Consider the following 68,069-nt stretch of genomic DNA (forward strand, 5'->3'; position numbering starts at 1 on the left):
GTGCCTGGCATGGGGTCTTTGCAGGGCACTTGGGTGCCCAGACCTGGCCCTCCCGACTCCCATCACGGCCGCACAGAAGCCCGCGCTCCGACTTCCAGCTCCGGTCAGCAGGGGGAGGCTGTGCTGCATCTGGCGGTGGCCCTGGGCGCAGGGGCTGGGAGCGGGTCTAGGAGGAGAGCTTCCAAAGCTCCTGATCTGGGAGCCCTTGGCCTAGGGTGGCGAGGTGGCAGCCCCGCCGAGGCCCGGGGAAAGTCAAAGCTCCTCAATCAAGGCTCTCCCGGCTTCTCCGCTGCCCCGTCACCACCCGTCCTCATCCTCCACTGCGGCTCTTTGCAAGTGCTCTTCTCCCGGCCTGGGCTGCCCTTTCGGTAGCTTTCTGCCCGGCCAACTCCTCGCCGTCCTTCAATAACTGCCTTCAATGTCGCCTCCTCCAGAAGCTTTCCTGGACTTCCTCCATCCCTAAAAGCTCCATTATACCGCCTGTTCTTTCATTTTTTTTTAATATTTATTTTTATTTATTCATTCATGAGAGACACAGAGAGAGAGAGAGGGACCCAGGCAGACGGAGAAGCAGGCTCCCTACAGGGAGCCTGAGGCAGGACTTGATCCCGGGACCCAGGATCATGCCCTGGGCTGAAGGCTGATCTGCAACTGCTGAGCCCCCCAGGCGTCCCCTGTTGTTTCATTTTTTGTTTTAAGGGGGGGCATGTGTGGAAACCACCTGTGTTCTCAGTACCTGGTGCATAATAGGATGCGGCACACGATAGGTACTTAGTAAGCAAATGGGCAAAACGTATCCCTCTGTGGAGGAAGGAGGGCGAGCGACCCTGTGGGGTGGAAGTAGGTGTGGGGGACACAGAAGATGAAAGGCTCATGCTGCAGGCCTGCCGGGGAGCCCTAGGGGTGACCTGGAACTTCACGTCCCGGGGGGTCAGGAGGGTCCAGGGAGGTCTTGGCTGTGAAGGAGTTCCGCGGCCTCTGTGGGGTCCCTGTGCGCCCTCGTACCTCTCAACTTTGCCTTGGTTCCCGGACGAGGGAGGAGAGAAAGATCAGAGAAGGAGGGGGCGGCCCAGGCCCGGTGAGCGGGTGAGGGTGCGGGGGCCCAGGAGTGTAGCCTCAGAGTGGGCGGGACTCGGGGTGCCTGGGTGCCCCCGGCGGCCTGGGGCCTCCGTCTGGGTGGGATCCTGCCCGGTGTCGGCCTCGGAGACGAAGTGAGCCGACGTCCTTCCAGGGGAGGGTACACGGGGCCCGAGGGAGGCAGGGTTTGTCCAAGGTCACCCCGCGGGAGGGTCGCCGTCCTCCACCCTGCCCTCCGCGCGGCAGGTGTCCTCAGCAGGGCCCGACGCGCCCTCCCGGGGTCCCACCTGCGGCCGGGCGGGGCGGGCGCTCCCGGGCCGCTGTCCCTTTAAGCCCGGGCGCGATGCTCAGCCGCCGCCAGGCCGGAGCCGGAGCCGGAGCCCCAGCGGCCCGCGGAGCTCCCGGACCCGGACCGACCCGGGCTGGGCGGCGGGCGGCGGGCGGCGCCCCGGGTCCTGCGGGGATGCGAGGGGCGGCGGGGGCGGCGACGGGCAGACGGACGGACGGCGGGGAGGCGGCGGACAGGGCGCGGAGCAGGTGCGCGGAGGGCGGGAGGCTCGGGGAGAGGCGGGGCGGGGCGCGCGGGGGGCGCGCGGGGCGCGGGGGGCGCGGGGGGCGCGGGTGCCCGGGGCGGGGGCGGGGGCGGGGGCGGGGGCGGCGCGCTCGGGGCTGGGCGGCGCGGGGCGCGGGGGCGCGCGGGGGCGCCGGGGAGCCGGAGCCGGAGCCGGAGCCGGAGCCGGGCCCTCCCGCCCCACGCACACGCGGCGCGCGCACGGACACGCGCGCACGCCCTCCCGCCTCGCCGCCGCCGCGGAGCCGAGCCCTGCGGAGCGGACCCCGAGCCGGAGCCGGAGCCGGAGCGGGAGCCGGAGCCGGGGGATGCGGGCCCGGAGCGGAGCGGCGCGCCCGGTGCGCGCCCCGGACGGTGAGAGCGGCCGGGCCGGGCCGGGCCGGGCGGCGGCGGGCGGGGGCCGCGGGGGCGCAGGCCGGGGCGCGGGGGGTGCCCGGCGGCGGCGCCGCGTGCGCGGCCTCTGATTGGGCGGGAGCCGCGGGCCGCGGTGGGGGTGGGGCGCGGGGGGCGCGCGGGCGGGGGCGGGGGCGCGCGGGGACGGAGGGGCGCCCGCTCCCCGGGTGCGTGACCGCGCTCCCGCCCGCTCGCCCGCCCGCCGCGCCGCCCCGCCGGCCCCGCCGACCCCGCGACTCGGAGCCGCTCGGGGCAGGGGGGAGGGGAGGGGGGCCCAGGGCGGGGCTCCGGCCGCGCGCCCCGGGGGACAGCGCCCGCAGCGAGGGCCCGGGGCGCCCCCCTCCGCCGCGGCCGCGCTCCGCCCCGCCGGCTCCCGGGCCCGGGCTCCGGTGACTCCGGCGGGGTCGGGCGGGGCCGCAAGGTCGTCTGTGCAGCGGGGCCGAGGGCGCGGGGCTTGGGGCGGGGAGCGCGGAGACGTGCCCGCCTGGCCGTGTGCGCCCGCGCCTGCTGCTGCGGGGACCGGCGGCCGGACGGGTGGGACCGCGGGGGGGGGCGGTGGTCGCTGGACCTGGCCCGCCTCGGCCCCTGGGGGGGCGCCCGCGTCCGCGTCCCCGTCCTCGTCCCCATCCCCGTTCCCATCCCCGGTCCCGTCCTCGTCCCCGGCCCCGTCCCCGGCCCCGTCCCCGGCCCCGTCCTCGTTCCCATCTCTGGCCCCATCCCCGTCCCCGTTCCCATCCCCGTCCTCGTCCTCATCCCCGTCCCCGCCCCGTCCCCATCCTCATCCTCATCCCCGTACCCGCCCCGTCCCCATCCTCATCCCCGTCCCCGTCCCCATCCCCGTCCTCGTCTCCGTCCCCGTCCCCGTCCCCGACCCCATCCCCGTCCCCGTGCCCGCTTTGCTTGCAGACGTGCCCCCGCGCGCTCTCCCGGGTAGCGCGGCTGTGCCCCCACCGTGCCCCCGCCCCTTCCACGCTGGAGCCCCCCCACGCTCCTGCCCCTCCCAGCCGGTGCTGGCCGCCGCACGGGACTTCCTAGGCCCCCTCCCCACATGGCAGCCCTACCCCTGCACAAGACCGGTCCTGCACGGTGCCCCCGAGAGGGTGGACCAGAGGCCCCCGCCGCCGGGAGAGGCCTAAGGAAGCGTCGGGGGCCAGGACTGTCCCTCTACAAACGCTCCTTGCTTCCAGGGCAGGTTCTTCCTCCCCTGGGAAGTCTTCCCTGATTGCCCCTTGAATCCATCCTTCCAGCTTGGGTTTCTGGGTCAGAGCAGCCGGGTTCCCCAGCCGCCCTTGCTCCGTGCTCTCCCCCGGGGCTCAGCGTGGGAGCCGGTGGGGGTCAGAAGCCAGTCAGCGGGTCGGGTGTGATGCTGGACTAGGACCTACCCGGCTCTCGGGGGGATGGTAAGATTTTGTTTGAGCACTTTTCAGGCTTAAGCCTTGCCCCCGCTTGCTCATCCCCCTGGAATCCATCAGCCCCTTGCGAGAACGCAAGGCCCGTGGGCACGTTTCTGCTCCATTTCACAGAGGAGGGTTTTGGGCAGAGACGGAGCGAGGAGGACTCTAGGGTCAGGGTAGCCCCTGGCGCCGGGAAGGCACCCTTTAGCCCCGGGTCTTGGTGCGGTGGGCAGGGTCTGCGAGGGCACGCAGGCAGCAGGGGGCCGGCTGCCTGCCGCTGGAGTCTCCTGGGGCAGCTGTCCTGCCGCCTGTGACCAGCGCCCTCCCGGGTGGGCAGGAACGTGGGCACAGCCACTCTTGGCCTCGTTCTCCCTGCCTTGACTTCCGGCGCCTCTTGATCCCGGCTTCCTTAACCTTTGCTTCCTGGATTTGGGGCCAGGGTCTTCCCGGGCTCTGCTTGCTGGTTTGCAAACCTGGCTTCTGTGGAGCTCAGCACTGGGATGTCGGTATCGTTCTGGGGGTCGGAAGGGTACCCCCACCCCCACCCCAGCACCCTAGGCTAGGCCCTGGCATTGCCCTCCTGCATGGGCCCTGGAATCCTTCCTGGCCTTTAGAGATCTCCATCCTAGAGCCCCAGGCGGGCCAGGGAGCTCACTCGAAGGGAAATGGGTTCCCCCACAGAGGTGTAAATGTGCACTGGGGGGAGTGGAGTCTGGTGGCTCTTGGGACCACTTCCTTCCCAGGTGGCCCACCTTAGGTCCAGGAAGCTAGAGTAGCTCTCAGCCCCACTCAGGCTTCTGTGACCCGCCCCCCCACCTCGTGCTGACCTGATGGCAGCCGGGACTCATTCCCAGGGCCACGTTGGCGGGGAGAACTGTTGCCCAGGAGTGACCAGAGCTCCTTCTGGGGTTGGGGTGCCATTGGACCCTTCAGCCTCTTTGCTGGCTTCATGCTCAGGGAGCCTCGCCCTGCCTCTCCCAGTCCCCTTCTGCCCTGCTCTCGCTCAGTGGCCTTTCTTTCCCATTGTTTCTTTTGTCTCTCTCTCTCCCTCTCCATCCCCATATGGCTCCCTGAGCTCTGGACTTTTGCCTTCCTGTGTGTCCACTGATGCTCCGGCTGACACCCAGGTGGCTGGAGCGTGGCCAGGTGCCCACTTGGTCCCACCCCTGCCATCCAGGCCCGCCTGAGGCCGCACCCTGGTTCTTCTGGCCCCCTTCCCACCAAAGGATTCTTGCAGGCTAAGCCCACCGTTTGGGGTTGCAGGCCAGGGGGAGGGAGAGAGCAGGGTACCCCTTTGGCCCGTGGTCTGTGCTATCAGGGGTGTGACTCGCAGCCAGGTGCTCCCAGCCCCTAGTCGCTGCCTGTTCCGGGAAGAGCCGCTCCCCCTCAAACCTCCTGTCCAGCGTGGCCCCTCCTTTTGCTGTCCAGCGAGTCCCTGACCCTGCCATCGGGATGTTTTACATTAGAAAGATATTATATTCTAATAAATTCAGTGATAAGTCGTTGGGTGGGCTGAGCCTTGGGGTGATTTGTGGGGGAGAGTCCCCTGACCACTCAAGCCTCCTTTTGGGGGAACTGGGAGCCACTCTGGCCACCCAGAATCTCCTCCACAGGCTTCTGGGGTGCAGACGTCTGCTCTTGAGAACCATGCCTCGGGCTTATTCCTTGAACCGTTCTAGGACTGAACCATTGCCTAGAATCCCGCAGTGGGGGCTCACTCCACGTTTAGGGGCATTTCCTGGTTTGAGGCCCAGACTGAGCACTGGGGATTCTGATGACAAGCCTGGGTCCTTCCCTGGTTGGGCTCTGAAAGGGGACGCAGGTATCCACCCCCACCCCTGGGTATGAGACCGAGTGGGCTGGGCAGCTGCAGAGGTACACGAGAGGGGTTGGTGGCTGGTTATCGCAGGTGGATTGGGAGGCTGGTGCATTTTGACCTGTTCGGATGTTTCTGGCACTTGGTAGAAGCTCAGTAAATACGTTGACTACACGAATGAATGGAGAACATGAACCAGCGAGGGCTTTCCAGGCAGATGGCACAGTCCTAGCATGGCGCCGTGGCGGGAAGCACCAGGCCTGGGTGGAACGTGTTTGCAATGCAGTAGTTCGTGCAGGGGCGTAGCACGCACGGAGCAGGTTGGCATGAGACAGGAGGATCCTGACTGCCCGACTGAGGAGTGAGAGCTGATTCCATATTGGGGGTTGCAGGGTTGAAGTGCTGGAGGTTGGTGATTTAAACCGCTCCCTCTGGTGGCTGTGGGAGGGGTTGGCCCGAGAGCCAGAGGCAGGGAGGCGGTCCTGAGGCCGCCTGGGTGGGAATCGGGCTGGTCGTGAGGGCAGCAGCGGGGACAGGCCCCAGTGCATCTTCTGAGGGTGGCCAAGGGGCGGGGCCTGGCTTCCCACCCCAAGAGGATGGAGAGATTTGGCCTGGGGTAGGAGCCGGGTGCTGCACCGTAGGCCATCCTTCCAGGGTTGGGCAAGGCCTCGAGTATGTCACGGGGCATAGGGAGGTGTCAGGTGTCCAGGACTCGTAGGATGCAGCCCCTAGTACTGGCCCTCCCACTGTGTGCGCGTGAGCAGGTCCCTGAGATCCCCCGGACCTCTGTTTCTATGTCTGTAAAATGGGTAAATGTGTCTCCCCGGAGACCTGGGGTGAGTTTGGGTGGAAGTCTGTGACCTTCGAAGTGGGCTACCAAGAGACGGGGTCGAGGGCTGGTCACACTGCCGTCTGACAGAGGAAGAGTTTGAGGCCCAGGGAGCAGGGGGGCGACTTGAATGAGGTGGCAGATCAGGTTGGGGGCAGGGCGTTCCGGCTTGGGGTTTTCCCGGCTGGGCCTGTGGCCTGCTGGGCAGGGGTGGGTGGCGTGGCCAGGGCCTCGAGGCCTCTGCAGGAGACGTCCTCGGGCAGTTGGTTCGGCAGTCCAGCTGTCAGGGAGCATATGGGGCCATATGGCCACATAGGGGAGGCACCAGCCGCTGAAGGAGGGTTAGCGGCTGCCATCCTGGCCTTCTGGATCTATGTGGGCACTGCCAGCCATCAGGGTCAGGGTGGGGGAGGCCAGAATGGAACCTCAGTGTCCACGTTGGGTCTTGGCAGATGGCCCAGTCCTAGCACCCATCTGCCAGGGCAGTCAGACAGGCGGCTTCATGCCCAGGGCTGATCCAATTAGTCCAGGCCAGCTGTGCCAGCCACCCTGCATGCCCCACCCAGCTCTGACGGCCCTGCGGCCCTCAGGTCGTGGGGTGCTACAGTGCATCTGATGTGGAGATGGGTCCCCGGAATCAGCCTAGTGTGGTTAAAGGGCCTGGGCGTGGACCTGGGTTTGAATCCTGGCTTAGCTGCTTCCACACTGGGTGAGCTCAGGCAAGGCCCTTCACTTTCCTGAGCCTCGGTTTCCTCATCTGTAGCCTGGGAGAAGGATACCCACCTCGTAGGCGCGGCGTTGGCGTACCCGGAAGGAACACGTGTAGCGGCTCTAGCCTGATGCGTCCAAGAATCTCAGCAAGTGTTGGTTCGTGTGTGTTCTCTGCTGGGAGAGGGAAGTGAGTCCTGAAGTAGAGGGAAACCCTATTACTATTTTCCAGAACAAAATGCACTTTGTGGTTTTCCGTATCTGTGCTCCTTCCCTCGTTCAGACCTCGCGGCGGGGCTGCACGGTAGGCGAGAGCCCGGCCCTGCCGCAGATGAGGACACCGGCAAGGGACTCTCCAGAGCCGGCCCGTGAGTTGCCCGGTTTCTGGACTCGTGGTCCAGGACGCTTGCTCACGGGTGTTCCTCCCAAACCTGGTGGGAGAGGCTGGGGACGAGGGGGTCTGTCTTCAGCGAAGCCCGTGTGGACCGAGCCTGGCAGTTCCTGCCTTGGTCGCAGATCCTGGGACAGCCCTCAGGGTGACAAGCAGCTGGTCGCAGCCGGGGTGCTGTGGGTGCCACCCCGTGGGGCAGCATCCCTCCGTCGCCCTCCAGGCCGGAGTAGAGAGGAGTGTAGAGGCCTGGACCGCGCTCGGGCCGCAGGGCTCAGCCTTCTGGGGGCGGTGGGAGGGCGCAGGCTCTCCCCCGGCCCGTGCTGCGACCTCGGCCCGTCCGCGTCTGGCCCTCTTGGGGCCCTGGCTTCCCTCTCTGTAAACTGGGGATGGGCATCTCCGGGCCCGCCTCCCACGGCTGTTTCTGAGGCTCAACCATAAACACAGATTTTTCTACAAACACGCTGCTCCACACGGATGCGGGGGTCGCCGTCCTGCAGCTGATGGTCCTGTGATGGTCCAGTGATTCACTCGTGGGCGCTGCTCCTGGGCCTGGCTGTGCGGGCTGCGGCCGTCGCTTCTGCGGGGACAGAGAGGAGCAAGCCAGCCCCCGCCACCCCCCAGGGCCGTGCAGCCGCAGGGAGCGCGCACTCCTAGGCCCACGCTGGCCCACGCTGGCACGCGGCACCTTCCGGGGCTCCGGCCCTCCGCCCAGCCACCTCCCTCCGGCTCCTCTGTGCGCTCGGCCGGATGCCACCCGCCGTCCCTCTCGCGGGCACTGTGGCTTTCCTTCCTCCCAGGACTGGCTGTGGCTTTCCCTCCCGGGGGGCCTTCCTGCAGGTCCCACCCGCCTCGGGACTCAGCCCACGTGCCGTGTGTAAATCCCCGGCTCGAGGTAGTTGCTTTCTCCTCCGAGCTGTGCACCTGCTGTATGCAAGGCCTAGCGTTCGGGAGGCCCGTGACCCACGGTGGTTTATGTCCCTTCATGGCCCGGGAATGCCTTGGTGGCAGGGGCGGAGTGTATCCGTCCTGGGGTCCCTGGCGAGTCCGGGCAGCTGGGGCCAGATGGGCTCAGAGGAATGAGGTGCGTCCTTCAGGTGCCGCTGGGTCCTGCCTCCCGGGCCCGGGGACGCAGGCAAGGCCAGGGCATCTACTGGGAAGGCACCTGAGTGATGGGCGGCTTTTCGGCTGAGGTGCTCCCCGCAGACACAGCCCTTCCTGCCCCCGGAGGCTCCACCGGGCTGGGGCGGCGGCGCCCCGTCACTGGCCGCACATAAGTCTCCCCAGTGAATTGCATGGCGTTCGGCGATTGGCGATCGATTATTTGGGGCCCTGATAGCTCCTCCACCCTCGGTCGGTAGAGGTGGGCCCACGGCGTTGGCGTGGGTCGGCGGGGCCTGGCTGGGAGATTGTGACCACGGTTGTTCACTCCCGCCCTGGATGCTCCATAGAGAAGAGCCAGAGAAAAGGGGGTGCAGGCTACCATTTGAGCCGCCAGGGTGGGGGTGGAGGGCTGGAGAGGAGGGGTGACTGGGGTACAGTCTTGCTCACTCCTGCCTCCCTCCGTCCCTGCCTTCTCGGGTCGGCCTCCAGGCTCATCTGGCCCTGAAGCTCCGCGATCCCATCCATTAGGCGGGGATCTCAGCCTCTTCGTAGGGCAACCCTGTGCCTTTGAGTGGGATGGCCAGGCCGTTGCTGACTTGTCCTCCCTGGTGCTTAATGGGTGGGGGCCTTCTGAGGCTGGGAGAGGGCGGTGACCACCTGAGGACCGAGCTAGCATCACAGTCCCCAGCCTCCGGGCCCCGGGAGGACTTCTGCTCTGCAGAAGGGACAGGGAGATGGCAGGTGGGGGGCGGCGGCGGGGGGCGGGGGAGAGGACGGTTGCCTCGCCCAAGTGCTGTGTCTGGCTCCTGGATGTGCTGAGGCCTCTCCGTGTGCAGTTAGGACTCTGTGGAATTCGTGCAAAAGCGATTTCTAGGGAAACCACATAAAGGAGCTGGCGGGGGGGATGTTTAACCTACTTGAGAGACCTAGCTGCCTTTCAGGCTCCCCAGGAGCACGGGGCATTGTTTGTGGGGCTCTTGGCTCACGTCACCGAGGCTTTCTTTTTTTATTTTTTATTTTTTTGACTTTTTCTTAGGAACGTTTCCAAACACACAGAGAGATAGAGAGAGAATAGAATAGGGAGCCTTATATACCCTCACCTAGATCTAACAATTGTTGACATTTTGCCACATTTTGCCCTATCCTTTCCTTCCCCCCAAAGTATTTTAAAGTAAATTGTAGACATCATGCCATTTCACCCTAAACATTTCAGCATCTGTCTTTTAAAAAATAAGAGCATTTCTGTTTAACCTCAATTGGTCATATGGTTTCTTTTCATTTTGTTTTTGAGAGATGAGGATGCTGAACCCTGAGAGGCTGTGGCCTGTCCAAGGTCACAGAGCGGCGGGGTGGGGGGCCGGGGTGGGGCGGGTAGGGAGGAGAGGCAGGACCTAGAGGAGTCAGCCCAGGTGTCCCCCCAGGACTGCAGAGTAGGGAGGGGAGGAGGATGGCCCTGGTGGTCCTCAGCTGGGCAGGTGCCTGGAGCAGGATCCCCCCCTTTTTTGGGGGCGTTCCTCTGGCTCAGGCTGGGGTTCTTCCTGGGAACAGGAAGTGACTGTCTTTTAGGTTAATCTGCTGTCTTCCTTTTGTTTGCTGCGGGGATTAATCAGGAACTGCAGCGTCAGGAAAATCTAAAACAACTTCTTGTTTATTGTTTAATTTAGGAGAATGTTATGAGGCTCTGGCCATGCAAGCAAGGGGAGCTCCCACCGGCGCGAGAAGCAGGGCTGCCCCCCTACTAGCCGCCCTGGAGGGGCGCTGGGGAAGGCAAGGGGGTGGCCCGGTAGGAGGGTTTAGGGTCCCAGTCTGGACTCTCGGGGGGTGTCTGAGGGAACGGGATGTGTGTGACGGGCTCGGGGCTGAGCCTGAGATCTGGGCTGGGCTACAGCCTCTGTATCCTCAGAACAGATGGGAAGGGAGGCAGCAGAGGGCTGAGCTCCTGGCGTGTGTGCAGAAAAGGGGGAGCCCCTGGCTGCCTCTAGCCATACAGAGGAGCTGCCTTTGCTCTCCTGCTCTCCTGCTGGGCCCACTCTTCCCTGGGGACACCTGCACGGGTGGGTGGGTGGGGTGTCTCCTGCCAGCGTAGGGCAGGTGCAGGGCTGGGCTTCCTTGTCTCCTTGGGGTCGGGGGTTCCTGCCCCCAGCAACCCACAGTGCTTGGGATTCCTTATTCTGCTGTTGGTGACTTAGTATCTCTTGATTTTGCAAGGATCACAGAGGGTCTCAGGTTTGGAATCGGAGGAAGTTGGAACCGGAAGGCAGCCCCAGAGGCGATCCCATTCTTGCTACGGGTTTCAGGAAGGGAAGCCGAGGCACAAGGCGTGGTTACCCTTGTCTCAGGGCTCACAGTGTAAAGCATCATAGGGTCTTGGCAATAGGCAGGTGTCTGGCTTCTTGATCCCAGGATCACCTGCTTCTGGGCTCGTGGTTCGGGCAGACCAGCGCTCCCGCTGCACAAAGGGGCAGAGGCGGGCCCAGCTGGGGAAGGGCTGTCAGCCAGCCCAGGGGGGCCCAGGGTCCCCTCTCAGGGCCTGCCTCCCGTGTGTGCGCCACCCCCACACCTGAGCACACGCACACATGTTCACACGCACCTAGTCACTTACCAGAGGGGAGGATGGGTGTGCGGGTCAGGAAGAAGGCCTTAAGGGGGTGTCCTGAGGCCCAGCCATCCAGGCCTGGGACTGGCCTGCGCTTCTCCCATCTTTGCCCCCGCAATGGGGAGAGCCCTGATCAGTGCCAGGCTTACTGTTGGGCTTATTTCTTGAGGACGGGAAGTGGGGCAGGAGGGGGCCCTGGGAAAGCAAGAGACTGAGACATCAAAACACTTTCTGACCCCTGGCCTGTGGTCCTGTGGCGCTACCTGACGTGCGTCAAGTCTGTGCATTCTCTGCAGTTGGGGAAGGAGAGGAAAGCAGCCCAGCCTTGGAGGAGCAGCTGGATGGGGGCTGCTGACCTGGGTTGTGTCATCACCCCTCCTGGTACAATGGAGCAGGTCAGGGGCCCCTTCCGCCCCAAGAGTGAGGCCGGGAGGACAGGGTCTGGGCTGGCGGTTAGCCTGTGGCTGGACCTTCAGCCTCCGTGTGTGTGGGGAAGGTGGGCTGGGAAGGTCAGAGGAAGGAGGGGGCAGGTGCTCGCCACCCCCTCCCCAGCCCTTTCCTCTGCTCTTCCAATGCTGTAGGGGTGGGGTGAGCACGGTGCCTGGAGTCTGGGGGGCGGGCAGGTGGGACAGAGCCACCCTACGTCCCCACACTGACTCTGCTGCAGCTGGGGCAGGGCGCACAACAGTGTTACCCCTATTAGTGCCTGCAGCTGCTCTGCAAGGTGGACATCCCGGAGTCTGCTTTACAGACGAGGAAACCGAGGCTGTACCTGGCCCGGTAGGTGCTGAGGTTCTGCTGGAGGCTTCTTGGGAGGAATCCTCGTCAGGCAAGCCAAGTGAGAGGCTCCCTGGTGCTGCGCTGAGGATTGGGCTTCTGGGGGTGTGCGAAGCCCTTCAGAGCCTCCCACACCCTTTGCTCCTAGCTGGCGTGTGCCTTCTGTGCGTTCATCAGGTGGGGGTCCCGTGTGCACCTAAGTGGGCCATCGCGAGGCCTGGGGAGGTGTGTTGAGGACTGAGCATAGTAGGACAGGGGTAGGTTCGTTGCACACCCCCCGTTGGTCACAGTGTGGGTGCCTCGCATGCGTTCCCTCACTTAATCCTAAAAACAGCCCCGGGAGGGATGTGCCATTACTATTCCCATTTCCCAGGTAAGGGAGCCGAGGCTCAGCTTGCAGGACGTGCAGGGGTCACGCAGCTCGTGAGCGGAGGAGCTGGCCTTTGAACCTAGGAATGAACCGAGGTCTGTGCTGCTGCTACGAAGAGGGCAGTTGGATTTTAGGAAGGAGGCTCTGTGTTTGGAGAGAGGAGGCCAAGGGTCAGGAGGAAGGTCCAGGTGAGGAAGGGGTGGCTCAGAGGCCAGGCCTGGTGGGGATCCTAGAGCTGTATGTCCTCGGCTCTGGGTCTGTATCCTCCTCAGGGGAGTGGTGTGCTCTCCTTCCGGCTCCTGATCTGGGCCTGGAGGCCGACAGAGCAAGGCTCCTGGTGGAGGGGAGGCCCGGCCGTGCAGGCCCCCAGGGCCGGCCTGGAGCGCTGGACCTTCTCCGGTCACGTCTGAGGCTTGGGGGGTGGCTGTCTAGGGGCTGGGCTGGTTACTGGCCGTGGGCCGTGGGCGGTGGGCAGGGCGAGAGAGCAGAGGGCATCTGGAGGCTTCTCCCCTCCGCCAGGAGAGGCCGAGGGCCGTGGGGGGTTCATCTTTCCCTGTCTCTGTTCTTTGCTCTCCCTTTCTCCAGTCTCCCAGAGCGTGGAGTGAGGGTGGGGAGCTGGGGGTCCCTGCCCCTCCCAGGCCCCTCCCTTGGAGGCTGTAAATATTTTATCTCACCATCTCTGCTGTGGAAATTGCTGCTTTTAACACCTTTTTTCCCTTTTGCTTGATACAAACGAATGCTGGAAAAATTCTGTGCTGGGCGCTCACTCTCTCACGTCTGCTTGTGCCCAGAGTCCCCTCCAAAAACTCTAATTGCTTTTAAGCTGTGATAGTTGGCAAAAGCAATTTTCTTTACATTATGGAGAAAGGGGGAAAATCCACCACATTTTCTTCTTCCTTTTTTTTTTTTTCCCTAACCTTTCATTTTGAGTTCCTTCTCACGGCTGCTAAGATTCTAGGAGAGAAACGGAAGAGAGGAGAGATGTGGGCTGGGGAAGCAGAAGCATCCTTGGAGAGGGCCCTTTGCCTTTCTGGTCCTCGGTTTCCCCATTTAGAAGGTGCTCGTGTGTCATTCTTCCAAGAGACGTTCTGTGGCACCTCCCCTGGCAGCAGCTCCAGGGCCTGTGCATCCCCGGCACCCAGCACAGAGCCTGACCCGCCGGCCGCGCTCCGTTTAGCTCAGTTGGCTGATCGGTAGCAGCGCTGTGAGCCGGGCACCTTGCCAGGCCCTGGGGCGCGGGGCGGCCTCGAGAGTCAGCGAGTGGACAGGACCCGCCAGGCCAGCACATTTGCCGCGTTACCGAGTCCTAGGAGTCCTAGGGCAGGTGGCTCCTGGGGTACTAGGGGCGTGGGGTGGGGGGGAGTGCAGAAAGCTGCCTGGGCTGCATCCTGAGCGGGGGAGGGAGACAGGTGGACGGGGCCAGGGAGGAGGCAATTCCAGACAGGAAAACCTGTATAAAGACAGGGTGGGGTGGGGGTAGGGGTAGGGGTGGGTGGTGAGCACTGGAGCCCAGAGGGTGGAGTCAGGCTGGAGAGGAGGGGAGGCGGGGAGGCTGCCCCGTGGGCCCAAGTTGCCTGGAAGGGCTTTCCATGGGGGTGGGGACTTTGGACGAGGTCCCGAGGGTGAGGAGGGGAGCCAGCAGTAGGGATGGGGGAGGAGGGGGTGCTGAGAGGCAGGTCCTGGAGCCCGGGGGGTGATGAGGATGGCAGCGTGGTTTTGAGGCAGACAAGGGAGAGGACCCCAGCCCCGGTGCTCGGCTCCTCTGCTCGTGCTGTGGCGAGAGGCCCCCACCCTTCCTGGACCCGGGTGAGGGCCCCCAGGACAGGCATCCGGTTCCTCGCCGTCTGCTGCAGTGGTCACCCAGGTTTGACTGCCCTCACCCCCTCAAGGCCCTTCACAAGGTAGGAGCCTGCGGGCCTCTGACCCTGCAGGTGACCTGAGGGGCGGCCTGGGCCGCACAGCAGGTGGGAATCGGATGGCTTTGCCCCATCTCTGCAGGCAGGTGAGGTGGGGGCATTTGACACTGGGTCGAAGGCCGCCTGGTGCCCTCCACACCCCTGCCCTGCTCCTTCCCTGTTTGCAGAGCATGTGGGGCTTTTCAAAAGCATTAATGATAGAAAATGAATTGGAATCGGAGAGGAATCATCCCGGGCATCTCGGAGGGCTGCCTCTGCCCGTCTCTCAGCATATTGAAGCCAGCAGCCAGCGGAATATGAATGAGGGCGCGCAGGCTCCGATCTGTGGGGAGCCCTCCCCTCCTCCCAGGCCAGCAGGCACTCACCAGCAGCAAAGCTGTTTGCAGCCAGGCCAGGGCGGATTCCTCTGGGATGGAGTCACCGCCCAGCCAAGGGGCAGGGGGAGCGGTGCCCAGTCCCCTCCCCGCTCAAGCCCTCGGCTGGACACACAGCACCGGGGCCAGCCTGGATGGGCTCAGGCACCCATGGCCGCGCTGGGGTAGGAGAGGGACGGCTGAAGCTGCCAGTGGTTCCTCCAGGTCTGGATTCCTCATCTGGGTATTCAAGGCCCTTTGCCCTGTCTCCTCCAGGAAGCCCTCTCGGATCGCTGCCCAGCTCACATTGGGTCTTCCATTTGGGCCTCTGTGGCTCCTGGAAGAGGGTGCAAACCTAGTGCCTGGAGGGGACAGGCAGGTAATGAGTGGGGCAGGCTGGGCGAGATCCAGCAGCGAAGGCGAGAGGCCCGCAGCGGGAAGGCACAGCCTGGGAGCCCGCCAGGGTGCTTTCATGCTCGGCTCTGGGTAGCCGGAGCTCCAAGGCCGGAGCGGTCATCCACCAACCAGCGGGGAGCTCCCGAAGGGCTGGTGTCCCTGCTGACGCCAGTGTGGGCTGGACACCTGTGCGGGCTTCCTGTCCAGCATTGGAGGCCCCGGGGCCCCGGGACCCAGGGAATAACATGGGGCAACCTTCCCGCTTGGAGCTAGGGAAACTGAGGCCCAGATGCGGGTGGTGAGGAGGAGCCCCTGTTCTGTTCCGCGCAGACTGTACATCCATGCAGGCATAACCCTCACAACAGGGGCAGGAGGGCGGGTTTTTGTACCTCGTCTTATTTATTTTTATTTATTTATTTTTATAAGATTTTATTAATTCATGAGAGACAGAGAGAGAGGCAGAGACACAGGCAGAGGGAGAAGCAGGCTCCGTGCAGGGAGCCTGATGCAGAACTTGATCCCGGGACCCCGGGGTCACGCCCTGAGCCGAAGGCAGGTGCCCACCCGCTGAGCCACCCGGGTGCACCTGTACCTCGTTTTAGAGAGGAGGAAACAGGCTGGGGGGGGCACTTTACGCCTGCGTTTGAATCGGTTGGGGCCCCAGTGCCAGCTGCCTCTTTCTGGCAGGATCATGGGGGTGCTGAGGTGTGCACTGAGTTCCCTGAGGGGGCCGGGGTGCATTTATGCCCAGAGTGAGCCCAGCTGGAGGCAGGAAGCCTGGGATCCTGGCCCACATGTGCCACCAACTCCCTCGAGCTTGGGTGACCTTGGACTGGCTGCCAGCCCTGCTCAGTATTTCCGGCTGGTCTCTGGGCTCCTTCGGCTCCAGGCCAGGCCCATGATGAAGCCCTGTCCTTTTTGGGGTCACTGTCACGTGGGAGATGGTGACTGGGACATCCCAGAAGGGCCCCGGTTAGTCGTATGGGGCAATCAGGGAAGCCTGTTCCCCACCCAAGGAGGGGAGAGGACAGGCCACCACCAGGGGGGAGGGCTGCAGGACTGTGCACTCAGCTCTGTGGTCTGGAGCCTCCCCCCACCCCAGCATGACCTTGGCACTTCCGAAAACACTCGCAGAGTGAACTGGCAAGGATACCCTGTATAGCCTGGGCTGTAAGATGGGGGAAGCCAGGCCCGGTGAGTCCAGGGAGCCTCGGGGTTGCCATTCGCTCCCTGGGGCCTCGCTGGTCCAGCCCGTGCTCACACCCTCACCCTTCCGTGAGGAGCTCACCCCCTCCCAGGGCAGCCCTGCCCTCTCTGCCCCAAGGAGGTTTTTCCCTCCCCCCACTTGCATGCATTCACATCTAGTGCAGTTTCAAGGCTCACAGACTCCCAAGTCCCCTCTCCCTGGGGACCCCAGTTAGAAACTTCCGCTTTAATCATTCCCCATGTGACTTGGATAATGTCATCCTTCATGCTGACCTAGGACAGGAAGCTAGGCAGTCCCCAGGCCATGCTTGCCCACTCGTTCTCTCCACACACGTTAGCCCGACGCCTTGTCTGTGCCAGGCCTAGGCTGGGCTCCGGGTGCAGAAGAGAGCAAGAGCCGCCCCAGGGGCCCTGGGAAGTCATGTCCGTCAGCACTGACAGCTTGGCGGGGGGTGGTCAGGGCAGGACAGAGGTGCCCGCACCCCAGCCTGTTGGGCGAGGCCGCTTGGAGGACCCTGGGGAATGGTCAGGGAGGGGAGGCAGCCCTGCAAAGGAAGCAACGAGCGCAAAGGCTTGGAGGCCTGTGTCTGCTGGGGAAGGGGAGCCCGGGAGGCACTGGGTCCGGCGTGAGGCTGAGGGCCGGCTGCGGATGGGTCTCTGCTTTTTGCAACTGCTTCCGGCCTGTGTGCAGCTCTGCTGACTGCTCGTGTGCCCTAATACACACACACACACACACACACACACACAATCCCACTGACTCTAAATGCAGACACGACTGCACGCACGCCCCCCCCCAGCTCATCTCCACAGACCTTGGACTGGCTGCCAGTGAGCACTGCACACCCGCACACAGCAGGCCCCTCTGCCTGCAGCCGCGGGCTCACCCATCCTTTTTCTTTGTACAGTGAACCCTGTAAGAGCCTGGGGCTGAGCCTCAAAGACTCCGTCCCTGGAGTTTTGTGCAAAGACCCTTAGGTGTCACCCTCCCCCCCGGGCTTCCCCTGAGCCTCGGCCTAGGCTCCCAGGGCACCCAGGGAAACCTCCCGTGCCAGCCCCGGAGGGCCGCAGCCCTGCTGAGAAGCCAGGCGCCCTGGCATTCGCCCCAGACAGTCTGGATTGCCTGTGTGACCTTGGCTAACCTTCTGCTTTGTCAGCCTTGGATTGGGGGGCGGGGGTACGGGCTCCTCGTTTCCAGCCTCCGTTCCCAGCCTGGTCCAAGAGCCCCGGCGTCCAGGAGGGTACCTGGGGGCTCCGGAGGCAGAGGTGGAGCTGGATGGGCCCCTTCCCTTTCGGCCGCAGCAGCAGGACTGCTTAGATCTGCATTTTATATTAAGGGTCAGGCAGGATTTGAAGGAAAAACCCATTAACTCTTTATTGATTTTGTTTTCCTGATTACAAAAGAAAATCCAACAACACGTTTGTGGATAAGAGCCCGTGAAAGCTCCTCCTCCTCCTCCTGGGAGGTGTTCCCTGTAACATCTGGGTGTTGTCCTCCAGCCTTTTGGGGCATATACCAACAAATGGCTTTTATAAAAATGGGCTCGTTCTGAAATAGCATCGTACAGCTTGATTTTTTTTCGTATTGTTATATATAGATATGCCTCTCTCTGTCGACGGGCGGCGGAGTATTCCCGAGCATAGATGTGCTGTATTTTTATTTTATTTTATTTTTTATTTTTTTATTTTTTAGATGTGCTGTATTTTAGATGAACATTCCCTTACTGGTGAGCACTGAGGTCACTTCCAATTTCTTTTTTCCTCTTACCAGCGATACCGCTGTAAGCATCCTTGACTATTTATACGTGACTGTCTCTGCTATAGTTTCTGTAGGAGAAGCTCCTAGAAGTGGGATAACTAGTTTGTAGAGCGTGTGGGTTTAAAGCGTTATCCGATAGTGCCAAATTACCCTCCCAAAGGTTGAGCCAATTCCCCCCTCCCTCTGATGGTCTGTGAGCGCTCACTTCCCTGCATCCTTGCCAGCACTGGTTGTTATCAATCATTTTAATTTTTCCCAATCTAATGGGCAAAAAATGGTATCGCGTCGCTTTCATCTGCGTTTCCCTGATTGCTAGTGAGATAGAACATCTTTTCATACATTTATTGGCCAATTGAGTTCTTCCTCTGTGAATTTCTAATTCACTGCCAATTTTCTCTTCTTTTGTCTTTTTTTTTTCTTATTGATTTGTAGCGGCTCTTTGTATATTAGTGATGTTTCCTTCCAGTGTCTCGCTTGCCTTTTAACTTGCGCGTAGTGTCTTTTGCTCTACAGATGTCTTAGGTGTTTATGGACTCGGATTTATCAAATTTTCACTTTATGGCTTCTGGATTTAAGGTCTGGCATAGAAAGGCTTCCTCCACTGCATAAGATTTCATTTCGAATAAGGATTTTTATTGCTGAAAAATCTTTGCAGAGCTCTGCTTTGCGGCTGCAGTACTGGTTCTGGGGAGGAAGGGATGGTCCATCCGTCCGTCCTTTTCTATCACTGCCTTTCCGTCGGTCTGTCTGGCTTTGGGGTCGTGGTCACGCGGTGTCTCTTTGGGCCTCTGTCTCTCATGTGCTCTCCTCCTCCTTTCTGCTTTTCTATCCCCAGGTGGGTTCGGCATTGCACAGCGGGGGTGGCAGGACAGCCCTGGCGTCCTCAGTGGGTTGAGAAGCCGCAGGGAATGTGCCCAGCCCCCCTAGCCTCACCCTGAGTCTTAGGGGCTGGTGAGGCAGGCCCTGGCCCAGTTCTCCCTTTCAGGGCCGCTCACATCCTGCCGCTCTTGGTCCTCACTGGTGCCTTCTCGGGGCTGAGCAACCTGGGGCCACCCCTCACGATCTTGGCTTCCCTCTGGGTAAAATAGGTCCTGGGAGTCTGCACCAGCTCCCGAGAGACGCGGCCGGTGTGGGATGCAGCCGAGCTCTGGAACGTGTCCCCTCGTGCCCTCTCGCTACCAGCCCACCTCCAAGGAACCCAGACACCACAGGAGGGAATCTTTGTGTCGTGGACATGGATGGGGACTTCGTTCACGAGGGCGATGACTGATGGCCCGGGCTCACTTGCTTTCGGCCCTGTGCAGGGCCCCAGCCCAGTGCAAGGTCTGGCTCGAGGGAGGCTCCCAGGAAAGCAGGAACAAGCGGGGGAAGCTGCCTAGCCTGGGGGGGGTGGGGGGGCAGGCCGGGGCCATTCTGGGAGCTCCTTCTGTGTGGCAGGGCGCTGTCCTCCGGACTCCTTATTCCTAGGGACTGGGGGTGCTCATGGGGAGCAGCCTACTTACGTCCGGCACTCGGGGCCCCGGGTGGGTTCGGTGTTGCCTCACCCTGGAGGCCTCCGTGTGGGCTGTCCGGCGGGGCTGGGCTGAGGGAGCCGCTGGGAGACAAGCCAGGGAGACGCTTTGAAGCCTGGTTCTCCCAGCACCTTCTTTCTGCCCATGATGCCCCGACTCCTCTCTGAGCTCCTGGTGGTAGGTGGGAGCAGTGTCCTTTACGTCTCTTTATCCCAATCACCAAGCACAGAATAGGCCCTTACCAAGACTAGAATGAATGAATGAATGAATGAATGAATGAATGAACAGATGGATGTTGGATAGAGGATTCAGGTCTGGGGAAGAAGAGGTGTGGGTTCTGGGCTTGACCTTTTGGCTGACTTGCTGGGTGACCCTGGTCCTCAGTCTCCCCATCTGTCCAGTGGGCGTGGGTCCCTCAAGCTCTGCGGCTCTGTGACCAAGCTGACCGGAGCAGGCACAGGCCTGTACCCCTGTGTCTCTCTCTCCCCCTCCCCCCTCCCCAGTGCCGTTGTCTTTGATGACAGTGTTTGCTCGGCACCTGCCGGGTGCTGCCCCTTTGGTGGCACCCCGGAGTGGCGGTTTCCGTGGAGGTCTTACGTCCCCAGGGCACGGAGCAGCTCTGTTGAACACCCAGACCTCCGGTTCCCGCAGGCCCCCGGGCTCCACTGAACACGCAAGGAGCTGGGAGGGCAGGGGGAGCCCCACGCCTCTGTGGTGGTCTCCTTCCCCCCTTGGCCCGGGGGCCTTGCAGCCGGGATTTCTGTCGTTTGCGGAACTCGGCAGGCAAGCAGGCCCCGGGTCCGGGGGAGCGCTTGGCTCCCACTGCGTCTCCCTGCCCCAAATCATTGTCATGCTCTGCCTGTGGTCCCATTTCCATAGCAACTCCTTGTGATGCCACGGAGGAGAGTGGGAGCTTCGGGGAGGTTTGGGGAGAAGGGAGCGGGAGGCCCATTCATTATCTTGGAACACGGCAGCCGGGGGCTTCGGGCGGTGCCGTGGGATGGCTTGCCATGCCAAGCTCAGGTGGAACCGGGCTCAGGGCTGGCAGCCAGGTGGTCTGGAGGCCCGCCAGGAGCAGGGCTGTCCAGATTGGCCTGGGCCTGGCTGGCTTGTGCCAGTCCACCTGGTGCCAGCTTGGGCGGCCGCCGAGGGCACCCCTGCCTGGCTGGGCCTGGCCTGGAGGACCCCGGCCCGAGAGAGCCCAGGCTCCGCTTACCCACCGTCCTAGGCTGGCACCGCTGTGTCCTGTCTTGTCCTTTAGGAACAGCGGCCTTTGGAGGGCACCGCTGGGGCTTGCGGGCAGCAGGGGCAGCGTTCGGGGCTGGTCCCCTACAGCAGAGGCCACCTGCCGCATGGCTCAGTTATCAGGTCAGGACAGCCAGGTGGGCCCAGAAACCTGCTCGGGGCCCCTTCCCCGGCCTCATTCTTAGAGAAGTGGGCAGCCCTGAAGCAAGACGACTCTTGCCTCCAAGGAGGCCTCCGTCTTAACCTGCCTTGTAGATGGGAAATGGCACCCTTCACAGCTTAGACTGGGTGGGATATTGATTTTGGGAAGGACCGGAGGCCTTTGCTGTCTCCTGCCCACGTGATGGCAACCACCTCTGCACCCCATCCATCCGCGCGTCCCATCCGGAAGGCCTCGCGAGTCCTCCTGGGGACGTGGGCCTGTGATGGACGGTGCCGTGTGGGGAACCCGGAGGGAAGGGAGGAGCCATCCTGGCCCTCCAGGGGCGAGGGGGGCTGCTAGGAGTCAGGCCCCCTGAGACACGGGCTCTCCGCCTTTCCCTCCACCTTTGGGCTTGAGCCAGTGCTGGAGGCCACTTGTCCCCCGTTTTCCTAATCCCTGTCTTTGTGTTGAGTCGCATTTGAAGGTGGGTTTCCCGCACTCTCCAAGCCACACATCTGTGAAGTCCTAGTTGTTTTTAATACACGGGAGGATAAACACATACCCATGAGAATACAAGCCTTTGTCCGCGCACCGCCTAGGCTCCCCTTGAGCCTGCACCCACGGTGGCAGGTGTCCCACACTTGGAGAGCGCTGATGAGATGGGCGCCTCTTGACAACGGCTCAGAAAGGGATTCGGGGCCTCATCTGAGAGGTGGGGGAAACCAGTGCCGGGCAGGGAGCTCAGCCAGGGCTGCACAGCTGGCACGCAGGAGAGCGGCTCCGTGGCCTGCCTCCTTGGCCTTCCAGCCCCAGGCCTGTTGGCAGGACCTTGCCAAGGAGATGGAGCCGCTAGTGCCCTCCCCCCACTCATGGGAAGTTGCCCTTGGAGAACATTTGGTGAAGAAAAGAACCAGGAGAGGTGGGGAGAGGGGGTGGTGGGTGGGTGGGTCCTTGGGAACCGGGAACCAGCACCGAGAGCTCAGGCCCCAGGAGAGGGCCCCTGCCCCCTGCTGCTCTGGCCGCACCCTCTCTAGGGCGGGCCTCAGGCCTGCCTCCGGGCAGGTGCTGGCTGGGTGCTGCTGCGCGCCAGGCCGCGTGGCCTTCTCTGTTTATCTCCTCCTGGACCAGGCAGGAGCACCAGGATCCCCATTTTATGAGGAGGGGAAGTGAGGCTCAGAGACTTGATCATCCCAAGGTCATAGAGCCAGTGGGTGGGGAGGCAGACCTTCAACTTGGGGCCAGAGACCCCCCATTCCCAGGTCCCACCTGCCCCAGCTGGTGGCATGTGAGTGTGTGTATGTGTGTGGGGGCTGCTGACCGCCCGGCAGGTGCAGTCAGACCCATCTGTGCGCCTGGCCTCCCGCTGCCCCTCGATCTGCCCCCGTGGCCTGGCTCTGGCTGACGGCTCATCTCCTCTTTTTCCTACAGCCTCCTGTGCCCACAGGCCCTGAGGCTCCCATGCCAGCAGGGCAGAGAGGGCGACTGAGTCAAATCCAGGCTGACCCCAGCCCACTTGTGTTCCCCAAACGCCTGCCTGACCGGAGGTAAGAGGCGGCTGCGGGTCGCAGGGCCGAGTGGGGGTAGCATGGGCCTTGGCGGCAGGTGCGGCCCCGGGGGAGAGGCTGCAGGGAGGCCACGGAAGAGCAGTCTTTCTGGGGGTGGCCCCCCTCCCGCCCCTTGTGAAGAGAGGGCTGGGAGGGTCAATGTGGCAGTGCCGCCTTCCGCTGGCCCTTGCTACGGCGACGCTCTGACAGCAGGTCAGAGGCTGGGGACGTTCACGCGCCGGCTGTCGGGTTCCCGTGCGGTGTGGGAGGTCACTGGTGGTGAGCCGGGGGCTCTGTCCTTGCTACTGTCACGTCGTGGCCAGATGTGTGCATGACTGAAGGGGAGAGGGGACGTGTCGACGGAGACAGTCAGGGGCCAAGAAGCTGTCAGGAGACGTTGGCACGGACTCCAACGTGCGCAGCGTAGCAGAGCTCCCGCCGAGTCTCCCGCAGATCCGACGCCGTCGGGCGGGGTGGGGCTCACAGGTGTGTCCGTGTGCCGAGGACGGGCAGCCAGGTGACCTTGGCTGGGTGTGAGCGGAGGGCGGCCTGTTGGACTGTAGCATGCGGAGCAGGACTCCCAGAATGCGGGGGGGACGGGCCCTCTCCCGTGTCCCACGCGGGGCGAGTACCGAAGAAGCGGTGGATGGGCAAGGAGGGGGACCTGGCGTGCTCCTGACTTGTCTCCTGGCTGGCTCATGACCTTGGGCGAGTGACTTTTCCTTATCTGAGCCAACCCACTGTTCTTGACAGGCTTCTGGGACCAGGCGAAGGCCGCAGAGGGACTTTGCTAACTGGAAGGAGCCCCAGGGAAGGCTGGGGCATGTTGGACGGAGCGTCGTCCCATTTTCAGGGGAAGCCCCCCCGGAGGCTCCGCGGGGCAGTGGGCCTCAAGCCCCTTCTCCTGAAGGATTAGGTGGCGGTTCTGGTGCGGCCGAGGCTCGACCTACCCTGTCCTGCCACCCGGGAAGCTGGTGGGGCGTGGCGGGGAGCAGATGGCTGGGTTCCCTTCTGGACTCCGGGCCTTGCTTTGAAGTCCGGTTATCTCTATCAGAATATTCCTGCTAATCAGTCAGTTCTGGGTGGGTTGAGCAGCTAATTAGCCCCTCTGCCTTAACCTGTAATTACTGCCGGGAGCCCGGGAGCGGGGATGTGGCCAGGGTTATCTGCAAGGCCGCCAAGGGCGGTAGGAGGGCTGCGGGCAGGGGCGGCGGGAGGCGGGAGGCTGGGCCCTACCCGCAGGCTCGTCAGGGGCCACAGCACAGCACACTGTCCGCTGCCCGGGGGGGACCGTACCGGGCAGGGGTGGACACGGGAGGTAAAGTGGGGTGCAGGCTGCTGCCTCAGCAGAGCTGGGGGGCTTAGCAGAGGGCCTGCCGGGGCTGAGCCCTGAAGGCTAATGGATTCTTTTAAAATGTTCTATTTTTCCGGTTATTAAAAAAAAAAAAACAAGAGCGTGCGTTTTCTATAGAAAACACAAGCATTTGGGTGTTTTGCGTGTCAGTCTTTTACCAAATATGTATTTATGAAATAATTTGGATCAGATTGTACTTACTATGTCCTATCTTGCTTTTTTGTCCTTAATACCGCACCGGGAGCGTTTTCCCATCATGAAACGCTCGTCTGTAATGTGATTTTTGAGGGCAGCATAATGTTCCAGCCTGTGCGCGGCCGTCGCGGGTGTGACTATTCCGCTACGTATTTTGATTGTTTCCGGTCGTGTGTCATTACAGAGCACCTGCTGGGACAGGATGATGTGCGTGAAGTTGGGTTGGGCAGAAAGGTGGAGGGGTGGGGGTGGGGCCCGGGCTCAGCAAAGGTGCAGAGGCGGGGGGGTTCGGGGGACTTGAGCAGGGCCGCGGCCGGGAGGGCGCCTCTGACGTGCGCCGAGGGGCTGGCACCGGACCCAGCAGAGCTCTGAGCATCGGAGGAGGCCAGGGTTTGGCTTGCTGCCTCCTGCCTCTCGTGCCCATGCCCCCGTCGTCTCCTCCATGCCCCTGTGATTGGGGCGGCAGCGGGGGGGCGCGGGCAGGACGGGCAAGGTCAAGGGGCCCAGATGCTGCGGCCCTGGACTTCCCGCCCACTGGTCGGATCAGGGCATTGAAATCAAGCCCCTCTGTCTCTGGTGAGCCCTGCCTGGTCTCCGTCCTGCAGGAAGGACGCACACACCTTCTGAACGTTTAATGATGCCGGAATCCGAGAGCCTCCCTCGGTCCCCCGAGCCTAACTAACCCTCAGTGGGAAGTGGGGGATGGCCCCTGACCCTGGGGGGCCAGGGAGGGAGGCTGGGCCTGGGGTGTCGCTTTCAGGAGGCTTCTCTGACCTCCGGGCCCATCCCCAGGACTCCAGAGTAGACAAAATTAAAAAAAAAAAAAACTGTAATAAGCCAATACTTTCCATAAGGGAGTAATCAGTGTCATGGGGGAAAATAGAGCAGAACCCGGGAGCGGGCGAGGGCAGCCGTCCTCTGCAGGGTGCTCAGAAGAGGCGCGTCTGCTGAGGTACCCCTGAGCAGAGGCCCGGGAGAGCGGCCAGCCCTGGGCTGCAAGCAGCCTGTGGGGAGGAGGGCTGGAAATAGGGCTTATAGGGCCTCGAGTTAGTATGGACGGCGAGAGCTTGGCTGAGGCTACCGCTCACTGGCTTGCAGGGGAGAGGCTGGGGAGGCCTGGGGGGCGGAGTGGCTGGTTGGGGCAGCCTGAGGATGGGCTGCGGCTGGGAGGGATCGGGGCCAGGGAGCAGGGCGGGTGGGGCAGCCTTTGACCGAGCTAAGCAACGAGGGCCAAGGATGGGTTTGAGGGGTGACGAAGAGTCGTGCTCCGAGGCGGTTCGCTCGAGATGCGGGCACCCGGGCGGCCGCACACGTGGGCCCGTAAGGCTGCGGCTGGGCTGGGCTGGGCTGGGCGTGTGACGGAGGGAGTCGGTGGTGCTCTGGGGGTGTCGGAAAGCTCCTGAGGCTGGACCAGGTCTCAAACGGGGGCCTCAGGGCTTAGGGTGGGTCCAGCCCCTGCCAGGGGTGCCCCTTACTCCAGGCCTGTGGACAAGCTCTCCAGAATGACCCGCCTGGAGAAACTGCCACCAGCTCCCCTCCCAGCGACTCCTCCCAAATGGCCTAAAGGTTGGCACCCTCGTTTGTGACACTCTTCTGGCCGCTGCGGGCAGGGACTGGGGTGCTCACACTGGACCCAAGCCTGTCACCACCAGCCAAGTCCCCCGCCTTCCAGAACGCCACCCCAGCTCTCCTGCCCACTTGGGCCCCTTTGAATGGCTGTTGGTGCCTTCACCTCGTGCACTACCCTGTCATTTGGCTGTCATCGTCCTTCCCTTGTCTTGATCTTTGCTCTGCTCATCCTCTCCTGCCTCAGTCCTGCCTGAGGACTGCCCCTGCCCCATGCTCCATTACCAGGGTTCTTCCCAAATGGAATCCTGCTGCACACCTGGAGCTCTCTGGGCCAGGGCCCCCAGCCTGGCTCTGCATCAGGACCACCCAGGGGTGTCATTAAAGGGACCTCCCTGGGGGCCCATCAGGGCCTTCTGATACAGAGTCGCTGGGGGAACCTGGGAACCCGGGAACCTGGATAGTTAATAAGCCTCACGGTCACTTCTGAGGGCCAGCCAGGTTGGGATGTGCCGGCCCAAGCCAGACTCAGGGGGGCGTGCAGGTGCCCCGGGAGCATGGCCTCTGACCGATCCTTGCAGTCTTGCAGGGATGGGGACCTCACTCTGTCCAGGCCAGCCCGGGCCCTGGAGGCAGCTCTGCTGTGGACATAGCCCCTCCTTGTGAACCTGCCTCCCCCAAGCCTCTGTGGGTGGGTCTCGGCGCCACACAGGGCAGGAGCTGTTTGGGACTCAGAAGTTCTCAAAAAAAAAAAAAAAAAAATTAATTAATTAATTAAAAAAAAAAAAAAAGAAGCTCTCCTTTCCTACTCCCAGGGCCCCGGGGGTGGGGCGGACTTGGCAAACCGTGGGGACTCAGGCGATGTCTGTGGCTTGATGGAGGGCTCACCTCCCGCCACCTCCACCTGCCGGGAGCAGCTCCTGCTGTGTTCGCGGCCCCACGCCTGGCGCTCTGCGGACCAAGCCGTCACCATGGGCATTTCAGGGCACGTTCCTGGTCTCATCCTTATCACGGCTGGGTGGAAGGTGGCTGCTGGCATCCTGTCGGTTCTAACAGGCACTTATCGGGCACCCGCTGTGTACAGAGCAGTGTCCTGGGGAGGACGGGAACCCGCCATGGTGTAGGAAGGCAGGGCCCGTCCAGAGCCCCACTGCTGCGGCGGGCCTGGGTCAGCACAAGAGCCCAGGTAGGTCTGTGCCGCAGGTTGCTAGGTCCGGTGCACAAAGTCCCACACACGGGTGGGGCCTGCACAGAAATTTGTCGTCTCCGGGTCTGGGAGGCTGGAAGTCAGAAAGCATGGTGTCTGCAGGGCCGTGCGGGAAGGACCCGTCCTGTGTCTCGCCCTAGCATCTTCCTTCTCTGTGGGTCTTGGGTCTTGTCCGCATCTCCTTTTCTTTTTAAAGGGCGCAAAGCCATCTGAGATTAAGGGTCCACCCTACTCTGCTGTAGGCTCACCCTAATTAACTAATTACATCTGCAATGACTCAGTTTCCAGATAGGCTCACATCCTGAGACACTGGGGTTTAGAAGTTCAGTGTGTAAATGGGGGCAGGTGGGGGGGGACACATGATTCAACTCATAAGGGTGTGCAGGTGGCCTGGGATTTCCACGGCGTGACCGCAGTGGGCCAGGCAGCCGTGGCCATGGTGAGCATCTCTGGCCACGGGGTGAGGTGTGCCAGGGGAGGTCAAGGCTGCCCCAAGCTGCCAGGGACACAGAGGGGGAGTTTCCCACATCAGGACCAGGACCAGGGCTCCTTGAGGTTTAATTCAGCTCAGGATGGGGACCCAGACACTTGGCTCCTGTGTGTGCCTCCGGCAAGTCTGTCCCTGTGCACTCCGGCTGGAAGGCAGGTATACATGGTCGGGGCTGGGAGGAAGTCCCCGGCCTCTGCACCCCCTGGCTGGGTGACCTGGGCCAGTTGCTTTCCTCGCTGGGCGTCAGTCTACCTGACTGAAAGGGGACCCATCTTACCTGTCCGGCTTTGTCACCAGCCTCTGGTGAGGCTTGAAGGAGAGGATGGATAGGGAGGTGCTTTGCTTTTGTTCATTTTCATTCGTTGACTCTGTAGGCTTTTAATTAAGTGCAGCTCCTCGCTAGGCCCGGTGCTGTCACAGGGACACAGAGACGAGGTGGTCACCCTCCTGGCCCTCGAGGAGCTCCCAGGCCATGGGTGGGGCAGGCGGGCGAAGGTCGAAGGCCTTCGACCGGGTCCAAGCTCTGCCTCCTGCAAAAGATGTGAGTTCAGGCTGTTTACTTAAGCTTTCTGGGCCTTAGTCTTTTCGTCGGCAAATTGGGAATAAGAATAGCATCCGCCTTGTGTGGAAGCAGCAGCCGGGTGCACGTGAGGGTCTGGCACGTAGTAAATACTCGGTAAACGTCCTTCTGAGTCATCAGCTACAGGGACAGTGTGATGAAGGGTGGTAGCAGGGGTCTGAGGGGCTCTGCGGAGAGTGCTGGGCTCTGGGCACTCAGCAGATGTTGCCCCCAGCGGGCCCCGTCATCCTGCTGACCCTTTAGCCGTCTGCCACCCTATGCTCGGAGTACGGGGTGGTGAGAGGGATGTGGGGCAGGTGGGCCCCAAGGGAGAGCTTCCGGGCCTTCTGACAGTCATTCTGAGGGTCTGGGGGTCTGAGCGGGTGGAGGGGGTGGCCCCTGGCGTGCCCTGCAGTCCTGGAAGGGGCACTGGGGTTCTTGGTACTTTCGTTAGCCTTTGTGTTCGGTCCACAGGTTTCGGGGAGAGAAGATGGTGGGGAAGCCAAATTAAAATTCCTCTTTGAGAAGTGAACAACTTCCCAATTAAAGGATTCTTATTTGCGAGATGCCTTGGAGGCCTTTTCAATCAAGAGGCTCTTCTGAGTAAGAGAAGGGCTTGAGCTGGGTTTGGAGAGGCGGGTGGAGCCTGAGCTCAGCCAGGAGAGGGTCTGGATGCCCAAGATGCCGAAGATGCGGAAGATGCTGGGAGCAGTGGCCCTGGGGGCGGGGGGGCGGTGCATGGGGTGAGGCTGTAGCTCCTTCTGCTCTGCAGTGGGGTGGGGGTTGGTGGGGGGAGGCAGAGACCGGGCACCTGTCTCTTCTTGAAGCCCCTCAGCCCCAAGCCCCCAGTGCCCTCCACCGGGGCCCCTTCGGCTTCCTCCCCTGATCCCGTGCCTTGCTCCCCAGCCAGGTGGAGCTGGGAGGAGGCTCGGGTCCGGAATGGTCCATGTGGCCCCGACCTTGTGCGCAGGGGCCACCACATGGGGGTAGAGTCCTCCTGGCTTCTGGGACCACGGGTTCCCTGGGGCCTGTGCCAAGGCTGCTGCCCCGATCCGGGCTTTCCGGGTGACATCCTGGCTGTGTGCTGCTGGGTGGGCGTGTCCCCTGGCCTTTCAGCCTGGCACCCCACCCAACCTGCCCTGCTGGCGTCCTGGGCGGGGCTGAGTGTGTGGTGGGAGTCCCAGGAGGGGAGCATCCTCAGATCCTGCCAGCCTCAGGCCGCCTGGCTTACCTGAGCGCCTCGGATGTTCGCTCCGAGCAGCCGTCGCCCGAACCCCGTTGCAGATGAGGGAGCGGAGGCTCAGCAAAGTGAGGTGGCCCCTCGACACACAGAGGCGTCCTCGCTCAACGGGGCTGGCCTTCCCGGGTGTCCGGGGGCCAACCTTCCAGGACACTGAGCAGAAAGGAGCTGCGGGCGACATTGGGCGAGGCCTCCCCTCGGCAGGCTGGCCGGGCCTCCCCCCAGCCCAGAGGGTCTGCCCCAGGAGTCTCCAAGGTCATTTGAGGAGACCTGCCTCCACGGCTCTGCCGTCCGGGCGGCGCGGAGGGCGGCCGGACTGTTTTCAGCCCACACCTGCCGTCCCCCTCCCCCGCGTGTCCTACTTTCTGAGAGCCGCTGCGGCGAGGCTGTCTGCACATACCCAGGACTGTGAGAGCCAGGCCCCCGGGAAGGGGCAGCCGGCCCCGTAGGGGCTCCCCGGAGCCCTGGGTCTGGGTAGTAATTGGGAGAGAGTGATGCTCTGGGGGGGGACGGGGTGGGTCCCCGGGGAGACTGGGGTGGATGCTGCAGACCTCACGGGGGCTGTCCCGGTCCTGCCCTCGGACCAGCCGGCAGCTGGCTCAGTTCTAGCCCCGCCACGTACTGCCTGTGTGTCCCCGAGCAGGTGACATGCCTCTCTGGACCTCAGGTTCCCCCTGGGTGGCACAGACGACGGTGCAGCCGAGGTGGCGAGGGGCACAGAGGACTGGCGGGCCACCGGTGTGGAATGTGGATCTGTGGGCTTTGTGTGGACACCTTTTGGTGGGGCTGGTTCACTTCTCTTCGCTTTCACGTAACAGGCGGAACGATGCCCTTCTCACGGGGTGTGTCCTCCATCAGTGGGGATCCTCTGTGCCCTTCCCCGGGGATCACTCGATGAGCCCATTCTTCCGGGAGTACCCGGTGGGCTTCGCCTGGACTTGGTGGCCGCAGAGTGAGTAGGTGACACAGTCCCTGCTTTTAGGTAGCAAAGTTAGAGCGCCCGAGGAAAGGGAGACAAGAGCTGGGGAAGTCAGGGAGGGCTTCCTGGAGGAGGCCAGACCTTAACGTTCAGGAGGATTCGGGAAGCAGGTGGGGCAGGCAGGACTATAGAGACACACCTGGTGGGGGGGGGGTGGTGTGAGCGAAGAGCACGCAGCAGCACAGGGCAGGTTGTGAGCTTCTGAGAGGCACAGGAGGGCATCTAGGTCAAGGCCCAGAGAGGCCCCAGTCCTGGAGCCCTGGTGTGGGAGGGGGGTGGGGAGTTGTCTCTCGGGGAAGCTCAGAGTTGAGGGTGTGTCCAGGTGTCACCAGCTCTGGGGTCTGCAGCCCCGGCTCCCTGGACAGGAGACGTGCGTCCTCCATGGAGCCGGTGGCCTCCACTGGGCCCCACAGGGAGCCTTCCAGCCGCAGGCCTGCTCTGGCCTCCTCGTCACCGTCACTGTCACTGTCACCGAGGGAGGCTTTAAAATCTCAGCCTCGAATTAAAGCCTATGAGTGCTTCAAAACAATAAAAAATTTCCCTAATAAAAGAGGAGGCGCACTCAGGCATGTCCTAAATGAATGGAGTGACTTGGGGATTAATCCAGGATGTATGGGAGGGCGCCCAGCCGGGAAGAGCGCGCGGTGGAGATTGTAACAAATTGTTTGCTCGCAAGAGAAATAATTCTTGATGTGCGCCAGCTGTAAGCGGAAGGCACCTTGGCCGCTCCTAAGCTGGTCCTGAGCGGTCCTGCTAGGGCGGCCTTACCCCCAGGCCTGTGCACCTGCAGGGACGACCTCCCAGCCCCACGGCCCCAGGAGCCAGTTGAGGCGGGGGGAGTGGGCAGCTGGTGAGGCCTTCGAGCGCCTACCCCAGGGCCTTTGAGCAGATGCGAGGGGCTAAATAGTCTCTTCACAGACTTGCCTCAGTTTACCTGTCAGAGCTCGGGCAAGTGCTTCCTCCCCAGAGGCCTGGCCTTGGGCACCGGGTGGTGGGCAGCGCTGTTCTCCCCAGCCAGCTCTCCCAGCCTCCTCCCTTTGTGCCCAACCTGGCGGGGGGGGTGGGGGGGTGGGGTGGGATCGAAGCCAGTCCACGCTCTGGAACATCCCCTCTGAGGTGCAGGCCACGGAGACCTGGGTTGCACTTCCCACCCCGGGCTGTGGTGCGGCCCGCGCAGGGACAGGAGCACCCAGGCACCCAGGCCGCGCCGGAGTCTTAGGTCTTCCCCGGCTTCCTCACCCCCGTCCCCCATTTCCGAGAGCACAGGCTCACCCCCCCCCCCGCCCTGCCCCGCGGTGGCCCTAGGAAGCCGCCCTGCACCACCCTGTCAGGCGGCCGCAGGAACAGGCCAGGTGAGTGGTGCAGGCCGTGGGGCCCACCTCTGGGCCTTGGGGTCCCTGGAACTGGCTCCTGAAGTTGTTTAGAGGAAGGGCCCGGGGTCTTGGGTGCGGTTCTGCAGGGCTCGTGTGCACCTGCTCCCTCGCAGCTCGAGGCGGGGGCGGGAGGCACTGGGCAGGGGGTGCCCCGGCCCCCCTCACCAGCCGCTGCCTCAGAGCCCACCTGCCCATTCGGTCCTCACTGTCCCGCTCCCGCACATTAAGGGGACACCTCCCGAGCGCGGGGTGCTGCCCCAAGTCCTGGACCGGCACACGCGCCGCCTCTGCCCTCGGGGCGGGGGGGGGCTCTGCTCTCGTGGGAGTGACGGTGAGCGGGGGCCACAGATACGTCGGAGGAGCTCAGACTGCGATGAAACTGGGGGGTGGGGCAGGGCCTGAGCTAGGGAGTGGCTGGGGGGCTGGGTGGCTTTGGAGCAGGAGGCGTCCAGGCGGGTCTTTCGAAGAAGAGGTGACACTGAAGGCGAGACCTCAAGTCTGAGAACAGCATTCTGGGCGGGGAACAGGTGGACAGGGGGGCGGGGGGTGTGGGGGGGCAGGGGGGAGGGCCGGACGGCCTGGGGTGTCGGAGGGTGTCAGAGGCACCTCCGGGGGGTGTCGGGGCCTGGGGAGGCCTGGACAGAGCTAAGCAGGAGCCCGCCGGGAGCCATTCGTGCTCTTGGCCCGCGGCCACGTGGGACAGCGAAGTAGCGCCGGTGGCAGGGACCGCGGGGCCGTGGCCGTGGCGCAGGAGAGCCGGGGTCAGGCCGGGGTGGCTGCCGGGCGGTGAGACGGGGCTGGGTGGGGAGACGGGGCCGAGGGCCTGGCCGGAGCCGCAGCACGGGTGGGGGCACCCCGTCCCGAGTGGGGAACCAGTGCCGGGCCGCCAGGGGTGCACACTCCGGAGCCCCCCCCTCCGTGCCTGGCGAATCTCCCCCGGCCCCGCTCGCCCCGTCCAGGCCGCAGGCTCGGTGCTGACCCGCTGGGAGGAGACGCTCAGCTCGGCCCAGGGGGACAGGCCCGGGGAGCCCGCACCGTCTCCCGCGGATGCCCCGCGTGTGCGTGTGTGTGTGGGGGGGGGACACGCACGTGCGCGCCCGCGAGCATGCGCGGTGTGTCAGGCCCATTAACAAACAGAGAAATAAATTAACAAGTATTCAACCCACCAAATGTTCCTTCTGTTCTGTATAATAGAGCACGGGAACATAATTTTCCCCTGGAGCAAATTGCTACAGCTGAACCTGCGCCTCATTTTCCTCCAAAAACTGCTTAAAATTCTGGGATGCGTGTTGATTCCGGGTCCTTTCCTTTTCTGCCTCCCGTCCCCACCCCCCTCTGCTTTCCTTGCCTTTCCGTCCCCGTCGGGGGGCCTGGGGCGCGGGCTCCAGGACTTGGGGTGTGCTGAGCTGGAGTGAAATGCCCAGGGGTCCCCGAGCGGCCCGCCAAGCCCCGTGGGGCTTGCTGAGTGACTTTGTGCATGCCGCTGCCCTTTCTGGGCTTCAGAGTCCCCCCGGAGAGCGGGTGTGAGCACGCCCGCCATCCCCGTGGACACACCCTGTGGTGCACAGGGTGCCGTGTGAACACGAGCCACCTCGTCCTGACGATGCCACCCACATTCAGGGAGCGGGTGCCCCCCTTGCCCTCTTGCCAGGCATTTCTTTGGAGCCTTTGGATTCGGGGACTCTGGCCTCGCTTCTGAAATCCTCCAGGGCACTTCTAATTTTCTTAAAGCAAATTAATTTTAATCCACTTTAATTAAATGTCTTATAAAAATGTATATGTATTTATAGCCCTTCTCTGTCTGTGTATCCGAATCATCTCTGTCCTTCAGAGCCCGGCCCAGGCCTCCACGTGCAGGCAAGGTGGGAACCGGGGGTGGGGGGCACCCCTGCACGCTGCCTTCTGGCTGCTTGGGCCGCTCACGACGACGACGACGCTGAGTTCCCGTTCTTGGTGGCGGGAAGGGAAGCTGGGAGCCTGTGCTCAGGAGCCATGAAATTCCAACCTCCGGGGACGCCCAGGGGGGCTCAGCGGCGGAGCGTCTGCCTTCGGCTCAGGGGGTGACCCCAGGGTCCTGGGATTGAGTCCCACCTCCCCCGAGTCCCCGCAGGGAGCCTGCTTCTCCCTCTGCCTGTGTTTCTGCCTCTCTCTTTGTGTCTCTCATGAATAAATAAATAAAATCTTAAAAAAAAAAAAATTCCAACCTCCCACCCCCGTCTCTGAGAGTCTGGCGATGCTTCGTGGAAGATGCAAGGTTCCATCCGTCCTGCAGCCGCCCCTGTGTGGCCGGGGGAGGCTAAGCCGTGGCTGAGGCCCGTGTGTGGCCGCGGTTCCAGCTGGCCGGGGTCTGGCCTGTCTCAGCCATAGCACAGCCCCTGACTGCCTCGTCCAGGAAGCTCCCCTTGACTTCACCGTGTCTTAGCCTGCCTGGCCGCTGTAGCGAAATACCACGGCCCGGGAGGCGTCGCATCGGCCCTTGGGGTCTCGCGGCTCCGGAGGCTGGAGGTCGGACACGGGGGTGCACAGGGTGCCGGCGGTCGGCTTCCGAGGAGCCCTCTTTCTGGCTGGCGGGGGCTGCTTCTGTGTGCCCGCGGGACGGAGAAGGACGGAGACGAAGACGTGTTTCTGCCGTCCTGTCTTTGTACGATGCTGATCTTCTCAGACGGGGACTTGCTCCCACGGCCTCCTCTATCTTTGATTATCTCCTTTCTCCAGACACAGTCATGTTGGGGGTTAAGGGTTCAGCGTATGAACTTCGGGGGCCCCAGAGCGGTCCCCAAGGCTGTCTCTGCTCTCCTGTCCCCTTGGGATTGGTTGTGGGAGGTAGGGGGGTCTCCCGACATCCTCACCTGCCACAGCCTTGCTTCAGTGGCCCACCCCTGCTCAGCCCCGCTGGCCCTGCTCTCCCAGACCCTTTGACCCTGGCCCTTGCTCCACCCCCCGCGGAGCCTCCTTTCCTGTCCTCTCCCTTGTCCCCCAACAGGTCTTATTACTTAGTTCTCTGTTTCTGTACCTGCTGTTCCTCTTGCCAGGCATAAACTATCTCCTCATCCACTCGGGAAACTCCTACTCATCCTGCAAAGCCCCCCCAAGCACGGCCCTCCCCAACACCTCCCCTCCCCGCAGACTGAGTTGATCCCGCTCTGCTCTGAGCTCCCATGACGCTCTGGGTTTCCCTGCCCCCGTGCTTAACACCCTGGACCTTGTCAGGGGCTGTGCCTGGTCCTCCGAGGGACCCAGTACGTCCTCAGTGCCCGGCTTCTTCGTTATCTGTGGGGTGAATGAACGGGTGGATATGTGTTGTGTGCCTACTAGCCGCGGGGGACTGGCCCTGGGAGGCTGGTCACCAGGGAGCTTACGTTCAATGAGATGCATCGGCGGCACACGTATCACGTTGGTGATGATGTCAAGTAGGAAAACAGTGAAGAGGGGAAGGGAACTGTGAGGGGTGGGGGTGCCCCACCGAGAAGGTGACTTTTAGGTGACGACCTGATGGAGGTAAGGGAGCCTTGAGGATACCTGGAGAGAGCGTTTGAGGCGGAGGGAGCAAGGCCCCGGGTGGGAGCGTGCTGGCCTGTGTGCAGAGCAGGGGGGAGGCTGTGGCCATAGCGGGAAGGGGAAAGGGAAGGGGAAGGGGAGAGAGGGCTGGGAATCCTTATGGGAGAGCAGGCGGGATCAGAGCTTGCAGACCTCTGTAAGGACTTTGCTTTCGTTCTCAGGGACACCGGAGTCCCTGCAGGGTTTGGACAGAGTGACGTCTGTGGGTTTTCAGGGTCCCTCCGGCTACTGTGGGAGGCAGGTACCCGAGGGGGAGGCGGTTGCCGTAATCCAGGAGGGCAGGCTGCGGCCTTGCCCTGGGGTGGCGGCCGTCGGGGTGCTGAGGGGTGCTCAGATTCTGGATAGATTTTGAAGGTAAACCCAACAAGACTTGCTGGTGGGGGGCGGGGGGGTCCATGTGGGGGTGAGAGAAAGAGAGGCGCTAAGTGCTGACCTCAGGTTGTGGGGGCTGGGTAGCTGCGGACTCTACTACCTGAGCTGAGAAGCCGGCAGGATCAGGCTTGGGGTAAAATGAGGCACTGAGCTGTGATCATGGGGGCGGGATGTACCTCTAGGTCTTCTAGGAGGGGTGTTGACATAGGTCACGGTGTCTCCCAGACATGTCCAGGTCCTAGTCCCCCAAACCTGGGCAAGTTACCTTGGATGGAACAAGTCTCTGCAGACGTGACTAAGTCTAACATCTTGAGATGGGAAGATTAGTCTTTTTTTTTTTTTTTTTTTAAAAGATTGATTGATTCATGAGACACAGAGAGAGGGAGGCAGAGACACAGGCAGAGGGAGAAGCAGGCTCCATGCAGGGAGCCCGACGCGGGACTCGATCCCGGGACCCTGAGGTCACGCACTGGGCTGAAGGCGGCGCTAAACCGCTGAGCCACCGGGCGTCCCAGGGAAAATTAGTCTTGATCGTCTGCAGTCACTTGTGTCCTTAGAAGGGGAGGCGGAGGGAGCTGGCCATAGGTAAGAGAAGGCCGTGTGACCCCCGAGGCAGGGACTGGTGTGATGTGGCCACAGGCCGGGGGTCTTGAGAGTCGCTGGAAGCTGGAAGAAGCAAGGACCGTGCCTCGGGAGGGAACCAGCCGCTGATGCCTTGATTTGGGGCCACGGAAACCAGTTTTGGAGTTGGGGCCTCCAGAACCGCGGGAGGGTAGGTTCCTGTTCTGAGTCTCCTGGGCTGGAGGGGGGGTGAGCCGAGTGTCCTCAGTGTCCTGGCCCAGGGGGAGCGGGGTGCGTGCCCTCCTGCAGGGTGTGGGGGCAGGAAGGCCCCTGGAGCGGGGTCACCCCGCTGTGAGGGCAGCAGTCCCAGCGGGGACAGTGCACCGCCTGCCTGCCCTGCACTCGGTGCTCCCCGAACCCTGGGAGGGGCGGGGGTGCTGGTGGGCGTGGGGGGTCGGGAAGGCTGCAGGGAGCGCCCACGCGTGTCGGGCCTCTACTCTTATCTCGGCGGGGAGGGACTTCTGCGGGGCGGGCCCTGGGAGTCTCCCCGGGCAGTGGGGCTGCCTCAGCGGGCCGGGCTGGAAGGACGCTGCAAGCAGAGCCCTTACGACGCGGGCTCTGGGGCCAGCCCGCCCGGCCTCGGATCCCGGCTCCTCCACCTGCGAGCTGCGTGGCCTTGGCTGTGCCTCAGTGTCCTGTCTGTGCATTTGGGTGCATCAGCGGTGGCCTCTGGGGCCATCCTGAGGCTTACGTGATTACGTAGAAACACGCGAAAACCTTTAGAACATGTCAGGGCTTAACCCTCAGGCCTTGGGGAAGCCAGGGCTGTGGTGAGGAGCTTTATAGTCTGTGGTTTGGGGTTCGAATCCCTGCTCCCTCACAGACCAGCTGGGTGACCTCTGTTTGTATCTCTTCACGCTGGCTGCCTGCAGGGCGGTTGGGAGGAGGCCTTGGTGGCTGATAGGAAGGCGGCCGTGATGTTGGGGCCCGCAGCTGTGGTCAGCCAGGGTCAGCTCCCTTCCCTCGTTCCCATCAAAGTCCTGGGCAGGTGACCCCTCCCCTCGCCCGCCTCTGCTGGGAGCAGATCCCCTCTCAGGGCTCGAGGGGCGGCGGGGGGCGGGGTGCATGGTCGAGGGGGTGCCGGGCCTCCCTCGTGGCCCTGGTGTGGCAGGGGCTGGCCAGGGCAGCCAGAGTGAGGCCTTAATGCATCCGCTAACCTGCCGTGGCTGCGGGTTTGTGGTTTGGCGGCGGCGGCGGCGGCAGCAATGGACTCAGGCCCCGTTAGAATGTGCAGGGAAACATGTGGTGGTATTTACAGCCCAAATCTCCGTCCTCATAAAGGGAGGCGGTGGCGGGAGGTGGGAGGGGGAGGGAGGGGCCGGACTTTCTGATAATGTCATAAACGGGAGTCTGTCTCCCTGGAAACGGCGGTGGCGGCGGCGCAGGCTGACAGATGTGCACGCGGTAATATGTGCCCGCGGTGGCAGTGGCAGGGACGCTGGGAGGGAGGGATGGGCTGTAGCTCACCAGGCCTGGGGCTCGGGGACAGCCGGGTATAGTGAGGGCACGGTGGGGATGCCGATGGACGGATGGGGGTGGGATGGGCATCCGGGGCACACCGGGGTGCCCGCTCCTGGCCGGGGCCTGGGGGAGACCCTCCGGGCTCGGGCCTCTGGCCCCAGGCCGACCTCAGAGATAAGCCAAGCTGGCAGGGAGACGGTTCAGAGCTACAGGCCTTCCCTAACTCTCCAGTGACGGAGTGGGACCACCCACCCACAGAATGTTGGTTGTTCTAGGCTAGAGAGGCACAGACACCGGTTGGGGTGCTGGAGAGCCACTGCAAGGACGAGGACTGCGACCTGCAAGCTGGAAATGGCAGCACTTGCTGTCTAGGGGTCTCCGAGGGGCCCGAACCCTGCCCCCAAAGCCTGGCCTGCAATGAGGCCCAGCTGCCCCGGAGCAGAGCCCAGTCCAGGGAGGGGGATTCCAATTGGAGTTACAAATGCACAGGCTGCTTCGGGTGGTAGTGGACTTGCTGTCATCAGAAGTGTGCAAGCCGGAGCTTGGTGGGCATGGCCAGGGAGACTGAGGGGGAGATCCCTGGGGAGGAAATGGAGAGAGGGGCAGGTTTGGGGCCTGGCCTTCTAGGCCCGAGGCACTGCAGCCTGAGTTCTAGGAGGTACGCGGGCCCATGACCTGAGCCCTGCTCCGCCACCTGAGCCCCAGGTCCAGGGAAGGGGATTCAGATTAGAGTCACGGATAGGCAGGCTGCGTATGACTATTCTGGTGCCGGCGTGGCCCTGGCTTCTGAGTGACCTCACCTGGCGCCCTCGGCCTCTCTGGGGCTCAGCCTGGCGCTGGGCGCTGACTCCGCACCCCCTGGGCCGCTTTGCTGTGTGCACACCTGGAGCTGGGTGGTGCAGCGTGAGGCCGGAGTCCGGGCGCGCCAGTCCGTGTCTCTGTGGCCAGGGCCAGGGCGCGGCCTGGCGTCAGCAAGCTGGTCCTCATCGGCTGCCGGCGAGCGGTCCGCCCCATCACCTGCTGGCCTTACTGACGCGAGCGGCCCGAGCCGGGGGGCACTGCGCCGTGCGTGGGGTGCGCGGTGTCGGGGGCTGGAGCTCTCTGCCCTCGGGGGTGTGAGCGGAACCTAACCTGCTGTTTACCGGCCAGTGTTCGTCGGCGTCAGCTGTACAATCTAGGGATTTGACGCTGCGGTGCTTCTGTGCGTTACTCGGTGCTCATCGTGACCGTCGTGCTCTTAATCCCCTCACCTACTTCACCCATCCCCCTACCTGCCCCCCGAAAGAACCCAAACCCACACCAGCCCCTTGGAAGGTGCTTGCGGGGCAGTGGCCCGGGGGCGGGGGGGCTCCCCGTCTGGGGCCGTGTACCTGCTGCTCCGGCGGTCAGAGTTCAGGACGGGTCGTGCGCCCACCCGTGACTCCGTGGTCCCTCTGGCACCGAGGAGGGATACGCTTGCGGGGGCTGGAGGAGCCTGAGCAGCGCTCTCGAGAAGTAAGGGAGGGGTGGGTGGGGCTTGACCACCGAGGAAACTGAGGAAACTGGGCAGTGTGAGTGTGGGCGCGGGTTGGGGAGGGGGATTTTGAGCACAGGGGGCACAGCGGCTCCCAGGTAGGGTCTCAGGGTGAGGACGTTGGGGAGCTCTGCTCCGGGCAGGGCCTCGGAAAGGGGGGCTGGCCGCCCCGAGTGAGTTTCCAGGAGTGAGGAATGGAGTCAAGAGCCCTTTTCCTATATATATGTATTTTAAAGATTTTATTTACTTATTCATGAGAGAGAGAGAGAGAGAGAGGCAGAGACACAGGCAGAGGGAGAAGCAGGCTCCCCATAAGGAGCTGGATGTGGGACTGGATCCCAGACCCCAGGGTCACACCCTGAGCGGAAGGCAGAGGCTCAACCGCTGAGCCACCGGGCGTCCCAAGAGCCCTTTCCTTAAACTCCTCATTCTCTTGGGCTGCGCGCCCCCCAGCGAGTGCCTTTGCCCCTTCGCATCGCCGCGTGATGAGATTTCCCATCTCCCAGGGCCTCTTGTGCTGGAAGGTGCCGAGAGCTGGGGAATCACTGTTCCTTCCTGGGTGGGGCCGGAGTCAGGGGCTGGGGTGCCTGGGCTTCCGGGGTGGGTGGGTGGGAGGGGGCTCAGTCTGCTGCCTTTGTGTGGGTTTCACCTCTTAGCTCCCACTGACTTGGCTGGGGCTCGCCTCCCCATCTGTTAAGGACTTTGGGAGGGACGCCCCACGGGGCTCTGGCGTCAAGATTGAACGAGCCCATTGGGTCAAGCCCTGCACACAGCAGGTGCTCATTAAATGTCCGTCATCGTTATAACCTCAGAATTGAGAGTACTTGGGGCTCCAGGCGAACCCCCGCCCCCGCCGGCCTGCTCCGTCTGTGCCGGAGCCTCCCTGGAACAGAGTATCGGGGCTCCGTGGGGCCCACAGTCACGTGGGCCGGGCTCCATAGCTCAGGGGTGGAGACCGAGGCCTCGAGGGAGAGCCACCACCGCGGGGACCGGGCCCGTGACAACCAGGTGAGGCTGAGCTGTGAAGGCTGGGAGGGGGGGAGGGAGAGATGGAAGCCCGCTGGGGGGGGCGACCCCCAGGGCCAAGCTGGTGCCTCTAATTAGCACCTCGACACCCCAAGGCCCTCTCCCCGCTGCTCCCAGACAGGTAATTACAATGAGGTTTTGGCTTCTGCGGGGGGGCGGGTGGGGGCAGCTGGAGGTGGTGGGGGAGAGGGCTTTTCTGGCTTTTTTACCGCCCACGGGGATTTTCAGACCTACCCACTCTCACCTCATTTGGAGCAGGGAAATAAAAAAAGTGTTAATGGACCTTTTTCTGCAGCTGAGAGGGACAGTTTATGACAGAGGTGACAAACTTCATTTTAATGAGAGGCGAATTCCGCTTTAAACTCCAGATGTCACCCCCTCCTCGTCTGTGGATCCGGGGCATCGAAAGTGGAAGCCGAGGCGTCGGGCTGGGAGGAGGGAGGCCTGGGAAGAGGTCCCCTCCTGGCCTCCTGTTTCCTCGGCTCACACACGTCCCCCTCCCTTTAGGGGCGTGCTTATGGCCTCCGCGGATGGGAGGGGAAACTGAGGCAGAGGGAAGTTCAAAGGCTTGCCCCCCCCCCACTGCTTCAGTGGTGAAGGAAAACCTGAATGATATATATATATTTTAAATTCATGTTTATTTTTTAAAAAGATTTTATTTATTTATTCATGAGACACACGGAGAGAGGCAGAGGCACAGGCAGAGAGAGACGCAGGCTCCGTGCAGGGAGCCCGAGGCGGGACTCGATCCCGGGACCCCGGGGTCACGGCCTGATGGAAGGCGGTGCTGAACCGCTGAGCGCCCCGCGCTGCCCTGAATGATATTTTCTATTTGCTTATGCGGTTGGCGCGTGACATCTGAATCTGGGTCGACACCAAGCGGTGTCCTCTTACCCCCCGTCTTCCTGCCTGACCTCGGGGGCGTGGGAGTCCAGCCAGGTCACTCCTGGGGGGGCAGGGAGCACGGGTCAGGGAAGGTGGGCCCGCTCCGGCCCAGAGCACCTGTGGTCACCCCGACCGAGGGGAGGGCCCCGGGGTTCCTCTTTCCACATGGAGGAGGCTGCTTGAAAGGCATTTGGAGGTGGGGATCACAGGGGAGGTGGGCTCCCCATCTCCCTGTGGCCCCTGAGTCGGAGGGCGGCCCCTCTGAGGGTTGTTAACACCAGACCTGGAAACCTGGCTGGCGGGGCATGACCCCGTGCACTGAACAGAGAGACTCAAGGTCGAGGCGACAGGTGGCCTGCCCGGGCCCCCACCGCTGCTTAGAGCCAGAGCCGGGCTGAGGGCAGCCGCCCCGTACCGGGATGTGGACCTACGCCTGCAGTCTTCGTCCCTGTCGTACCGCATCTGTGGAATGGGCCCAGTCACACCCCGTTCCCGAGGAGGCGGGGCGGGCAGCGGCTTCTGGGGTCAGTGCCAGCCCGCTGCACCTCTTGGGCCCCACTGCAGGCTTTCAGGGCCCAGAGGTCAGCCTCACTAGCTGCTGCTTGGGGGTGTCGGGGGATAACTGGGAGCTCTTGTCTGTCGAGCTTGGAGAGCCAGGGTCTTGGAGGCAGGGCCCGAGTGGGGGATTTTTCCTGCCCTATCAGAGCTCTCCGTGGAGAATCCTGGGACTAGGAAGTAACGGCTCTCAGAGCTGGATCAGAGGAATCTGTTATTACAGCCCCCGCCCCCCAAACCCGCTTGTGCCCACCTGGGACACTGTGAGCATGAGGACGTGTGCGCAGCGGCCGTAGTCGGGGCGTCAGTGAGACCCTAGCCCGCCGCTCATCCCTGGGGCCCTTGAGATCCCTGTCCTCTAGGAGAAAAGTGGGTTAAAACCCGCCTCCTGCTGGGGTGTGTGTGGAGGCCGTAAACAGGATGCTGTGCCATGTCGGAAGCATGAGATTTCCAGAAGCGTGGGATGTTAGCATCAGGGACCTCTGGAGGTACGGGGTCTGCAAACATCAGGGAATCTGGCTCAACCCCGCTCTAGAAGGGGGCTTGCCCATCCCCTCAGGCCTGCGATGTTGTCGCCCCACCTCTGCTTGTCCTCCCCTCTCTCTGACCCTGGCTCACCCACCCAGGTATCTGTGGGCGGAGAGGGGAGGGCCTGGGGTAGGAGTCAGCTTCCTGGGTGACCGAGTGCAGGGAAGGGCTGCAGTTTATCCCTTCGGGGACCTGAGGATGGGGACCAGTCCACTCCTTTGGGGTCCATCCCTCTGACTGGGCTGGGCTGGGAAGGTGGTGGGTGTCTGGGTGCCCCCTCTGGGCCGGGCTGGGAGTGCCCTGGATAGCTAAGCCCTGCGCCCGCCGGGCCAAGTCGAGGGCCTGCCGAGTGCGGAGGACGTGTCCTTCCTGGGAAGGGCCTCTGGGTGTGGAGTCAGGCTTGGGTCTGAATCTGCCTTTCCTAGTGTATTACCCGACTGAGTCCCTTAGCCCCTCGGAGCCTCAGTTTCCCCATCGATAAGTGCGGCAGTGAGCAGATCCTCCGGGCATCATGAAGATTCACGTAGCACTCAGCACTTAGTGGGTTCTCTCCCTGGGAGGAAGGCATTGGTTTCAGGGCCTGCCTCTCTGGGGGTGAGCCTGGCGAAAGGTGCCACGGACTCCTCTCCAGCTGAGAGCACCCGGGGTTATATTTGATGGGGGTGGGGTGGGGGGCACAAGGCCAGTGGATGGAGCTGCCCAGCTCGGGCGGCCAAGGGCGCTGTCCACAGTGGGGGTTATGAGGAGCTGGCTCCCTTACTCACCCTGTCACCACGGCAGTCCCTCCGCCTCCATGCTTGTCCCTAGCTGGTTTTGACATCGTTCAGCCCAATTTTGGGGTATAGTTGGGTGGGGGGAGGACTGTACCCCTCTCCGTTGGCCAGCAGATCTCCCAGAGTCCCCATTATGTGCGGGAAGTGAGGGGAGGAGGAAAGGAAAAGGCCCAAGTCACGGGGGAGACTGTGAGGTCATGGGAGGCTGGTTGAGGGACTGACCTCAGGGGGACGTGCAGCAGGTGAACTGGGCTGGGGGAGGGAGGCCCCTTAGCAGGAGCCTGGGGGTGGAAGAGGCCAGGGGGGTTCCCTTCCTGTCTGTGAGCCCTTAGCAGAGTCCCGCTCCTCCCAGGCCAGCTGCAGCAGGTTCCCCTGGAGGCTCTTGCCGGCCGGGTGGCAGCTGGGAGAGGCCTCCCTCTGGGACGGCCTCCTCTGTGCCCATCGGGACGCCGCTGAGCGGTCCTCGGCTCCTGACCCGGCAACGTGCCTCCGGAAGCCTGGCCGGGCCCACACAGCAGGACCCGTAGATTGTTCCTGAGAGCAGTGGGAGCTGCCCAAGGGTCTTGAGCGGGAGAGGCCTGAGTGAGAGCCACGCTCAGGAGGAAGGACGGGGCACGAAGACGCCTGGGCGTCCTGCACCCACACCCTGCACCCCTCGCCCCTCGTGGCTGCAGGGCCGCATCTGACCTGAGTGCGGACTGAATGGAGGGTGGCGATCCCCTGGAGAGGTGGTCATGGGTTTCTGTTAAAGGATCGGGCCGTGGTTTCTCTCTCCTGCTGCCCTCTGACAAGCCTGGCTCCGCGCGTGGCCGGGACCGTGGGTAGGGAGCAAAAGCGGGGAGGCTGGGGTGCAGACTCCCTGTCGCCCCTCCTTGCCGCCCGTTCCCTTCCTGTCCTCTCCAAGCCCAGACATGGTGCCGCTGCCACCATCCCAGCCGGTCCCTCAGCGTCACTGTTTCTGAAGGAACCAGAGGTCTCCTTCCACAGACCTGGTTCTCCTCCCTCGTGGCCCTTCCTTCAATTTGTGTTTCCTGCTTTGCTTCCTGCGCGGCCGCCTTGTTCCCGGGCCTGTCCCTGGTACCTGGGACCGAGGAGATGCTCAGCAGCTCTTTGCTAGTCTGCTGGCTTGGGCACGCCCCTGACCTCAGGAAGCAGACCCCCACCCAGGGAGCAGGGGAGGAGGAGGGGGAGGAGGAGGAGGGTCTCCCCCGTTGAAAGGACTCGGGGACCTGCTTTGTCCCCCTTTGGGGCCCGGGTGCCAGGGGTTGAGACCTAGCAGGGGCAGAGGTGGGGGCGACCAGGAGCCTGGGCCACAGGTGGGTGGGGGAGCTCAGGACACTGAAGGTTCACAGGTGAGGATGGGGCAGGGGGAGGTTCGGGGGGGACGCGGCCCCGCTCAGGTGGGAGGAGGCAGTTTTACTGCTTTGTGACACACCTTACAGTCCCCTGCCCTTCGCTGGCCTCCTGCCACCCCTCTGAGCAAACCCTTTCAATTCTTTTCGTGGATTGCTTGTGTGCGTTACTTCCCTCGTCCTAAATAACCGGCTTATACAGCTGATCTTGGATTTCTCCAGTTTCAGGTGTCACTGGATGACTTTTCCCGTGGAGGCTGAGGATTTAGGTCCCTTTGACCACCTCCCCTCCCCCCACCGCCATGTTTTTGATTGGCTGAGCCTCCTAGCCGAGCCACGTACAATATCTGATACTTTTCCTTCCTTTCTTTCTTTTTTTCCTTCTTTCTTTCTTTTAAGATTTTATTTATTTATTCGAGAGAGAGAGAGAGAGAGGGGCAGAGACACAGGTAGAGGGAGGAGCAGGCTCCATGCAGGGAGCCCGATGCGGGACTCGATCCCGGGACCCCAGGATCACGCCCTGGGCTGAAGGCAGATGCTCAAGTTCTGAGCCACCCAGAGGCCTCTACTTTTCCTTTCTTGATTAGCTGTTTTCCCTGACATTGATAATTGTATTTTTCTTGGGGTACGGGAGGGGGCTTAGCGCTTGTTTTTTATGCTTACCGCTCATTCAGTTCCCCGCTCTCCCTCAGTTTAGTGAATATAAAGTGCTCGATGTTAGTAAACACATGCGGTCCTCTGTCAGCTTTGCCTTGGAGGATCCCCCCTGAGGCCTCTGACCTCTCCTACCCAGTGCACCTGAAGGGTGGCCGGGCCGCAGGCACAGCGGGTGGCCCACCTCCATTGCTCGGGGGTCCGGGGGTCCGTTACTCAGCTCTCGGGGCCTGGACCTCTTGCTTCCTGATCCCACTCTCACTTTGGCAGAACCCACCCTCCAACGCCTCGCAGAAAAGGTGCATGGGAGGGGTGTTGGGAGAGCCGCCTGTCTGGAGACTCTGGTGCCGCCCCTCCCCCCACCCAGTGATAGTTGGGCTGGGGATAGAACTCCAGCTGGAGCTCTGCACCCCAGAACTTTGCTGGACGCCCTCCCTTTAAAGCCGATGCTTTGCTGGTGCTTACAGGGCTGGTGTGGGGGCTGCACCGCTGCTGGGGCGTCGATTCTGTGCGGGCCACTTGGGCTTTGTCTTTCTGGCAGCCCGTAGGACCCGCTGTATCTCCGGCTTCTGATAATCCACCGAGCTGTTCTCCAGCTCCGGGAAAGCCTGTGGTTTCCTGACCTCCCCTGTCTCTGTTCTCTCTGGAACCCCAGGTAGCCAGGTGTCTCGCTTCCTGGAGGGACCCCTCACTTCCTCGTCTCTCCCCTCCTTCGTCACCTCTGTGTATCTTCCTGTCGCTGTTTCGGGGAGGTTTCCCCTGTGTCACCATTCCACCCTTCTCATAGAGTGGTACATAAATTTTTAATTTCAGAGATTCCTTTTTATTTGCTGAATGTTCTCTTTAAAACATGCTGTACCCTGTTCTTGTTTCAGGGATACTATATTTTATTTCTGCGAAGATAGTAATAGCTCTCTCTCTTTTTTTCTGTTCAGGCTTCCTTCTGTCTGCACTGCCTGTTTCCTTGTTGGCTGGCTTGTTTGGGACTCTGTCTTTCCTGTTAGAGCTCTCCTCAGTTAATTCACTCGGCAGAAATTTATGGAGTGCCTGCGGTGTGCCAGCCCTGTTCTGCAGCCTTGAACAAAATGGTCGGAAGTCCCTGAGCTGGTCTGGCGATGTCTGGGGATGGTCAGATGGTGGCTCCTTTTTAGAAGTGGGCACCAGAGGCTGATTGGCATCCCCGCGTGTGGGTGGCCCCGCAGCCGCGCTTCCCAGTGGCTGGCCCGCCCCGGCCGCCTGGAATCAGCATCTGCACTTTCACTTGCCCCTTCTGTTCTGTGGGGCCCCTCCCTCCACCTGGCCTGCTGTTTCCAGCCTTCCCTGGGCGGAGCCAAGGATGGAAGCTCCTGGGGTTTACCTGCTACTTACCTGGGGCCACCAGCTCCTGAGCCAGGTAACAGGACGGGGACCTGGGATGCCGCGGTCTCAGCTATGCCAAATCAATCACCATCCACCCATTTGCCGACTTCCAAAGTCATGTTGCTGTTTTCTCTTCCATTCTTTGTCCTTGTGGGTTTTTTTTTTTTTTAAGATTTTATTCATTTATTCATGAGAGACACACAAAGAGAGAGGCAGAGACACAGGCAGAGGGAGAAGCAGGGTCTGCACAGGGAGCCCGATACAGGACTCGATCCTGGGACCCCTGGATCACACCCCGGGCTGAAGGCGGTGCTAAACCGCCGAGCCCCCAGGGGATCCCCTGTCCTTGTGGGTTTACGTACAGAAGAGATCCTTTATGGGTGTAACGGGGTTTTGGAAAGCAGTGAGGGTGAATGCATGTGCCCAGTCTGCCGCCGTGAGCCGTCCCCCCGGTTGGCCGTCTCCTCCTGGGGGACCTTCAGAGCATCTCCCCGTGTCGCTCTCACCGACAAGGCTGTGGGCATTGTGTGTTCTTGTGCGCTTGTGGGAGGGTTTCCCTGGACTGGCATTGCTCGGTGGCAGGGTGTGTGCATCCTCAGCTCTACAAGGTGAGGCCCGATGATTTCTCCGGATGCCTGTAGCGGCGTCCTCGGCCCCCGGCGATGCCCGAGGGGTCCTGCTGCCCCGCAGCCCCACAAGCTCTCAGCACTGCCTTTTTGGTCCCCACCCACCGCGGGGCACAGATTGTGTAGTTTCACTTGGCGGTTCTGGAAACTCTTTCGTGCTGAGGCGGGTCTTGTCATGGTTGTTGGCCCTCCGGGTCTCCTCATCTGCCAAGTGCCTGTTGCTGTTCTTTGCCTTTTAGAAAAAGGGGGCGATTTGTCTTTTTATTGATTTGCCGAGTTCTTTATGTAGCTTGGAAGCAAATATTTTTGTCAGCTGCTTGTACTGCAGGTGTACTCTTCTGGTCCGTCGATGGCTTGTCTTTCCCCTTTGTGATGTCTTTTGTCACACAGATGATTTAAGTTGTAACAAAGTCCAATTTCTCACCTTTATGGCTTATGCTTTTTTACGGTTTATTGGGAATGAGCATTTTTCAGGCTTTTGATATATATTGCTACATCGTCAGTGAGGAAAGTTGTCCTAATTTGCTCTTGGAACGGGCAGGGAGTCGATAGGTGCGCAAGTGGTGGGCAGGACTGCAGGGGGAGCAGGGATCAAGGAGCAGGATAATTAACGAGCAGCTAAAGTGCGTGCATTGCTCAAGGCTTCAAAGTGCTTTAGATGGAAATGCTTTGCTTGATTCCTGACACCGTCCTCAAAGGTCCTTTTCTTTTTCTCCGTTGGAGGTTGGAGAACGGAGGTGGCCGCAGTGCTCCTGGCACAGGTGGCCGTTTCCAGCGGTGGCGACTGGGCTGGGCGTGGAGGCGGCCCCGGGAGGGTGGTTCACCAGCGTCCAGGAGAGGTCCGACGAGCAGCCCGCCTCTCCCGTGGCCGGGGCCCTGTGGTGCTGCTGCGGTGGAGGGTTCGTGCCTCCGGAACCTTGCCGTCCGGGCGAGCAGAGGGGGCTCTGGGGTCACGGAGCCTGGGGTGCTGCCGCTGAGCAGCGTGTGATGGGGGCACGGTGGCGTGGGCCTCACGGAGCCTCCCCTTCCTGGTTAGAACGGGAACGAGGCTGACGCAGCCCTCGGGTGCCTGGGAGGGCCCAGAGACGATGACGGCAAAAGTACCTGAAGCTGGAAAGGTTTCTTTAGGTGGAAGGTCCGTTCCTGGCTTGGAGCGGGAGAGTGTGGACGCTGGGGCGTGGGGTGGGAGTGGGATCTAGTCAGGGGTGGGGAGGAGTCGACGCTCAGAGGTTGGTCCGTGGGGCAGGCCCCACTGGTGCTGGGTGGGACCTTTGCCTTATGAAAGGGCCTTTTTGAGAAACTCTGACCTTGGCCCAGTGAGTGGGCAGATATACGAGGGGAGGAGTGAGCTGTCCACTGGCAGGGATGGGGGGTGGGGAGGGTGTGGGCAGGGGTGGGGGGAGGTGGGGCCCTGGGAAGGTGCCAGAAGGGAGGAGTGAGCTGTCCACTGGCAGGGGTGAGGGTGAGGGGGTGTGGGCAGGGGCGAGGAGGGGGTGGGGGCTGGGGGAGGTGGGGCCCTGGGAAGGTGTCAGGGGAGGAATGATCTGTCCACTGGCAGGGCTGGGGGTGAGGGGGCATGGGCAGGGCTGGGGGTGGGGAGGGCATGGGCAGGGCTGGGGGTGGGGGGAGGCCAGCCCCTGCCAGCCTCTGCTGCGGGGTGTCGCCCCCCTGCGTGTGCCCCCAGGCCGCCCCGCCTGCTGCCTCCTGGAGCCCGGGCCTGAGGGGTTAATTTTGCCGCCTGCGCAGCTTGGTGTGGCGGTATGCAAATCTATACACTTTCATAAACTGCTTAATTAGGCGAATGTTAATGAGACGTTAATTACTGTTGTGCCCGCGGATCCCACGGAAACGGAGATTATGTTTCTCTTCAAACATCCCGTCTTAATTATAACTTGTGCTTAATTCTGTAGCTTGTGCCAAGGGGGAGGGCGGGGTGGGGTGGTGCCGCCTGCGGGGGGGGGGTGCCCTGGCACCTCCCTTCGGGGCGGTTCTCCGGTGCTTGGCGCCCTGGGTCCCCCACTCCCCCCTTAGAGCAGGCTCAGCACCTCTGGGCGCCGGGCGCCGTCCTGGAAGCTGCTGCTGGGGTGCCGGCCGGCGAGAGGGTCTCCCTCGGGGGCTCCCAGCCGGGGGTGGCAGCTGTGTGTGCAGAAGGCGCAGGAGGCCCGTGGGGCTGGGGAGGAGGTGTAGGCGCAGGCCTGCCTGGCCTGAGCGTGGCCCCGGGGAGGAAGCCGTGCGGCTCTTGGGGTGAGGGGTCAGAGGGCCTCGTGGAAGAGGGGGCCCAGGAAGTGGGCGTCCCCCAGGTAGGCCGGACACCTGGCTTCGGGTGGGGGCTCCTTTGGGCAAAGACCTTGCGCTTGGCGGCTTGACTACTGGGGACCTGCCCCGAGGCCTTCCTGCCCCTTCTGCGTACACAGTCCCGTCTCCGGAGGCACAGGTGTCTGCTCCATCTCACCTACCCCGCGGGCTTGTGGGGACTGGGGTCCCCGTGCAGGGAGGGAGGAGGTCAGGGGAGGCCTCCTGGAGGAGGCTCCTCTGGAGCGAGACTCTGTCTTGCCCTCGCACTTGAGTCTTTGGGCGTAAGATGCGTGGATGTGTCACGGCCCCTCCCACCCGGGCTGAACGGCCACCACCAGGGGCCTGGAGGCCTGTCCTCCCTCGGCCTCCCCCCACCTTGCAAGGCCTCCGGTGCCGCCTCCGCCCTCTCCCCGTCCTCTTCCACCCCAGGGACCAGGAAGCTTTGGGCTGTTGCGGCCGCTGCCAAACATGCCCAGGTGACTTCAGGGCTGGCACGAGAGACTCCAGAGGACACAAAGCCCCATTTCACAGATGGAGGGCGCGAAGCCAGCGGGGGGAAGGGCCCGGCCTGGGGCGCAGAGCCTAGCTGAGAACTGGGTCTCCGGGGCAGTGAGAGAAGTGGAGGCAGAAGCCTGCCCGGCCGGCCTCACTCCATCACTTATGCTCACTTTGCAGACGGGACAACCGAGGCACAAAGAGGTCGTGCGTCGTGATGGAAGCCCTCGGGGCTGGGCGCGTGGCAGAGGCGGCAGTGAGCGCGCCCGGCGCACTTCCTCGGGCACCGCTGGGCCGGGAGGGGGGCGGTTCCCGGGCACAGGGGCTGCGGGCAGCTAGGCAGGGGTCGGCTCCGGGCCCTGAGGCCGGGAGGCGGCCTGGGCCCCCCCAGCCACTCCCCCGGTGCCCTGTCGGAATCTCGCTTTCCAGCCCTTAATTACAGTGGAGGATCATTTCCCTCCCGTGTCTTGTGTCCGACCTGGACCCGATGAACGGTATCAAACCAGAGAGAGTAGTCGTAGCACGGGAAAGCTTGTAGCTCATCACGTGTGTTTGAACGGAGACGACGTCAGGCCTGTAGACCGGTCACCGCGTCCCCAAAGATGAGAACAGAGCGCGTCCGTCCTGGGTCCTGCAGCGTCAGCGAGGCCGTGGGGACAGCCCGTGAGTCTGGCCGCGGCCCTCCCAGTGTGGTGCTGGGCCTGAGTCCGGTCCCACCCCATGCACCAGAGCAGGCGTTCGGTCTCACGGGATGGCATGAACTAAAAATGGATACTTGTGAATAAAACCTTTGACAGTAAATTCTGTGGTTTGTACGTTCCTGGCTTGTATTCCTAGCTTGGGTCGAGTGCCTCATCCCCACCCCCCTCACCCTGCTGCAGATGTATTCACTTCCTCTTTCTCCTGTGCCTCGGTTTCCCCAGCCCCAGGCTGAGCGCAGGGGGCCTGATAGAGACTGAGAGACTTGCAGCCCCAGCTCCAGATGCCTGGCAGTCTCACGCCCCAGAAGCCCGGCTGGGGATGGAAATGAGTGAAGCGGGCCGGGTGGGACTGTGGGGAACCAGGGTCCCGGCTCCTGGCTGATAGTTGCCACTGTAGGTCCTGTGTGGCCAGATCAGGTTTTTCCCAAGAGGAGCCGGAAATCCAGATTTCCACGATATTTGTCAAAAAATTGGCGACTGCTCCGAATCTTTTAAAAACCACGGAGCAGGCGAGTGACCGGCGTGGTGGCGGGTTTGTGACCCCTACGGTTGGCTGAATGTTTGCCGTGGCAGATGGACCCAGCGGGGCTGGGGGCTGGGCCCGGGACCCCCTCAGGGGCCAGGCTCCCACCAGCTCCTTGCCTCCCCCGTACCCAGCCTGGGCTGTCGGGTGTTCCTCTCCTCACCCCCGGCGGGCCCCGGCCCTCCGCCTCGGGGTGACGCCGTCCTGAGGGGCCTGCTTGAGTGACACACAGAAGCAGGTGCCCCGGGAAGACAGGCGTGAGTCACTGCCGAACTCTCTTTGGAAAAAAGAGGAAAATCAGCTGCCTCAGAACTGTCACCCAGGCTTGGGGACGGAGGGAGGGGGCTTCTAGGGCCTGGGGGTCACTTTCTGGGGTGTCCCCATCACCCGGGTCCTCTCAGTGATGGGGTGTGGCTCCGATGCTGGGGTCCCCGAAGGTGTGGCCGGGGAAGAGGGTTCGGCATGTTTGTTCAGCTATGACTTTTATAAATGACACAGGAGCAATGCAAGAGTTCCGTTAACGTGGCAGTTAACCAATCAGCATGCTTCAGCAGGACGCCCAGTTAGAGCGGGGTTCCCGAGCAAGCGGACGCCCCCACGGAAGCTGGTCCCTTTCCCTCGGACGCTGCCTGCAATCTGTCACTGCCTCATGGGGTCTCCCGTTCCCGCAGGACATGGGATGGAAGCTGCTTTCAGCCCTCCCTGCACTATAGGATCAGGGGTGGGGCATCGGCCTGCGGGGGTGCTGGGGGGCCTCTGCGGGCCTCTCCCTTGCTGCTTCTGCATAGGCCCCACTTAATCTTTACAACCGTCTTGTGCAGTAGGTATCATTGGTTCCTTTTTTTTTTTTTTTTTTTTTTAGGATTTTATTTATTTGGGGTGGGGGTGCAGAGGGAGAGGGAGAAGCAGACTCCCCCGCTGAGCAGGACCTGAGGCCGGGAGGGGCAGGCTCAATCCCAGGACCCTGAGGTCATGACCCGACCGAGCCCCCTAGGCACCCCAGAAGAGGTGATGGGGGCTCTGCGGGTGACCTGGCCGTGACCCGTGACCCCAGGCCCACTCGGGCAGGTTGGCCCTGGCAGTGCGGGGTTAGCAGGCCCGAGGGGTCGCTATGCCCCCTCGCAGCTGCCCTCTGGTCATCGAGCTAAGTGGGCCCTTCGTGCCAGCGCACTCTGGGGCCCGGGGGGCTGGGGGTAGCCAGGAGCTTGTAAACTCAGGCCGGAGGCCACAGAGGGGAGAGGAAGCCGTGGGAGAGGTGGTGTGTGCGAGTGTGTGCGCACGAGGGCAGCGTATTTCATAGGCTGCACCCCCCACCCGCTCCGGCCGCACCCCCACCTGCTGTTTTCCCATGTACCCCGCTGCAAAGAGCTTTGCCAGGGCTCCGGGGGAGAACTCCCGCGGCCTCGGGCAGGGGCCTGGGGGACGGCTGTGGGCTGGGCGGAGCAGATGCCACCCCGGGACACCTTGGACAGGTCCGGGCCGGAGCAGAAGTAGGGATGAGCCCCGGGGGGACTCAGGTCACAGTGACTTCACCCAGATATTTCCTCCCCCGTTCCTGCTTGTCCACCCCTGGTGACGGTGATGCTGGGATCACTGCTCAGCTTCTCTGTGCCAAGGGGGCGCGCCAGGGCTTCTCATGGATGGTGTCCCCATCGGGTCCTCCCGAGGACCCTGTGGGGTAGGCACTCATGTCATCGTTTTTCAGATGAGGAAATGGGGGCACAGGGAGGATAAGCAATCGACCAAGTCCCCAGAATAGATGGGAAAACGGGGGTGTGAGTCCAGGCGTCTCCGCCCGGAGCTCAGGGCTAGGCTGTTCCCCTCACAGCCCCAGGCTGCTCCGAGCTCCCTCCGAGCTCTGTGTCTGCAGCAGAGCCCAGGTCAGGCGGGCTTCTGTCTCCCTGGAGCCCGCAGATGGACGGGGGGTGAGGAGATGCCCGGGGGAGGCCAGCAGGACCCAGCTGCAGCGGCCGCAGGGGACCTGGACTGCGTCTCGTCTGCCCAGGCCCCTGCTCCCTGGATAAGGGAACGGGGCCGGAGAGGGGGCGCTGGACCTCCTGGTCCGCACTCCTGCTTGTGCACCCACCAGTGGTGATTCCACTTCAGGGACGGGGCCAGGTGGAGGCTGAGGGTGATGCCAGAGGGAGACCCAGCCGAGATCCCTCTCCCTCCGTCGCCTCTGCCCCTCACACCGTGCAGGCCTGTGCGGCTTCGACTTTCCTCCCATCCTTCACCTTCCCACAGTAAAAAAAAAAAAAAAAAGAAAAAGAAAAGGAGGGGCAAGCCTTTGACATAAATGTTTAAATTAGCCTCCCTTTGCTGAAAACCGGGTGTCAGGATAAATCCAGTCCTACAATGCCATATCTCTTTTCCTGAGTGGGAAGCTGGTGAATAAATGAATGTTATTCCTGCATTACTATGGCCTGACACAGCCGCGGCAGGGGAGGCGGCCCCCGGTGATTAATAAGCAGGTCTTGGCTAATGAGCTGGAGCTTGGGCTCCGTACCAGGGGCGGGCGCCCTGGAGTCTGTGCCCGGGGTGCGGGCTGAGCCCCGGGTTCCGGGTGGTGCGAGGCAGCCCTTGCGGCTGAGAGGCCCGTGGCCGTCCGTCTCCTCTTCCTCCTTCTCTAGGGCGACTCCTCCTTACGCTGCCTCCGTACCCTCTGTCCTTCCCTCTGGGCGCTCGGCGTGACGTCTCTGCTGCTCCAGGTCCACCGAGGACCCTTGTTGTGGGGGGAATAGAGACTTCCCTGAGGACACCCCGCAGGGAAACACCACGAGACCCTAATACCCATGTGGCATTTTGAGGTCAAAAACCACGTTGACTCGGTCTACACAACGTCCCCATTGATGAGGAAACAGGCACAGAAGTGGAGAGGGCTCCCGGGGCGGCCCGGCCTGAGCCGACGTGGGTGCAGGGCCATTCCCTGGGCACGGTCCCCTAAAGGGGCACCTTTGCAGTCCTGTCTCGACTTAGTGTGTGACATAGCGTTCTTCTTTATTTTTTTGGACATAAGTGTTCTTAGGACTTAAAAACGTGCAGAAGTAGGTGAAAGCCAGACAGAGAGAGAGAGAGAGATGGATGGAAATGGCCGTGAGTTCGCTGCCTCAACTGGGGGAGCTGACCCTGGGCTGCCACCGCGGGTGGGCCTTCCCCTGCACGACGTGCGCATGTGCTCGGAGGCGCGTGGCTGTTACTGTGCGTCAGTGTGTCCGTGAGCGAGCGTCTCTGTGTGTTTTGTGTAAGCGCGTGTGTGCGCGTGTGCATGACTGTTGTGTGTTAGCGTCCTGTGAGTGTGACTGTGAGCGAGGGTGTCAGAGTGTCGGAGCACCTTGGGGCCCGTGTTCCTCAGGGACCCCAGTGAGACCGTGCTCCATGCCTGCACGCAGGGGCCATCTGCTCCGAGCACACGAAGAGATGTCCACGCGGAGATCAGGAGCCTTCGGAGCAGAAAGTGGGCCCGGCCGGGCGGGGTCTAGCCCGGGGCCTGCCCTGGCCCTCTCCTTGGACGGGGACGCACGCTCCTTGTCCCCGGGGCTCTGTCTCCCCAACCCCGGCCTGGAGCAGCCCAGACCCTCCTACTGGCTGTTGTTCGGTCACGTTGTGGAGACAGGACAAGGAGGAGGCCTGTCCTGGCCCTGGAGGGGCCCCTGGTCCCACCCTAGGGACGGGAGAAGGAACTTGGGCGGCGGGTAAGTGTTTAACCACACCGAGCCGGTCGGAGAAGGCTCCCTGGAGGTGACAGGGCTGGAGCAGGCCTTGGCAGATTGAAATGTGGCTTTGGCTTTGCAGAGGGGAGGACGGAGGGCGATCCGGGTGGAAGGAACAGCAGGAGCAGACAGTTGGCATCGGGAAGGAGGCCAGAGCGCGGAGGAGCGAGGAGGCCGGCCAGCTGGGGCCGGGGTCCTCACGGAAGAGGAGAGTCAGCAAGGTGGGCAGCAGAAGGCCCGGCGCCTACTAGAACCTCAGTAAATACTGGTGCCGCGAGACTGAGGGTCTAATTACGGGCTTTTCAATGTGACCTCAGGGAAGGCGTTAGATGGGAAGTGTGACTGCAGCGTAACTAACGGGAACCGTTGTGTTTGTTGGCACCTACAGTGTGGGCAGCACCGCGAGCCGGGGGTGTCGCTGCGTCCCTTCCCGGATCGGGAAACGGAGGCTCCGGGAGGCAGTGATGCGCTCAAGGTGACGGCACAAGTAAACGGCAGTGCTGGGATTCGATGTGAAACCTGAGTTCCTCCCCCACCCCCGGGCCTTGGTTTGCCCATCTGCGTTGTTGTCCGGGCTGGGAGGGGATGACCTTGGGTTTGGCCACTCTCCGAGGATAGGGGCTGCGCCTTGCTTTGGGGCCTGAGCCTCTTGGGGCTGAGCCTGCCGCCCCCAGCGTCCCCTCTCGGCCCTGGTTCTGCGCCTGGTCAGGTCCGTAGGGCCGCCGGCATTGAGGCCGGGGTGGGCCCTGGGCCAGGCTGGGCAATAGGGCTGCTGTTGAGAGCTCGTTGGGGCATCTCCGCGCTCCTGAAGGGGACTGAGGATGGTCCAGGGGGTCCTGGCTGAGGACTGAGGACGGTTTGTGCCTTTGTGGCCTTCCGGCCCCCGTCCCCCTAGGCCTGGCAGCAGAGGCAAGGGGATGTCCTCCTCGTGCACAGCCCTGCTGGGATCGAAGCCCTGCCACCCGCACTGCCTGCCTCGAGCTTCACGGCCACCTTGGGATTCTCTCCAGACCCTTTCTGTGGCTGAAGAAACCGTTTCTTGGAAGCCTCTGAGTTTCCCGAGGTGTGCGCTGACGGGGACAGAGCCGGGGCGAGCCACCTCCGGGCACCTGACTGCCCACGGCCTGGTGCTGGCCTGGTGCTCGCCGGGGCGGGGAGGCTGCACCTCCCGACGCAGAGAGGGCGGCCCTGGCCCCTGGAGGGGGCAGCCAGACGCCGGCCCCAGAGCCCGAGGGGCCACTCGGCTGGCCCGTGCTCCTCAGAGCTCCCCGCCCGGGACACCCCACGCGCCAGGCCGGGACTGCCAGCCACGGGGTGCCCGGGAGCCCGCGGAGCCCTGGGCGGAGCATGTCGCCCTGTCCCAGGGAGGCGGGTGTGCCTAATGATTTAATTAATGTTGGCAAAGCACTTGGAGATCTGGGGCTGAAAGGTGCTCCGTACATGCAAATCAGAGTGATTGTTATTACCCATAATTACGGAGTTTCTGCTGGAGAAATTATTCAGAAGCGGACGGTGCTGGGCCAGCACGGGGCCCTGCCAAGATCTGCTCTTCACAGCAGTGGAACCTGCCTTCCTCTCCCCCGCTTCCTGCCTCCCCTCCCCCTCCCCTTGCTGCCCCCTCCTCCCTCCCTCCTCCCCCCTCCCTCTCCTCTTCCACCTTCCCCTCCCTTTCCCTCTCCCTCCCCCTCTTTCCCTTCCCCTCCTTCCTCTCTCCTTTCCCTCTCCCTCCATCCCTCTCCCTCTCCCCTCCCCCTCCTTCCCCTTCCCCCTTTCCCTCCCCCTCCATTTCTCTCCCCGTCGCCTCCTCCTCTTTCCCCTCCTTCCCTCCCCCTCCCCTTTCCCTCCCCATCCATCCCTCTTTCCCCTCCCCCTCCCCCTTCTTCCCCTCTTCCCTCTTTCCCTCCATCCCTCTCCCTCCTCCATCCCCCTCCTTCCCCCTTTCCCTCCCCCTCCATCCCTCTTCCCCTCCCCTCCCCCTCCTTCCCTCTCCCCTGCCCCCTCTTTCCTCCCCCTCTCCCTTCCCCTCTCCCCTCCCCCCTCTTTCCTCCCCCCTCCCTTCCCCTCCCCCTCCCCCTCTTCCCCTCTCCCCCTCCTTCCCTCTCCCTTCCCCCTCTATCCCTCTCCCCTTCCCCCCACTTCCCCTCCCCTCCTTCCCTCTCCCCTCCTCCCTTCTCCCCCCTCCTTCCCTCTCGCCTTCCTCCCACTTCCCCTCCCCTCTCCCCTTCCCCCCACTTCCCCTCCCCTCCTTCCCTCTCCCCTCCTCCCTTTCCCCCTCCTTCCCTCTCTCCTCCCTCCTCCTCCCTTCTCCCCCCTCCTTCCCTCTCCCCTTCCCCCCACTTCCCCTCCCCTCCTTCCCTCTCCCCTCCCCCTCCCTCCTTACCTCTTTCCCCTCCTCCCATCCTCTTTTCCTCCCTTTGTTCCCCCTTCCCTTTCTCCGTCCTTCCTCCCATCCCTCTCGCTCCCACTTTCTCTCCGCTCCGGGCACGTTGCCCGCTCCTCCATAGCACATGCCTTCTTTGTCTCATCTCTCATGAAGACAAGCACCTGGCACAGTTTGGGGAAGACGTGGATCGGGCAATGACTTCTCACACTCTGGAAGTGAGAAGGATCCAGGAACCCATCTCCAACCGGGCTGTGAGGGGTTCCCTGTTCCTCCTCGGGTGGGGGGGCGGCGAGGCAAGCGTGGCAGCGCCTGGAAAGGCACTCGGATTGAGAAGCTCGACGCCTGTGAGGCTTGGCCGCTCCTGGCTGACATAACATCGCTGTGTGTGTACTCGCGTGTGCACAGGTGGTGTGTGTGCGCTCCCAGCCCCTCCTCCGCCAGACCGTGTTCTCCGCGTGGCTCACCGGCTACACTGCTGGTCCCCTAGCAGCCGAGCTGCGGCTGGGCGTCCTCTGCTCGCGTGGGCACCAGGCCCCGTGCCGCCCGGCGTGCCCGGCCCCAGCGAGCCCTCTGCTGCCTTCCCTCCCTGCCCCCGCGGCCCGTCGGGCCATGAGCTGCGTCCGGCTCAGCACAGCCCCAGCAGGTGAACAGAACCTCAGAGGTCATTTCAACTCAAACCCTGCCTTGACAGACCAGGACACTGAGGCCAAGAGGATGCCAAGGACTGACCCAAGAGCACACAGACTCTCACTTTAGGGCTGACCGCAGCCCTGCTCTCTGACCCCCCTCCCCCAATATCCTCCACTGCAGTGCATGGAGGCTTTGGAAGGATTTCCTGGGGGTCTGTCAGCACCACTTCTCAAGCTCCTACCGTGTGCCCCTACACCACGCTCCACGATGGCGAGGCAGCGAGGAGGCCAGATCTCTCTTCCTTCCACATCAGGACCTGCAGGTCAAGAACCAGAGCCACCACAGGGAAAGCTGGGCACGGCAGACACTACAGGGCCACGGGCTTGATTTTGTGGGGCCCAGAAGAGCTCCGGAGACTGGAGGCAGAGCAGAATGGAGTAGCCAGGAAGGCCCCTTGAAAGAGGAGGCACCAAGCCTGGGGAGGCAGAAAGGAGGGGGAACCAACATGGTCACCCGAGAGGAGGCTGGCAGGAGGCCACCTGCGTGCGTGGGGGTGGCGAGAAGCTCATCCGATGGGCTTACGGCAGCTGGCGGCGCTGAGCGTGGGCAGGTAGGCAGTGGCCGTGCCGCGGGGCCGGTCTCTGTCCTGCGGGCACAAGGGAAGGCTGCCCATCACCATGGACACCCCGGGATCGCGCCTCGGCTCTCCAGCCCGGCTGCACCAGAATCACCGCTCCCCCCGCCCCGCCCCCCGCCTTCCCTCCTTTACCTGGAGATGGCCGATTTCGTCCAGAAGCGACAATAGGCATGAGTTCTCGGTGGGCCCTTTGTGCCTCGCTGCTCAGCCTGTAATCTTTCCCATCCAACACTGGCTTTTTTCTCTTCCCCGGCATCTGTCAGAAAGATGGGACGGAGCCCCAGGCCCCGTGGGGAGGCCGGGCCAGAGCTGGCCTCTTGCTGCCCATTGATTTGCTCTGCTGTTGCCAGCTGCCTGAGCGTGTTGGCTGGACACCGTGGGGCTGTGTTGAGCTTCAGATAATGAAATAATGTCCTCGCTGAGGAGAGGATGGAGTCTCTGCTAATTAGCTCAGCTGCCTCCTTTGAGGACAAAAAGTCTTCACTGCTGTGTTCCTGGGGCTGGCTGAGTGCGGGGCTCTGCAGGGGGCCAGGGGGTGAGCACGCACCGCGAGGGCAACAGGGGAAAACGAGAGGGGCCGGGGAAGCAGGGTGCTCAGACAAAGCTGTCCAGGAATGCTGTCTCCTTGGCCCTGTGCCCCACAGCAGGTGCTTCCCGGCTTAGGGGGCGGCATGGGGTAAGGAAGGGCCTTGGCTCAGAGGGATCTGGGTGCTGTCCCCAGCTCTGCCTTGTGACCTAGGGCAAGTTGCAGTTGACCTCTCGGGGTTTCGCGTCCTCTGAGGAATGGGGCCACAGTAGTCCCACCGTGTGAGAGGGTGGCTCTTTGGGTCGAGTAAGATAATGGAGCACCGTGCTTGATGCACAGCCGGGATTTGTTGGTTCACCTTATAGTTCACCTCTTGGGGTGGTGCCCTTAGTTGGTGTTGTCTCGGACCTTATCCATCTTGGGCACATATATCCCACGTCTCAGCCACGTGAGCCCTTAGAAGGATAAAGTCTTCATCTCATGCCTCTCCTGGGGCTCGGGAGGCAGTGGAGGCCGATTGAATGCCTGGATTTGAAGGCTAAAGCTCTTGAAATGCTCCTTCCGTTACAGTCTAGGCTCTGGGGCTGGGGTCTTCCGAGGGCCTTGTGGGAAGGTGCTGGAAGGTGAGCAGACAAGAGGGGGCTGGGGTGGAGAGGCCTGAAGCCCTGCCCCGTCTCCAGAAACCTCTCCAGCTGGAGGCTTTGCTTCCCTGTGTCGAGACTTTCATTGTGTTCCCCCTAGGGCCGTCCCTCCCCCGAGTCCTGTGGGTCCTACCATCCCTCCCGTTTCTAACGAGGCCCTTTCTAGAAGTTCTCTCCTCCCCGGGTCCATTGGCTCCTGGGTGAGGTGGATGACAGTACCGGGGATAATGTAGTAATAACGGTAATGGTAAAAGCAGCTAACTCTTACCGAGCTTGCCGTGTGCTGGGCCCAGTTCACACCTCTCTACGTGCGATCCTGCGATCGCTGCTCTACTGCAGGGAGATGGGGTCAAGTTTACTCTCATCTTACAGAGAAGGAACGTGAGGCTGGAGCGGGTGAAGGGGCCTCTGAGGGCACAACAGGAGAAGTGGCGGAGATGTGTGTGACCTTACACGCGGCTCAGGTCACGTCCGGCTGACGGTCGGTCCCGGACGGTCTCTAGGGACACGGAGAGATGATGGGACGCTCTCAGGCCCTCAAGGGGCTCACGGTGATGATCCCCCCCCCCCCCCCCGCCCCCGGCTTTTCCTGTCCGTCTTCCGACTCAGGTGGCATCTGTGACTTTCCGCCCCTTGGCTCGGCCCCTGGCTCTGGGCTGTCTTTGGGGGTGGGGGTTCCACAAGGGCAGAGGCTCCGATCTTGCTGAAGCGCTGCTAGCACTTACCAGGCGCCGGCGTGCAGCTTAGTGGAGGAAGGAGGGTCACACTGTGCATGTTAAGTACTTGGCCCTCAACAAATATTTATTGAATGAACAAATGTCTTTGGGCGGAATGAGGGAGGTGACGCTGTGAGTGTCTGGCCCGCAGTAGGCTCCGCACTCGGGAACAGCAGTCAGGGCGGCCTCCCTTCTTCTGCAGAGGGCTGGGTGGCCGGGCCGGAAGCGAGGCCTGCGAGGAGGGGAGAGAAGCCAGGGACAGGCAGGGGCCGGAACTCGCAAGAGGACGACAGCAGGGAGGAGGCTGCTTAGCAGCTGGGGCCCCGACACCCACTCCGTGTGGAGCCGAGGATGGGAGCGCGTGCGTGTGTGCACACGTGTAGGCGGGTGTGTGTGTGTAAAACAAATAACTGGAAAATGAATTTAATTATAAGGCACTTTTAATAGCTATTTATATTTAATCTTGCTAATTCTGTGCCTTGTGTAGCCAAACTGTGATTCTATTCTTCTTACTCATTTGCTAGTGAGAATGGAGAGAGGGAGAGGGAGACGGTCCCACAGGAAGGCAGCAGACGGCTGCCCCCTCCCCCCCAGCCCTGGTGTGGCCGGGCCAGCTTTTGACCCTGAGGGCAGGGAGGGCGGATCTCGCCGCAGGGGGAATCTGGGAAATGGGCCCAACCCTGGTTCCTTCCATGCTTGTGTTCCCCCAGCACCTGGGGCGGGGGCGGGGAAGCGATGCGGAGAGCCCCGCAGACGCAGGTTCCTGTCCACGCGCCGCCCGGTGCCTTAACCTCAGAGAGTCTCACTTTTCCCCACCCGTGCCGTGCCGTGGGCATAGTAGAGCCCTCCCCGGGGTGGTCGGGGGGATTAAATTAGAGAGAGCAAGGCTGCTGCGTGCTCGGACCTCTACCCTCCTCACTCCCAGCACCACGCACCAAGCCGGCCGCTTCTCGGGGTTTCAGCCTCCCTTGACTCGCCCACACCGCCCCTAGCTCGCTGGCAGAGAGAAGGTGGTGGCCAAGGACCCCTGGGGTGGTGGTGCAGGGCGGGGGTGGTTGGAGGGCCCGGAGGCCTGAGGCGGGTTGAGGGTGCTCTTCCGGCCGGATCCCAGGTGCCGAGCAGCTTCAGGAGGCAGGGAGGAGGCCTTGCAGGGGCTGCGGGAGGGGGCGAGGAAGAGCTGGCTCTCAGGAGGGACCCCAAGGCGGTGGCCTGGGCAGAGGGGCCCTAAAGGAGAGCTTTGGAGGAGCGAGGTCAGGAGCTAGAGGCCCCGGGGCCGGGTGTCGCTCTGCTGCAGGGACGCTGGCCAGCCACCCGCTGAGCCTGTCTCCTCTGGGCCTCGGGCCAGGCTGTGGGAGGAGGAGGAGAGGCCTTGAGCCGGGAGTGGGGGGGTTGGGGGATTGGGGGGAGCCATGCTCACGGGGTGGCAGGGTGGTGTGTGTGTGGCCTGGCAGTGCTTCCTGCGGTCACGCCCGGGGCAGGGGCCTGGGGCAGCCCGGGAGGGGGCCAGGTGGGGATTCTCAGGCCCCCAGGGAGGGCCTTCCTCCCCTCTTATCCTTGCTCTGCTCCCTCCTCTGACGGCAGCCAGCTCGGGGTTCCGGGCCTCCCTGAGGGCTCCTGCGGGACGTCCAGGTGGGTGGCTGCACCCAGAGGCAGAGTAGGCTACCCTGGGGGCGGCCCCGAGCCGGGCTCTGTGCCAGGCTCCTTCTGCATCGCCAGTGGCATCCCTGCGCCGACTTGGCAAGCTAGGTGCCACTCTCTCCATTTTACAGAAGGGGAGGCCGAGGCCCGCACAGTTGAGGGACGTGATTAGAATTGGGGTCACCTGATTCCAAAGCCAGCTCCGTTTCCTCCTAAACCCTAGTGGTCCCGGGGTGGCGGTGAGGAGTGGCACGTCCAGGGGTGGGGACACAGGGAAAATCCTGCCTCACGAGGACGAGGACGGCTGGGAGCGCCGGAGGAGGGCTTCAGTTCCTGGTTGCGCACACCTGGGCCCAGAAGCTCTCCCCGGGGGCCCTGCAGGGCTGATGGTGGAGGCCAGTAGCTCATCCTGCCAGGGGGAGGCCCCGGGGGGCTCAGGGAGGCAACCACAGCTCCCGTCTGGATTGGGTGGATGGAGAGCACCTGGCCTCGGGCCACCCGGGTTCAGATCCTGGCTCTGCCACTCTCAGGCTCAGTGACCTCTGTCCCGGCGGGCACTTGACTCCTGGGCTGCAGCGTCACCACCACGCGGGCCGGAGCAGGTGCCCGGTGCCCTCCCCTCCCCTGCATGCTCCCTCTGCCGACTCTGGACATGGCCCGTGACCCAGGCCCGTGACGATGCTTCCCTGTAGCGGGGACACTTCAGGCATGGGGGCCGCTGTGGGGGGCGCGGGCGGGGGCCTGCCCGGCTCCTGCCCTCTCCCCCCCACCCCGGGGCTCCCGCTGCGCTCCTCACAGGCAGGCCGGCGGCTCCTCGGTCCGGCGGAGGCACTTGTCCGAGCGGCTGGAGCATCAGCCCCTGGGAGGCCGGCCTGGGAATTGGTGGGCATCCCGAAGCCCGCAGACCGGGCCGAGCGCCGCTCTTCTAGGCAGTGAGTGGCCACTGGGCAGAGGCGCGGGGCCGCGATGAACCCAGGGGAGGGAAGCCGGAGGGGTGGGCCTTGGGCAGAGGCCCCGGGGTGGGTCTCACGGGGCCGTTGACACGACCCCCGGGGCCTGCTGGCACCTGCCGTGGCTCGTCCCGGCTCCTTGTCCGCTCCGTCCTACAGGACATGCCTCTGCGCCCCGGGTGCCCGCCGTGACATGGCCCTGCTGTCGGCAGGAGCGCAGGGGCAGACGGGCTTCTAGCCCCGGCCTGGGCCTGGCGATGGGAGGGGTTAGGAGCTCTTCTTGGAGGACTCGGCAGAGCTTGAGGGCAGAGGGGATTTGGAGAGGCCCCTGGAGGGTGCGCGGCCTTGAGGGAAGGGCCACGTGATCTGAGGTGAGGGGCCTGGGTTCTAGTCCACGTTCTGAAGTTGGCTCCCTGTGTGACGTTGGGTAAGGCCCTGCTCTCTCTGGGCCTCAGTTTTCCCATCTGTGCAGTGGGAGTTTTGATCTGGATGTCTTTTGTACCCCTGTCCCTGATTCTGAGAAAGCCTGGGGCAGGGGCTGCCCTGGGGGTGGAGGTGGGCTGGGAGCACAGGGAGGGGGAGCTGGAGGGGGGTGGGAGGCAGATGTAGGGGCTGCCGTCCCTGTGGCTGGCACGTTCACTACGCACCCAGCTCACCTGGCACCTGAGCCTCGGTTTATTTCTTCCCGAGTGGGGTCATCCTTCATGTTAGCTTTGCTGCCCGAGGGCGTGGCTGGCTCTGGCCTGAGCCTCCTGTAGGTCAGGTGCCTTGGTTTCCTCCAGGCAGGGCTCCCCTCACCCCTACCACGCTCCCGTACCTGAGTGCCCTTACCCAGGTGGCATGGGGCAGTCCCGCCCTCCAGTCTGCTCCAGCCCCCCCGCTGGACTGCGGGTCCAGGCTGCTCGAAGGGCTGCTGGGGCAGTCAGGGCTGGCTTCTTGCAGGAGGTAGCAGTACCGGTTCTAGACCTTTAAAAATAGCTGAGTGGGAATTGGACAGGTAGGAAGAGGAGCAGGTGCTGTCACATGGGGTTGGGAGAGGGATGGATGGGAGGCCATGGGACAAGTGCAGGAGGTCCCTCACTGGTGCCTGTTCCTTATGGAGGGCACCCAGGCCGCGCTTGGTGACCAGTTGGCTGATCCCGTCCCCAGTTCTTGTAATCTTCTGTTGTTTCAGGCTCGGGTACCCTACAGCCTTCTCAGGAAACATCAGGGGACCTCACATGGCCTTCATCCACACAGTACCCCCCGTCCAGCCCTGCCAGAGGCATGTGGCATAGGGCAGATTTTGCCCCCAGCCAGCTACGTGGCCTTGGACAAGCCGCGTCGTCTTTTGGAGCCATAATCCTGAGAATCGTCAGGTGTCACTGCAGAGAGCGTACGTGACGGGCCCCAGAGTAGATGGGAGTTCTGTGGGCAGAGGCAGGTCGGGTAGCAATGATTCTAGGTCGGAATGGGATGCCTGGGACCGCGCCGAGGCACCGCTTCTGGGCCAGTGTCGCGATGAAGGACGCAGGCTTTGCTCCGTGCATCCCGGCTGCCCCACTTGCAGCTGTGCGACCCTGGGCAAGGCACCCACCTGGCTGTGTCTTGGTTTCCTCCGGGAGACGGAGGACGCTGCTAGCACCTACCGCATGGCGCTGCGTTGGGTAAATGAGGGCACGCGTGAGTTCTAGGATAACGAACGCTGCGTACGTCGGTCCTAACTGCTTAACAGAAGTCAGCTGCTGTCGTTACTCTTACTGGGGCTCAGAGAGAGGAAGGGACTTGCCCACGGACACGGCCTGCGATGGAGCTTCGGGACCCCGGCCAGAGCCCCTCCTCTTTCCTCTCCTCCGGGCGCTGCTCGTGTCTGCCGGAGGCGCCCGGTGTGCGACCCGCGGGGAGGCCTCCCCTGGGGGGTGGAGGAGGCGTTGGACCAGGCTCTGCCCCCAGCGTGTTCTCTTCCAAGATGCTTGTGGGCAGGACCTTGTCCGTCTCGTTCCCTGAGGACCCCAGGGCCTGGTACACAGTAGGTGCTCAGAAATTGCTTGCTACTTGGCCGGCTCGCTGGCTAAATCAAGGCAGGGCAGGCCAGCGGCTGCTCCTGGGGCTCCCGGTGCTCACTCCCCCAGCTCCCCCACACCTCCAGTTTTTGTGCCTGATTGGCTGGGTCCCCTGGTTTGGCCCCCCCTTGGTTGCCCTTGGCACCCACACCCCGCTCTTGCCCCCAGCAGCACCCCCTTGTTCCCCACCCCCTCCCCCCTCCCCCCTTTGTTCTGGCCCCAGCAGCACTCCCTTGACCCCACTCTGGCCCCAGCAGCACCCCCTTGACCCCACTCTGGCCCCAGCAGCACCCCCTTGGCCCCCGCTCTGGCCCCAGCAGCACCCCCTTGGCCCCCACACCCCCTCTGGCCCCAGCAGCACCCCCTTGGCCCTCGCAGTACCTACCAGCTGCCCACCTTGCTGCTCTTCTCCCTGGGAGCCTGAAGGCTGCTGGTTCTGCTCCCGCCACCCCCCCCATCCCGTCCCCGCCCAGTCCCAGCACATCTTCAGCTCCTCTCTTGCATTTTCCTGTCCTCCCCACTTGCTCGTTAAGATGAGAATAACTCCTGAGCTTGATGTCTCTGCCTCTGCTTTTGTACCGAACTATAATTTGACTGTCTAAAGGTTCTTAGAGGAGAGAGCAAAGAACCCGCCCCCCCATCCAGGCTCAGAGGAGACTCTGTGCAGGGGCAAGGGGGCCGACCCTCTTTAGACCCAGGACACGGGGCACAAACCCGGGGCCGGGAAGCCCCCTCTGCCGGTGGGCGCAGGAATCTGTACCCACTGGGCCCCTCGGCTCCGCCGGGTGGGATCAGGTCGTGCTTCTCCTTTGACAGAGGGGGGAGAGGGCCCTCACGCTCTGCCCCCCACCCCCTCCCCACCCCAGGGCTCCCCACAGCCCCTTCGCACTACCCTGTGGGCTGCGGCTAGAGGTATGTTAGGGATGGACAGGAGTGATGGGGGGAGGGGGTAGGAGCCCAGAGGGGAGAAGGGGCTGCCTCCTTTATGGAGACCCCTCCTGGTGGGGAGTTTGGGGGGGTTGGAGGGGCGGGGGAGGGGGGCTAGTCAGGAGGGCCAAGGCAGCAGAGCGGCCAGGACAGCGCTGCTCCCCCACCCTCCCTGCCCTTCCAGTCCAGCCGCCAGAGAGGTCAGTGGTGGGCTGGGGTCCTGCCTGTCTTTCTCCATCTTTCCATCCTGCCCCCCTCCACCACCACCTCTCAGGACTATCTGGAGAGCCCACACTCCACCCCTGAGGCTTCTTACACCTGCATCTCTTCCAGCCTACCTGCTGCTGGGCAGCAGCCTTTCCTCCGGGCTCTGTCAAAGGTGAGACTGTCCTCGGAGCCCCGTCACCCTTTGCAGTTTGGTTCATCTGGTTGCCTTGTGACCTCAGCTCTGATGGGCTGAATAGAAGTTGGGATTTTGCAGGTGGTTTGGCCTCTTCTCTTTGTTATGCTGGGAACGATGCTCTCTGTGGCTTCTATCCAGCCTCGGTTTCCCCTGTGCAAGGTCGCACACTGTCCCCTCAGGGAACGCCGGGAGGGTAGGTGAGCTGCTAGGCGGGCGGTGCAGAGGGTGGCTCCTTGAGGCCCTGGCCACCCGACTGCCCCCCCGGGGCATAGGATGCAGAGACGGGGGCCACCCCTGGTGGGGAAGCCAGGGTGGGGTGCTCCCTGGGCCTACAGACTCCTCCTATGTCTGAACCCCGATTTCCTCTAGGACCCCCTCCTCTCCGAGTACAGCCGAGGTCTCGTGAAGCCTGGCGTCTGGGTGAGGCCTCCCTGGGCTGCATGGGGACCAGGGCAGGGCAGGGCTGGTTCCACTGAGCTTCCTATGTCTCCAACCGTCCCCGGTGCCCTAGAGCCCGAAGCCTCAGTGGGCTGCACCGGGAGGCCAAGGCGGGAAGCGACTTCGTTATAGAGCCCCAAGGTCAGCCTGCGTCTTTGTGCTTCCCCTGGCAGCGGTGGGCCTTGGGGAGAGGGCCTGGCTGCAGCAGAGTCTGTATCCAGGTCTCCCCGGGACCTGCCGGGCCTCCGCTGAGGACCCAGGGCAGGGTTAGTGAGGGACCCTTGCAGGTGAGATCCCTTAGGCTCCGATGTGTCCTCGGCCCAAGGGGGCTGGGAGTGGGGTGGGTCCTCGGGGCCAAAAACCAGATGATGGAGACCCTGAGTCTGGCCAGAGCAGGTTCCCCGAGTTTCCCAGCCTCTGGGGACAGTGGAGTGGGTGGGAGGAGGTTGGTTCCTTCAGGGCTCAGGCTTCGGGGGTAGACCCCCGTTTCCAGGAGCCCAGCCAGGCCGGAAGCCCCGAGGGCCAAGGAAGCAGATGTGCACGAGGCATTGCTGGGCTCGGGGATGTGCCCACAGCACGGCCCGCCAGTCCAGCCAGCGTCTCCTTCAGGTGTTCTTGCTTCCCCCGCCCGGGTTCAGGCTCCTTCTCCAGGCTCTGTCCCCCTCCCGTTAGCCACGCGGTGCTGGTTCTGGGGGTGGGGGTGCTGGGGGGGCAGTGACTGCCTATGGGCACAGAGGCTGCTCCGTATGGCCCGGGGCGGGGGCTGTAATACCCAGCCCCAGGCCAGCGTGCTTGTGCCAGTGTGGGAGCCCACGGGAGTGCTGGGCCCATGAGTAAGATTCGAGCTGAACTTTGCAGCGGGGGCCTGGGGTTGAGGAGCTTCTGGGGACAGAGCTCAGGCTAGGAAGGGCCTTGAATGCCGCATAAGGAGTCTGTGATCTGACCTCCCTCTAGCCAGAGAGCACCAGGGGGAGGCCTCAGCTGGGCGGTGTGTTCCTGAGAGCAGACCCTCCGTGTGATGCCGCGAGGCCTCCCCGCACACCCCCGGCCTGGTGGTCTCCTACTTGTCCTTCCAGGATGCTTCCTCGGGGAAGTCCCGCGGCCCCTGTGTGTGTTAGAGTCCCCGGGCCTCTCCTCTCAAGCCCTCGCCCCGTGTGAGCGCTGGTTGCCCACCAGGCTTTCTTTAAGGCCCCTGAAGGCAGGAATCAGAAGGGCTCGGTTGTCCCCTGGGTGTCCAGCCCCCAGCCCAGTGCCTGGCCCAGAGCAGGTGCTCAGGAAATGTCGCTTGAAGATGTGAATGCCTGCAGGGGCACGGAGCCCAGGGCTCCAGGCCAGAGCTGCCGGGCTGCTGCGGGGGAGCTGGGCTGATGCGGGGAGGCCTCCCGCGTGAGGTGGGGCCACGCCCGGGCCCCAGCTGGAACTGTGCTCCCTTTGTGTGTCATTAGGTGGCTCCTTAAAGAGCTGTTTGCTGGAACAAAGGCCGCTGCTGGCAGCCCTCAGCGGGTGGGCCAGGCCTGGCCTGCTCCCTTTGGTGGCGCTTCCGGAGCAGGTGGACTGAGCCAACTTGTCACCCCCTGGCTGGCTGGTGACTCTGAGGAGTGGGGGCCGCCACGGGGCGGGTACCGTGGAAGGCAGGGCGATTGGCGGATCCGGCCCTGACCTCAACAAAATTATTTTTAAAACCTGCAAGAGAAAGGGGATATTTTTAACCTTTGTTCCATCAAGACATCCCGAGGGGAAAAGAAGGGGGAAGGAGGCAGGTGGAGAGTGTGAAGCGGGGCCGGGGCCGGGGCTTCTGTGGGAGGGAGAGGCCTGACGACGAGCTCTCTTGTCCCGAGCCCTTTTAAATTTTTTAAAAGCTCCAAACAGCAAGAGGGACGATGAAGTTCATTATATCGAGTTATCTCCTCTGTTTCAGGCAAAGATCAATCTTCCCAGCCTCGCAGCTTCAAGGGGGAGGGGAGGGAAGAGAAAGAAAACGAGAGGCAGAGGAAAAAAACTCCCTGGACCAATTTCCGCCGGCTAACGCGATTACTTGGCTGCCTGGCAGCGGCGCCAGCTGTTGGCAGGCCCCTT

At 62.8% G+C, this 68,069-nt stretch overlaps 1 protein-coding gene across 1 annotated transcript; it reads left to right on the forward strand.

Moving 5' to 3' along the window:
• Window positions 1-706: 706 nt before the first annotated feature.
• LOC144303269 (uncharacterized) lies at window positions 707-49,929 on the forward strand. Its single transcript, XM_077881209.1, has 4 exons — window positions 707-767; window positions 1,337-1,614; window positions 21,977-22,092; window positions 49,309-49,929. Exons 1-4 carry the CDS (start codon window positions 707-709, stop codon window positions 49,562-49,564), a joined length of 711 nt encoding a protein of 236 aa, XP_077737335.1. The 3' UTR covers window positions 49,565-49,929.
• The last annotated feature ends 18,140 nt before the right edge of the window (window positions 49,930-68,069 follow it).

The sequence above is a fragment of the Canis aureus genome, chromosome 32 (assembly GCF_053574225.1).
Source record: "Canis aureus isolate CA01 chromosome 32, VMU_Caureus_v.1.0, whole genome shotgun sequence".
NCBI classification, from domain to species: domain Eukaryota; kingdom Metazoa; phylum Chordata; class Mammalia; order Carnivora; family Canidae; genus Canis; species Canis aureus.

Coding starts and splice junctions, on each gene's coding strand:
- LOC144303269 (XM_077881209.1), top strand. CDS start 707: ATGTGTGGAAACCACCTGTGTTCTCAGTACCTGGTGCATAATAGGATG. Junction 768..1,336: donor TAGGATGCGGCACACGATAG/GTACTTAGTAAG, acceptor TGTCCTCAGCAG/GGCCCGACGCGCCCTCCCGG. Junction 1,615..21,976: donor GCGGACAGGGCGCGGAGCAG/GTGCGCGGAGGG, acceptor TTTTTCCTACAG/CCTCCTGTGCCCACAGGCCC.